Below are 72,089 nucleotides of genomic sequence, written 5' to 3'. Positions count from 1 at the left end.
AGAGAGTGGAAGGAGGAATGCATTATCAGTTTGGCCAGATCATCATCTCTGTCAGAGATGAGGCAAGATGGCCAAGGATTGTTATGAACTATTTGAAGAGGTGACTGGCCTGCATTTACAGTATAGCCAATAGACAATATACAGGTATAGTGTCAATTGTGATGAGTATAAGTCATGTTAATTTTGGTCATCCAGTCCCAAAGCTAATGCAGATGATGTCAGCTGTGTGTGAAACACTTGTTTGCTACAGTATCTCATGCTGGCCATGCAGAAGTGGCAACATCTAAGATTGCTAGTTCTATACAAAAGTTGCGACCAAAAGTGAAAATACTCAAAGAAAAACAGCAATCTGTCAGGCTTAATCTAGAGGTCAGATTGAGTAATTTAGTAGTGTTATATGGGCTGGATAGATTCAATGAAGTGTGAGTGCAATTGATATCTGAGCTCATCAGGCAATCAAATGATACCACCCCACCCCCTTCCATGCTCCTGAAGCAATGTGTTGATCATCTGGAAATGTTTGTGGTTTGCTCCGAGCCACTAATGATAGTTGCAAACCATAATATGGTTATAATATGGTCATAATATGGTTATAATATGGTCATAATATGTGACCAGATCTGACGAAATGAGTCACAAGTCACAGATACTAATTTTGAGATATAGGCCGATTACTTCAGAAACCATTAAACATGTAGATTTTTCTTTTTTGGTGTTATATAAAAGAAGAGGCACTTAAAATTGATTTCCCAAAGTTTCATAGTCAAGACAAGAATGTAAAGTTATATAAATAAAAAAATATTATTCAAGTGGGCAAATCCAAGTGGCCGATTTTCTCAGTTTTTCAGTTGGAAAGAGATGGCGGGAGGCCATAATTCAAATGCTGTATCTTGACAACAAGATATGACTTTGACCTGGATATCATTTTAAATTGTGTCCTCTGTCCATTGATACCAAAATCCCAATTTTTTATTTGGGTCACTGTGACTCATTTTGCCAGATCAGGTCACATATGATAACTAGCTAACTAAATGTGAACAAATCCTCACAGCATAATTATTTGGCAAGAAGGCTACACTATGAATAGGCCCTGCAGTGACAAAGCCTATATTTATTAGCAAAGAGAGACATGTTGTTTTCAAGGCTTCAGTAAAGCTTTCAATTGACCAACACTTAGTCTTAGAGTATATCGTCACAAGATCTAGGTCAGTTCATCACAAATGAAAACATTTAAGACAATGTAGTCAATGCTTTATCATCTGCAGTGATTGGCTGGTGCTTTGCCAGGAAATGCACTCTGTCACTGGCATCAGCTATGATATCGGTCCACCTAATTCTGTCATTCACGTTTGGGCCTTCAGTGAGGTCTGACATTTCTGTCCAGTGACTGGTCCCCCTACTTGGTAAAGGCTACATAATCAGTTAGACCTGTAGAGCTAGTCATCTTGTTTGTTAGCCTGGTAAACCAGACCCTGGAATCTTTCAGATTAAGGGTCTGGCCACGAGTAATGAAAATGGCCCAATTCGAGGGGCGGCACCAAGCATGCATTTGAAACTCTCACTGCACGCAGTTGGATAACGCTACGACCAATCACAACAATTTATGAGTGTCAGTCATCAGTGTAGCTCGCCTTTGTCCCGCCTACACCGATTTGATTGGTCCCTCTCGCTCGAGAGATAGAAGAAATTTGGATCATTGCTCGTGGCCAGAGTATCTTGCGGGCACAATTCAAATTGTGCTCTCGTGAGAACTCTGGATTTCCAGGGTACTTGTTTGTAACAATGTCCCCAGTCCCCAGTGGGGATCCCTATTCTCATTTGCATTGAATATACTTTATATTTTAATTATTTCAAAAGATGCCAGTTTTGTATATGGAGATATACTGTAAGCTCATGCCTTTAGTTGTTGTCATATTTTGGTCAATGCTACCAGCCATCCACCTCTGCAGTGGCATTTTACTTTGTATTTGGCCATTCATAGGATAATTAGCTGATGATCATATAGGATTATTCTCTAATTAGTTAGTTGATTCAATCATGAAGCTACGGTATGCAGTGAACCATCCCTGTTTGTCACTATTAACTTCTGTAATGAACACGCTACACAGAAAGTATTGTGGAGTTGTAGAACCTTTTGGATTGTTGTAATCCCTGCATTTGCTATCTAACAGGTATGCACTGAAAAGTTATCTTTTTACAATTCCATTTTGTCCTGAGCATCATTGTGTGGTTGGAAACTGAGTGGAGATTACCATGGGGAAGCCACAGAGCCATTTCTGCAGGTGTGCTCTCCGACTGGCAAAGAGTTAACAGGGAACTATTACTCTGCCAAGCTGTCAAGCTCAAGGGCTGGATAAGCAGGCACACGTTGAGCTTGATATCACCCTTCTGACAATTGTAAGCAGCAGTGTCCCTGTTCTGTGTCATGCCCACATTAAATGTTCATCTGACCACAGTCCTGTGGTCTGAGGCTTGTAGGCAGTGAGATTTTGACAACCCTAATCTACCCACCGGGCTGCCTTCAGCATACCATTTACACCAGACACCAATCCTTTGGGTGAGTGTGTAGTGTATCATGTTTTTTTACTAATTATTTCAGTATGCATGCGATAATGACTCTGGGAATGTTACTGGAGACTACTTTTTGCAAATGTTTTGGTGAATGCCCAGCTTAGAGGAAAACTTCATTTTCAAACTCACTGACAAGCTCTAGGTCAACTCACTGCAGACTATGAGGGGAGAGGGGATGAATGATGTGAGGCAGTGCTGTTGCTAGATGACACTTGGCTTCAAGCTGTGTTCAAGGACTCAAGTGTCCGTAGACTAGGATGGGAATGGGCATGTACAGTAGTACAAATCCTCTGCTTTACATTTTTTCCATTACCCTTTTGTGTGTTTTTTTCTCTTTCATCTTTGCTGGGAACAACCTGTTTCATCCTTTCTCAGGTCTCAGATCAGCGACTTCTAATATAGAAGTGGCATTTCACTAAAACATAAACAATCTTACTCACCGTGGACTGTTTTAACAGCTCAGGAATGAGTTTCACACCATAGATCTCAGACTACTTTGCCTCTCGCAATCTCACCAGTCTGCCTAGATCCTCTAAATTCTGTCACAGTGGGTTCATTTTCTCTATGGAACATAGCATTAAATCAAACAGTGGGAGTGTTAAGATAAAATTGTTTTCTCAGGCTGTGGCTTTTTAATACCTCTCAGAAATGTGTAGGGGCTGAGAAGAGCTATTTCCAAAACGAGGCTTTTCACTCTTCATAACAAACATCACAACAACTGAATCTAGTGAGGCATTAGCTACTTATATATATTCTCATAGCAAGTAATAAGCATACCAATACTGTTTGTGGAGTCATGTTGCTCTCAGGATTCGAGTGTGCACACTATGATTGTTTCAAGAGTGTAGAGAAACTGTGTAAGCACACTATTTTCACATCTGCAGAATGGGCTCTGTTGAATGAGCACAGTTTCCCCCATTATGTTCATGCAAGCATTACACGCTGCTCTAAAACCATTTGTAATTTTCATTTAATGTCTGGTTATTTTTTCTAGCAGACAAAAAGTGCAATTAGCTACTAAAGGTTTGCTTTATCAGGGTCTTTGCAGAGACAGTAAGAGGGGAATTTTCTCATTGTGAATTAATCAGTAAAGAGATGCGTGGCCCGGGGGAAGCAGTCTCTCATATTAAACTGTAAACATCATCCACTGGTGTCCTTGAATATTCAACACTTGGGTGAAATTGTGCCATTCCAGACAGCAAGGTTGAAGTACATTTCCTTTTCATTTTGTTGTGCACTGAGTGTATTTGACGTCAGAATGCACTGCCCACACTTGAAGCTGATTTCAACCCCAACTTCACCCCTCTTTTTGTCTCCGCTTAGTGCATCTTACGAAGTTCAGGCTTAATCGTATTGAGGAGCCCCTTTTTGGATCTTTTTCTTTTTCGGATAAATTAGCATATAGATGAGCAGTGGTGCCTTGCAACATGTACCAAAGGTTATCTGCAAATGAGTGCAAAAATGGCATCCAGGTCTAAGAGAGCCTGTGTCCCTTTGAAAATGAAATGACTTGTTTTAGTTATTTCATAAATATTAGCAGAACCTATGGATCCTAATGGAAAATGAAATATAGTACTGTAAAATATATGATGCTGTTTTATGTTGTCAAGTCAGACGTGTTTTCTTCATTTACAGATATCCATGATGAGAATGGTCTGAAGCCGGTGATGGTGTATATTCATGGTGGATCATATATAGAAGGTACCGGGAACATGATCGATGGCAGCATCCTGGCAAGCTATGGAAATGTCATTGTAGTCACCATCAACTACAGACTTGGAGTTTTAGGTGAGAATTTCCCCTTGATCTTCATCGTCCCCCTCTGTCTGGGTGACAGTCTGCTCAATGCCAGTGTCAACTTCACTGTTCTTCTACACCAAACATTAGAAAAACAACTCGGGTCCGTTCCAGTGACGTGTACAAAATACTAATGGTTTTGTGAGCATTATTTATAAATGCAGTTCAGACTTCAGAGTCATTTGTGTAGACTCAGATGTTTTTAGCATCTATTGGCACTATTTACCTGGCTACCTGTGTACACCATTTCAGTAGCCTAAGCAGAAGACTGTTCTTTGAACACCAGATGAGAGATTTTGTGCTGTTATTTTTAAAGCATGTAATACATTTGGGAAAACAGACCACATTACATTACCTGTATAATACAAAGCAAGTGTAAAACAGTGGAAATTTAGAAAATCCATAGTGATGTGAAATGTTCAAGGTAAAGTAATCTAGATGCCCAAATCCTCATTTTCTGTGCTTCAGGTAGATCAGAAACAACTGATGCAGTTAGTAAAGCCTTTGTGCAAAGCTTAGGCATTACTGTGGTTTTGCCTTCTGTTTCCTTCCTATGAATATGAATCCTGGGTTAAATTTATATTACTAATAGAGTGGTGGTGTTAAAATCTAACAAAAAAAACAATACTGTGTTACTTTTCTTGTGTATAGTTTTTTTTTCATGGTTGACATGCTGATTACTTCTGTCTCCTTGGTGATCTCTCTCCTTGGGCTCTCAGTAAATATCATCTAATAGTTGTGGATGAAAGAAGGTGATTGACAATGGGAGATATAAATGAATGGAGTTGATGAACAAGTGCGGCTCCGGTGCATGGAGCCCATAAATGAATAGCAGCCCTGCTCTGACCTTTCCCTGCTCCGCATAGAACTGTGTGGAGAAGTGGGAATGAGGGTTCAAGTATTTTAATCAGATGAAATCAAATCAAGTTTTTGAGGAAGCAGAACATATTGAAACAATAAAGCAAATACAAATTATGTAGATTAAAAGGCAATGGCTCATATTAAAAGGGTATTGATAAACTGCTGATGTTTAATATAACCCTCAGGTTTTGCATTGGGAGTTTAGGTTTGGATAAAGCTGATTCTGATTCTGAATTGAAAAAAAAGAAGAAATTGCCTAGATACATATTATTTTTTCAACTTGTAGACAGTTGGCATGGGTGAGTTTTTACGCTGTGATGTTGATACCCAAGATACTTCCTCTCCAGCATCACTTATTGATAGGGACAAGGCTGCTATTGAATTCTGCAAGGGTACTCATCCATTTTCACATTGATTAGAAAAAGCTGGCATTGGTTGAGTTATCTGCACACCCTCTGCTCTGAGGCAAGGCTCACTCTTGACAGCTGTAGCCATCTTGAGACAGGAAAGATGCCTCTGAGTATCATTTTGCCTCCATGAAGTAAAACAGAAGACAGCGGCCTTAAATCAGCTGTGCTACTCTTTCCAAGGCCTTGGTTTGTATGGGTCAATGCCTCATTAGGGCATGGCAAAAACTAGCTGTGTGTTTATGACTCTGGAATAAATTGCATAGTGAAAGTCCTACATCACAGGAGAAGATTTCAATTAACCTTTATCAAAGGCTGGGTTGGAGTCAGGTGATTTATGCACCATAGGTGAAGGTCACTGAGACCTCATTTTATTTGGGTGCTTGGCGCTGCTGGGCTGGAATTATCAATGTGCTCAGGCATGGCAGACCACTCACTTGATTGGCAAAATTGGTTAGATCAAACAGTCCAATGCAGCAGGGGACTCCTGATAGGCACGGTTATGGGTCCGTGTCAATTAGACCTTTGCTGACATTTTTCCTCACCCTTCGGTAATGTTAAGCAGTCCTGGGCAGGACAGATTTCCCTCTGACTGAGTCCAACGGTGTTCTCTCAGAGGGATTGCTCTTATTTCCTGGATGTCCTTCTCTGCATTTGGTGTGAAATGAAGAGGGATTTCAATTTAATTACACAGCAAGATTATCGTAGGAAAGCAGAACACTGACTTGCATTGTCATTGAGATCCCAATCGAGGTGATAATCCTTGGACAGTGACACAATGGCAGCCAACAAATTTCACAGGTTGATTAAAGTGTCATTACAATGACAAGGAAAACACAGAGCTTAATTTGGCAGGTTATACTTGTAGTATTTAGTAGTCAAATAGGATACTTCTTATGAGCTCTCTGCATAATACAGCTATTATACCAATCCTGTACACCGTTGATTAGGTTTATAATTATTCAAGTACAATTGACATGACTGATAACTACCGGTAATAACATTAGATTTTTAGGCATTTCTAGACTTTTTCTCATGATTTTAGAGTTATGCATCGTACCATGACAGGCTCTCTTAAATCTCTACTGACTCTTCTATAGAGCTGTAGTTTTTCTCAGCTGAAGAGCTTGTCACTCTGAAGACATCTCCAACATGTAACTAGCCTAGAAATCTAGACGCACCCTAGCGGCGGCAAATTAATTTGCTCAGCCTGTACGTCTAGTATCAAACCATAGGGATTTCTATTGGCTGACACCGTGTACTTCATCCAATCACAGCGCTCTATTTTGTTTGAGAGTCTTAAGGCGGGCTTAACAGGATAACGACAGTCCTGTGACGGTGAACAACAAGGAAGGTGGCTATGGCTAACGAAGAGCGGTTGTTTGAATCGGCGTTGGCGTCAACTTTGGAGGAGTTGGTGCTTTTCTTTGAAAGTTGAGCAATACAATGCACTTAAGTAATTCCTTTCGAAGAAGGATGTATTTGCCGTTTTGCCGACCGGATACGGATATGGTCGTAGCGCTGGCCTATTGCATGCCTCTGCCCGCCCCTTGGATTAAGCGAGGTAAATGGTTCGATTCCAGACTATACATTTCAATGATATAGGATGGCCCGCCAGGCTAACATGTAACTGCTCATTCTGATGATATCTCCAACATGTAACTGCTCACTTTGGAGACATCTCCAACATGTAATTGCTCACTCTGATGACATCTCCAACATGTAACTGCTCACTCTGTGAAATGATACTTCTCTGTTACAGATCTTACATTTAGGAAAAAAGCAAAGTGTGTTTTCAAGCCTTAAGTCACTGACTTTCCTATTTTCCCTGTGTAGTTACAATGGTTTTTGTTCATTCTTAACTCATTTTAGCCCCTCAAATAAATAGACTAGATTAAAACAGAACATATTGAAAATAATGAATTTATTTATAAGGAATTAAACATACTAAGTATTATGGATAACCACGTGAACTCGTTACCCTTTTACCCATCAATTTGCATTCAATTCATACATGAGTCAGAATGACCATAGCCCATACAGTCTATGCCATAGCCGCCTGCCCCAGATGGACATGTGATGCTGCATGGAGCTGGGCAGTTACTCCTGTCTGTGGCTGAGAGGCTGGTCATCATGGGCTGAGACAATTCAATTCACATGCATCTCATTCTGTCCTGACATTTTAATGCTATAACTGCACTATACTACTGTACTAACTATAACTGGGATTTACCAATGAATTTATAATAATCTAATTAGATATGTACAAAATATGTTAATTGTAAACAAAATATCCCTGTTTTTCAGAAATTGAATTATTGGAGATGTATTATTAATGTACATTTTACAAGATGACAGGATATAAAGTAAAACTTTGATGACCTTGTTATATGGTTTCACTGTGAGATACAAGACGTATATGTTATGTTTGTGTCTTACAGTGGCTGTTTTATATCAGCTGGTGAATAACAGGAAGGTCTTTCTGGTGCATTTACCAAGCCTGTAGAAGGAGAAATGTCACTTGCGATGGATCACTTCCTCTGGTGTAATGGCAAATTCTATTGGATCGCTATCAATGCAAGGACACCCCCATCAGTTAGAATCAGGAGAAAGGCAAACTTTTATGTGTTCGGCTCAGTAAAGGCAAGATGGCAGTTATAAGATGAGATGAATGTACTACCTTCAGGGCTTCGTTGCCATGAGATACTGTCACATTAAATATAAACATTTTTAAATGCTTTTGTCCTGACTCAAGCTGAATCATTATTGATGACTGAATCATCACTGAATCATTATCATCATTTTAAGATTTCTGTATAATTCTGCTCATAATTCAGTTCTTATATTTCTTTTAGGCTTTCTTAGTACAGGGGATCAAGCTGCAAAAGGAAACTATGGATTACTTGATCAAATCCAGGCACTCAGATGGATAAAGGAAAACATTCAAGCTTTTAACGGTGATCCAAAGAGGGTGACAATATTTGGATCTGGAGCAGGAGCCTCTTGTGTCAGCTTGCTGACACTTTCACACTACTCAGAAGGTAGAATACAATGCTATATTACAATCAATTTAGACTCATATACACGTACCCACATATTTTCAGGACAATTTTCTGTGTTTGGGTCTTTCATCCACACATAAACAGCCTTTATATGGCTCTCATTAGAATTCCATATACTCATAGTGTAGCAAATTAGCATTAGCTATATAAACCTTGATATCAGTTTGTCTATTTAAGCTGTATCTGTCTCTATCAAATAAACTGTAAATAATCAATCTTGTGTAACACATGTGGACAGAATTTAAATAATAAAAGCTGATAGAAAAAATATCAGTTTTTAAAAAATATCTGGATACGTGTAAACGCGTGTAAAATCATTAAAGTCTGGTTATTTTCAAATGCCCACTTCTTAATTTCCCTTTCTTTTCCACAGATCTTTTCCAAAAGGCTATTATTCAGAGTGGCACAGCTCTGTCAAGCTGGGCTGTGAACTACCAGCCGGCCAAATATACACGGATGCTGGCGGAGAAGGTTGGATGCAACATGGCGGACACAGTTGAGCTGGTTGAGTGCCTCCAAAACAAAAACTACAAGGAGCTCATCGAGCAGAGTGTCACTCCTGCTAAGTATCACATTGCCTTTGGGCCTGTTATTGACGGGGATGTGATCCCAGATGATCCACAGATCTTAATGGAGCAAGGGGAGTTCTTGAATTATGACATCATGCTGGGAGTGAATCAAGGAGAGGGCTTCAAGTTTGTGGATGGCGTTGTTGACAGTGAGGACGGCGTGCCTGGGAATGAGTTTGATTTCGCTGTGGTGGATTTTGTTGATCATTTGTATGGGTACCCAGAGGCCAAATATACTCTACGGGAAACCATCAAGTTCATGTACACAGATTGGGCTGACAAAGAGAACCCAGAGACGCGCAGGAAAACCCTGGTGGCGCTCTTCACTGACCACCAGTGGGTGGCGCCAGCGGTGGCTACAGCCGACCTGCACGCCCAGTATGGCTCACCCACCTACTTCTACGCCTTCTACCACCACTGCCAGAGCGACATGAAGCCTAGCTGGGCCGACTCAGCGCATGGAGATGAAGTTCCCTACGTGTTTGGGATCCCCATGATCGGCCCCACCGACCTCTTCAACTGCAACTTCTCCAAAAATGATGTCATGCTGAGTGCTGTGGTAATGACGTATTGGACTAATTTTGCCAAGACTGGGTAAGTGTGTTTTGATGTTTGATTTTTTGTGATTTTACATCAGCGAAGTTAATGCTTAGTCAGCTGTTCTATGCATTTCTAAAACGATTTTAAATTCTTAATGCAATCTTACATTATTCAGATGGTTTTAACAAGAGAAAATGTACTATATACCAGTGTTGCAATTATACAAATATGTTTCTTTCGATTGTAGAGATCCTAATCAGCCTGTGCCCCAGGACACAAAGTTCATCCACACCAAACCGAACCGTTTTGAAGAAGTGGCCTGGTCGAAGTACAACCCCAAGGACCAGCTGTATCTGCACATCGGACTGAAGCCACGCGTTCGAGATCACTACCGAGCCACTAAAGTTGCATTCTGGTTGGAACTTGTGCCACATCTACACAACATCAATGAACTCTTTCAGTACGTGTCCACCACAACCAAGATCCCTCCCCAGGACACCACTCCCTTCTCCTACACCAAGCGCCTGTCTGGGAAGCTGTGGCCCTCCACCACACGGCACCCCGTCACCCCCAACACAAACAACAAGCAAGTCACTGACCAGCAGACGCCAGACAAGGAGGAGACCAGCGTAATCATCGAGACCAGGCGGGACTACTCCACGGAGCTGAGCGTGACTATCGCCGTGGGCGCCTCGCTGCTCTTCCTCAACATCCTGGCCTTCGCCGCGCTCTACTACAAGAAGGACAAGCACCGGCACGAGTCGAGCAGGCGGCTCAGCCCCCAGAGGAACCTCAGCAACGACATCGCGCACATCCAGAACGAGGAGCTCATGTCCCTGCAGATGAAGCAGCTGGAGCATGAGCACGAGTGCGAGTCGCTGCAGGCGCACGACACGCTCCGGCTCACCTGCCCGCCCGACTACACGCTCACCTGCGCCGCTCCCCCGACGATGTCCCGCTAATGACGCCCAAAACCATCACCATGATCCCCAACTCGCTGGCAGCCATGCAGCCTCTGCACCCCTACAGCCCCTTCAACTCACAGAACAACACCAGCATCCCCCACGGACACTCCACCACCAGAGTATAACTCAGCCGCAGACTGTGCCATGCGCCATCTCAGACTATTTCGATCTAAAATATGTACAGTATATATCTGTGTCTGACCAAAGACACATAAATGTTATTTTGTTACGGATTATACTTATGAATAACAAAAAAGTAAACTTGACTAACATTAAAATATAAAAGGTGAATGTAGACAATTTTTAGCATTCGTATCTTATTTTGTGGAGAGACAGAGAGTGAGGCTCACTGGACTAAAACCCAATAGAACAGGTTGAGTTTTCTCCAGTGTACTAAAGTGTTGAGACCACTATTAACTGAGTGAGAACAGCGCTCTGTTTTCTCTCTCTCAGTGCCATGAGGATGTCAGTGTTTCAATACTTTTGGAACATCAAGCCCAAGTTGTTTACCTCTGATGTGGGAGGAGTTAATCAAGCGCCTGGTATGCACACTGCATGACTTTTAGAATGGTAGAACCCATGGTTTGGGTTTCATACTGGACACTTCTACTTTTGATAGCAATCCTTAGGAAATTACAAAGTTAAGATGATTTCTTTATAAGAATACCTGGGCAATTGGCAATCTATGTGATCCTTTGGGCAGATCACAAGAAAACGATCATGTGTTGTTTGAGGTTTCTGTAGGAGAGAGGATTGTAGACTTGCATCATCTTAAGAAAGTGAACATTATTTTTGCATATAGTCATGTTATGTTTAATATCAGAACAATATATGTGCATAACCCAGTAGATGTGATCATTTGTAGAGCAATGATGCGGACAGAATGTAGATAACACATGCTTTACACATTTCAACAACAAAATCAGGTTGTAGTGCAGTGATATCTAATTCATTTCTTTTTTCATGAAGCGATAGTAATGTGATTTCCCAGCCTGGACTGTATAATTTAAATCTTTGTATAAAATGTGTATATAATGGTGAGCACAATGGCAAAACAAAAATTAAATGCTTTTAATGTTGCTTTGCATCAAAATGTGATTTAAAAGGGCCTGTGATTTTTGATCTAATTGTCTGTAAATGGCAGTGTCCCCACCCCCACGGAAATCCTTATTATGTTTTATTTGTTCTCTATACCCATATTGCATGATTTTGTGATTTTTTTTATGCCATCTGTTTTTCATCCTTTCTCAAAAACACAGTGCTGGTTGATTCCCATTTAAACCATGCTTTGTGTGTATCAATAGTTTTGAAGCTATCCAGATGGATTACCTTTTGTTTTATCTAAGGCATCAAAAGGCTAATCACTAGATCATATGCATCTTGAGAAGCATCACATTTTTGTATTGGGAATAAAAGAATGTTACTTAATTTAGTTATTTTTGCCAAACAGTGTTGCTTCAGCATAAAATAATTGCTTTGTATATTATACAAAGTTGTAGTGAATTGTAACATCAGTAATAGACATGTGTATATATAAAACAAATGAAGTATTACTTTTTAAAAAACATCAAATTTCAGGATAATTACTGTATTCTTCTGATAGTTTTTAATTGACAAAGATTAGAGTGATAACCTGTGACTGATATCACATCTAAATGGTAGGCTTTCAGTGTCACACTGGACAATTGGCGAACCTCCATACTGTAACATACGGTATAAGTCAAGTGAGCTATGTAGCTAACAAAATTTCATTATTACTCAATGTTAAGTGGCATTTTAAATGTTTGATTGATTTCCCACATTAATGTCAACACTGAGGGAATCAGGGTGAAATATAAGATATTGTATTTAATTTTTGGTTTAATTTCTCTTTTGGTTTCTAGGTGATATTGATTGGGTTAACTTTGAGCTGGTCAAATGTATAAGACTGCTGATTTTTCTAAAATAAAATATCATAGATTTTATATGGTGCACTCTCTGTGTGTGTTTTGTAAACCTCTCAATGGAAATATTGAAATCCAATACTGGAAAGGAGCTGCTTTTACCTTCACAATAATTTATTTTATGAAAACAAGTTTTATACTATTCAATATGATTATGATCTATTTTTTCCCATGTGATATTTGGGGACACAAAAGTAGCTCATCCCATAGCTTTAGTTGGCATTGCCTTGTTTGATTGTGCTGGGCACATCACAAATGTGTCACTCGATTGATAATGGTGTAACAAATTATACATTATTATGAGAGGCAAATGGCTTTTCTCCATGCTAAAATGTCATGTATAATTATCACTGCAGAGAAAGTGATGAGTTGACCGATGAAGGAGAGTGTGTGAAAACAGAATAAACAGCTATTCAGTGAGCAGGCTGAGAATAGACTCCGAACACTACCTTCCTGCCTAGATACAGTATCTGAAGAGTCTACACTGACCCTTTGTGCGCATGAAGATTATCTGGACAGAGCAGAGCACTTTTTACCTGTAGAAGACGTGTTCCATACTTGTTCATAGTGCCATTGGATTTTGTCCATCCTACTACTTTGTTGTTCAGTGTCAATTATTGGCTCTCCTCAGGGGAATTTCAATTGGCTGGAAAAGGACCAAAACACAAAGGGACTTGTAGTAGTGCAATTACACACGTCTACACATTCATTGAGGAAATTTACAGTAGCCAAACAGCCGCTTCAATTTAACAGAAGGTGAGAGCAGGTGCTGTTTATGCAGTGTTTATATTTTGGAGCTTGCCAGAGACTGATAGATGGTTGTATTTTTATAACTATTGAGAACGGTTGGAGTTTTCAAAGAGTGTCAGACAGACAGATGCATTTAGTGTGTATGTCTCTGGCATATAATAGACAGGCGGTAAACAACAGTGATGTTTTCCATTTTTTTCCTGTGCTTGTTATTTTGTGTAGGTGTAAGTACAGTTTGAAAGTTATTGTCATATATTATTAAAATGCTTTAGTGTTGTGGTGTTGTACACTTTAAAAAAAAGCCACTTTAAAAGTCTCCATGAAGTGGCCAGTGGATGAATATATACCTTAAAGCCACACATTATGCACACAGCGTTGTCCATGTTGTAGAGGCTGATGCATTGTGAGGTTTGACTGTGGCTTGCCAGTCTCTGAGGGGCCTCTCGGTGGGTTTTTAATCCAGCTGATGAAGTCTCTGGAGAGAGACCAGTTGGGAGAGGCCTGCCTCTTATTACTTCTGTCAGCCCTAGGGGGAGTGGGGTGAGAAGATAGAAGACTGGATTGCATATTATTGCTCATCCAAGCCCTTAAAACTGAAGATTCGCCCTGCTGGATAAATGTAATTCATAATAGTCACTCTCATAATAGCCGGATAAAAATGAGAGGAGGCCTCTTAGTGTGCGCGTGCCCTAATTCTGGCATATTTCACAGTGGAAAACAAACGAGAGGGATATCTCCTGCTTAGAGACTCCTGCGCTGTGGCATTTCTGTGGCCAGTGGATCACTGTTACACACATCATTGTTATTGACATCTTCCTGATGACTTTTTCCATCAGCGTAATAGAGGCTCATTTTCATTAGCCCGTGTGGACACTGGAGATCTCCTCAGCGTGCCCGATGACACCGGGGGAAGATGACTTTTACAGGGCACAATCATTCATTCTTTTGATAGCTGACAAACTCTTTGTTGCAGAATAAATGGCTATAACATTATCTGATGCCCTTGAGCTGCTCTTCAAAGAATCCGAGGCTCAAAGACCCAGTGGTTCAGATGGAGACAACAGGCTTAGCTTTGAAAACAATCAAATGGAGTCACACTGCATAATGGTGGGACAAAAACTCTGTACTGTCACATAGACATGCTGATTATAGCGATGAAGGCTGTCTGTTGTCAATCAGCATGCTTTATTTTGGTTTTCATCTTCATACCACAGCTTAAATGTTAAATAGTCTTAATTGTTGCTAAGCATCTCAAGTATGTTCAGTGTTTAATGGTAATAAAACGGTAGAACATATGGTCCTCAGGAGAAGAAATAGCTAGGAATATTAACCACATTTTTTCATTGAGCAGAGACCAGGGGCTATGCATGTATGCTGCCCTGAATTACAATGAGTCATCTTTTAATGCTGTCTTTTGTGTTAGGCATTTCAGCATCCTCAAAAGGCCAGTTGTTAGTGTTAATTTGGTTGTTAGTGTTTTAAATTACACTATTCTAAAAGCATTGATTGAAAAATTGAGAGCTAGTTATATCAATCAATCAATCAAATTTAATTTACATAGCACCTTTCATGCATAATCTTGATACATGCTGAACAATAAGCACCGCTCTCACTGATATTTAAAAAGGCTACAAGCTATTTTAAAAGACTTTAAAAAATGTTCAATGTTATTTTCTGCTGGCTTATATTTGCCTTTTTGTCTCTCGCTCAGTAGAAAGAATGAATTACTTAACTGATTAATTAAAAAACTAGAACTCACCCAATTTGTACAGCTGAATTAAAAGGATGGCTGTGGACACATCAAGTGTAAATGCTATTGATGTATAGACATGATGGGCGTTTTGGTAGACTCTTGCCTTTCTAGCGTTTTCCTCTGACAGTGCCTGAGTGACTGTCTGATATGGAGCCATAGGACATAAAAGATGTGTTTGTGTCTGCTAGGTAAGATGTGAAAGATCAATGTCTATCATATTACCTCTTGATCTCTGAAAACTATTTACCACCTGCCTGTGCCCTGAGCAATTCACTGGTGAAATGGTAAATCATATGTGGTCTATAAAATATGGTGTTGCAATAGGAACTTGGAAGTTCATGTTTAGTATGTTTTATCCTCATATTAAGCAAGGAGCATGTGTAATGGCTCTCTGGATTTTGTGAGCACATGTCTACTTCAAGCCATTCAAGATTGGGCCGTTGCACTAATCAGCACTTTCCAATTGATTTGCTGTCCAGGAGCAGTGGATAGAACTCCTGCTGCCCTGCCCTGTCAGAACAGTGATTTCCCTAGTCACCAGCTTGCTGTTACATGGTGTATGTTTTCAGCAGAGGGGTTTATTCTACTGTCACTTTAGGTGAGCTGTACGCAGGCATGCGCTGTGCTTTCTGCATGCAGCGCCAGGAATAAAAACCTTATATGGTTGAGCGCTCAGTTGCTTGACGAAACAGAGTAGCAAGTTGGAATTACTATGCACCCTTCCTAACTAGAGAAGGACGAAGACAACAAATAGAAATCAAATTGAGAGTGAGAGCCTGAACCCCTCTGACATGCCAAATTACATCAAACAGAACCTGCTAGTAAACACAAGAGTGTGGAGGGCGTATAACAACTCAGCCTCAGCCGGCCATTTTCTCAGCAGCAGTGCACTCAAGTTCCCCTTACAACATTACTGCTTCAGTTCTGCTTCGGAGTTGTAAAGTAGGCTCCGGCTTTTAGTTGTGATGGTAAAATTGAAAAAGAGCATATGCCAAGGACAATGTAACCACAGACATGGTTATGCATGTGACCGGACTTTCAATCTAATTTTCCATGCCTTTTAGTCACTTAAAAAGCGTGATGTACCTCAGGGAAGAGATGGAAATGCGTTGTGATTGCTCCCAATAGCACACTATTGGTGAAGATGACTATTACAGAGGCTGTTCTGGATTCAAGCCCCATGTAAATGAAAAGCTGTGATGTGTTTGTCAAGCGCATGGGGAAGGATAAGGGGCCTTCATCACCGAGTCCGCAACAGCTTCACTCATTCTTTCTCGTTATATCATGTCACATTGGCGAGCTTGCCTGAGTATGCGACAGCATCACTCTTGTTAAGTGGAAGCATGCATCACCAAGGAGCTGCTGGAGCAGCTTCAACAGATGAAGAATGTTGAGTCTAATCTGTATTTTCTCCATCTGGCTTGTTTCCCACCTCAAAAGAAAGGAGGAGAAAAGAATCTATTTTCCCTCAATAAACCCACAGGAAAGGTACCATCACAACAAAGAATTTTAAAGTGATTTTCTTTCACCAGGCCTTTATAGTGAGTCTTTCCTGCGAGTATCCTGGAACAGCTTAGGATAAGACAAGTAACAGATCAATACTTATGCATTACAGCCTGTGCCATGGATCTAAAGTCATTGCACTTCAACCTGTGATCATTACCAAGCTTGTTGCCTCCTGATTCACCCTACTGAATACCGGCCACCCTTGGATGGTCAAATCACTCACCTTTAATGATGGCCTGCCAATCAGCAAGCCCCATCACTTTTACACATCACGGCAAATCTCGTACTTGCTTGCTTGCACGTTGGCGCATTGCATCATTCTGTTTACTGTACATGAACACATCCCTCACAGTCGCTGCCCAGTCTTGGCAGAAAGCATTGACTGGACCACAAACACACACCTCCATCATAAGCAACCAGAAAACATATGTTCCAATATATAGAATTTTATAAAATGCTTCACAATGTGCAGATGTGCATACTGCCAATATGACTTTTCAGATATTATTGAAAATGGCGCAAATGCTCCAAATGGTTTGAAAGAGTAATATTCAAACTACATCTGCACTGGGCATCAAATGTGATATATCATATACTGGGGTGTCAAAAAAAGTGACAGATTTGTTTATCTGGCTTCCAGAATCAAAGAGCACACAGATAGAGTGAAGAAGTGCTTTTGGCACAATGAGCACCATATTTGCTGTCCACACACCACAATGAGCACCACATGTGCTGTCCACACACCTCTGCCATCTAGCTCTCCGCTCAGGAGCATTGCAAATAGAGCACCTCAGAGCCCCACCAAAGCAACACATATTACAGTGGTGAATGTTGACCAGCATAATAACATGGACAGCGCACCTGTCAGGTCTAATTTTGCCTTGTCGGTGCTTTGCTGTTCCAACTTTATAATGAACCCTGCTATACTGTCATGATAATAAAGCTGACAGCCTTGCCAGGAGACAAGTAGAATAAAAGGCCAGTTACCATTGCCTTGTTCTTGATAGACTTATAATTCATATTTATTCACATCATATTCAGTTTGATTTGAATGATGCTCATGCACAGAAAGATTATGATCATGTAACCTTGATGCCTGTCAAAAACCTTTGTTTTCTCTTCAAGTGGCACATTCCTTGCAGTGTGACAGCCTTATGTAAATCTCTTGAGTGCATTCAAAAGCCAGCTACCGGAAAAGCATGCACTGCAATGTACCCTACCACATTTGTGATCACTAATCTAAATTCCTGTATCTATGGAGGACCAAACCTGACGCAGGAAGAGCATTTGGTTAAAGCAGCGCTTTGACAAATCCTCTGAGCTCTGCGATGGCTCTGCGATGCCGTGACTCAGCTGAACCCATCCTAAAAATAATGCTAAAATAAAAATAAAAACAAAAATAATCTTCAGACAGTGTTAGTCTTCGGTAAGAAATGACCTCTGGAGTTAAAGGTTAGGAGCCTGTTGCAATTACCATTCAGGGGATATACAGTGCAAGCTTTAATATCTGCCAAAGTAATTTAGTCTGAGAAATTGCGCTGTGTCTTTCCCAGGAATGTGCTTGACCTTTCTGCATATGGAGTAGGATGCTTCAAGAAGCATTCTGTCTAATTTTCTCTCCAAACAAACTATCTGGCAGTGCAGAGCACCACTGGCATCATTTCAAATGGACATGTGACATTAGTTCAAATTCAAAGAAAATCATGGAATATATTTTTTTTCAGTCAGTTTGCTGTTCTGTTTTTTATTTTTTGTATGTTTATATGTTATATTCTATTCTGTTGTATACTGCAATTTTTTTTATATATAAATGGTTAAAACTGTTACTGAGTTATTATTTCGCTTGAATTGATTTAATAAAAACATGCAATCCCAGAAAAAAGCTCAATATTCATGTCATGAAGGCTCGCAAACAAGCAAGACACCCTTGAGGACACACATATTTGTCAGTAGTAGCGATTTGAAGAGGATTACTCCAGAGAGAGAATTCATGGAAACATGCTAGTGTGTTAATCCTGGAGTCACAGTTTGACTACTGGCACTGCTGTTGCGGGGATTACTAGGGACAAAGAATCATGGCCCACGAGACACACAAACTGCCTAACAGCATCCCCAGGCTGTACTGTATTTAGTCAAAAACGAAAGCTGCACACAATTGTGAAGTGAGATTCAAAGGACATTAGGTGACATTTAATTGAAATACACTTGAAAAGTGACGGCTGAGGTGGACACATGCTGAGGTAATGGAGCACTTAACGACCTCAGCTGATGGACTACAATCATGGAGTCTGAACAAACAGGAAGCTATTCCTAAAGACTAATATGAAGCCATGGAAAAAACAACAACAACAACAACAGAATGAATGATCCCTAATTGATGAGGAAAGACACATGCATATGCCTCAGGGTGGAAGTCTGATGTAGCCTACTCTAATATTCACTGTTTTCATTTTTCACTTTGTACTTCAGTCATAAAAAGGTCAGGGAGAAAATAAGTGAACACATTTTCCTGTCACTTAGAGAGTGTTGCTTACCTGTAAAATGTGAGATTGTTGATAATTCTAACTGACTGCAATTTACTAAATCCTTTGCTTTTGTTGGACTGGGTTCATTTTGATTTGTTTAAATTGATTAAATTTATTCTGCACAAAAAAGCAATACCAAATAAAGTCCATGTGATTAACCTTTAAACACTGTTCGTTGCTACCCCCCTTAATTTACTGTTCGCGGTCAAATTTGACCGGATAGTTTTAACTGCTCTTAAATACCAATAGCATGACAAAAAGTATTATTATGATGACGGCCTTGCTGGCGGCGGTCATATAGGTTTAGTCAGATTTTTTTTTTTTTTTTTTTTTCTATTTTTTTTTTTGTAGCCCCCTGCTGAATTGGACCCCGAAGGAGGGTAGGGCGAACACAGTTTTCTGTGAATATCTCGAAAACCGTAGGGTTTAGGAGGACCATTTTTTTTGTATGTTGATCTCAAGGGGCCATGTCAACCCATTCCATAACCACTCATTTCATGTATAAAGCCACCTAGTTAAACACAAAAAAAAAAAAATAAGGTGGTGTAATTGAAGGTATCTGTGACCTAACATAGTCAAAACTGCACAAAATTGGAAGTGTAGGATCATTATGACACCTATGTATGCACGCCAAGTTTTGTGGAATTCCGTTCATGGGGGGCCACACAATAAATTAATTTATGTTACTATACACCAACTGGCCTGTAGGTGGCCGGAGACAGTTTTCTGTGAATATCTCGAGATTTTGTATGTATGTTGGTCTTAAGGGGGCATGTCAACCCATCCCATTACCACTTATTTCATGTATAGCGCCACCTAGTTAAAAATTAAAATCGAAAAATGAGGTGTTTTCATCTCAATATCTCTGGCTGACAAGGTCAAAACTGCACGAAATTAAAAGAGTAGGATCATTATGACACCCTGTGAATGCATGCCAAGTTTGTGTACTTTCGTTCATGGGGGGCCTTACAATAAAATAATTTATGTGTGCATTTAGTGACATTACACCAACAAGGATTCGGGACACTGAAAGACCGGGGTACACAAACTTGGTGAGCATGTACCCCCCCATGGATAGCATGGAACCGTAATTTTTAGTTTTCATCTGCAGCCCCCGCTGGACTGGACCCCCGAAGGAGGGTAGGGCGAACACAGTTCTCTGTGAATCTTTTATGGTATGTTGGTCTCAAGGGCCCACATCAACCTGGCTCATAATCACTCATTTGTGATTTACCCCGGTAAAAAAAATGAAAATCAGTAGGATTAAAAGAAAGCCAAAATAAATATTCATCATCATCATCATGGCTGCATTTTCAGTATTGGCGAAGTAGTCGTTTGTCACTAGATGGGCGATCGTTGCAATGAGGCGTAATTTTGTTGGAAGTTAAAAGTGGGTTGGAAAACAATGGACGCTTCATACAAGGACTGTAATTTACGCAGCTTAACATCTAATAAGGATAGGACGATGTTCACATGAAGTGTAATTCCCATTTCTTCTTGAAGCCGAAATAAATCTAAGGATGTTTATCGGACATGCTTGGTTTTACTGCAGGATGCGTTAATCTTGTAATATCAATAAGGACCTAGGTAATGTTACTGTTAGCTTTGGTTGGTGATGGAGGCATTTGATTTATTGCATTTGTAGAAAACTATAATCTTGGTTATACCAAGCAAATGTATAGCAGCACTGTTTGTATCTTTCAACTGTCATTTTATTGCACGTGCTACAAAATCATTCTGTGCAATGGAAGATTTACCAACGTTACACGGTCTGATACAGTTTTGCCTATACATCGTGAGACTGAGGCGCCTGTTTATTTAGTTTTAAGTGCGTGCAGGGTGTGAGAGGGGAATCGATGTGCTTTGATTACAGCTTGGTAGTTGTAGTCTGTGAAATTAAAAAGCTTGCGTGTGTGTGAAGTATCCAAACAATGACACCTTCATTTCATTATGGCTGCTTTAGCAAAACACCTTAAGCTACTGTGTAGTGGGTCCCATTTAGAAGTGGCTACTTCATTCGCGCTTTCCTTGACTCATGGAGCTGCGTGAATGTTATTACAACTTTTAGCCACGCGATATGACAGTTTAAGTCCGCTTGATACTGTAAAGTAAGCCATTGGTTTCCAAAGGAGATTTTATTTTGTGTGTAGCATAGCCTATTGACAATTTATGTTGTCAATAGGCCTACCTTATAATCCTACCTGTAGCTTAGGGAAGCTAACAACTTTCTATTAGGATCTAGTTTGTTAGTTACCGTTTGTCATAACTCCCTGATGCATTTTGCATTTAGAATAGCCAGGCGTGTATATCTCAATCAGGAAAATTAAACAATATCGGGTGCCTATGGACTAGGCTGGGTGAACCCAGCCTGATTCGCCCGCTATTTATTTTTTGATTTCTTAAAGATTGAGCTTGGTCTGATGAAAGCCAGACTAGCCATGGACCTCAGTTAAACAATGCAAGGGAACATGAATCAGCCTATATTTGCACTAACAATAACGGACAAAGCTCTTCAACTTTGGCCCGTAAAATGTGTATGAACAGTCTAGCTAACGCATTTCATCAAGGCCCATTTGGACATGTCAGTTATTTGCACCACTGGTTAGATGTAAAACAGCATTTCGTTTCAGACTAGGCAACTGTTACTTAATTTGTGCATTAACAATAACGTTTCAGACTACTGTTACTTAATTTGTGCATTGACAATAAAGTATTACATGAACTAAAGATGACTAAAATCTTATGTAGAAGAAGAAACATTCACAAAAAATCCATCCATCCAAAAATGACCTTTGTTTTGATAGCTGTTGAAAACGGCATGGAACTGACAGAGATGTTTTGTTTATAAATACATAAAAATAAATAAATAAATAACATTATGCTGATACCTTTTGCTTTTCCCAAATACAATGTAGCCTACAGGTGTAAGTGACCTTTCATCAATCCAGTTGCAATGGATGAACTGTGATGAACTGCCCTACTTGTGATTGTTTAGAGATTTTAAAGGTTTTATAACAATTCTACATCTTCTTTGGCTATTATACAATCTATTCACCTTTTCAGCACCAGTAGGGTACTTTCTGTGCAGCCAGACACACACTCAGGCATGCCAAACAAGCATACACAAAAGTTTCAAGAGTGGGGGATGGAGTAAAATATGGAGACAAATTGAAGTGTGATTTATTTTCGCGGAACGGATGTACAGGACTGAGCGGCGGTCATATTTTGTACCGCAATGCGGTACATCTAGTTTAATAGAACATTGTAAAGAGAGCCTTATTAGAACATTAACATCTACAAAATGTGTGTGTGTGTGGGTTTGTGGGTGTGGGTGTGTGTCTTTCTGTATGTGCGTGAATGCATATGTGTGCGAACACTGGTGGTTCACATGCACGAGTGGCAAGATGACAACATGAACTGTGTGTGTGTGTCTGTGTGTGTGTGAGAGAGAGAGTGGGTGTAAATGTGTGTATCTGTGTGTGTGTGTGTGTGTGTCTGTGTCTGTTTGTGTGTGTCGGTGTGAGTGTTTATGTGTGTGCATACATGCATGTGTGTGCAAACATTGGTGGTTCACATGCACATGTGGCAACATGACAACATGAACTGACAATATGAACTGTGTGTGTGTGTGTGTGTGTGTAGAACTAGTGCTTGCTGGTTAGTGCAGGTTAGTGCATGCTGCATGTCGCTCCTGCTTGTTGCTCTCTGCTTTCAGCTACCGCCACCGGCTAGCCACCTCCCTAGGGGGGAGGCGAAAAGAGGAGCCGAGCGCGTAAGTCTCCTCTGCCGGTACACAGCCTCTCCATTGCCAAGACCCTTACACGCCTCCTCGTGGCCACGCACGGTAACTGGTACCTTGCGGTTCCAGGCAAAGCTGTATGGGATCTCGGAGTAGCAGGGGGCCCCAGAGACACGGCATGCAGGCCCACTATAGTGTGGACACGCCCTGCTGCCCATTAACCCCTGCCCCAGCTATGGGCAAATAGCAAAGACCTCAACGGTGGGCCAGGCGGAGGATGGCAACAGGAAGACGTTCCACAACGGCTGGGAAGGCGGATGAAGGCTAGGGGAGTAAACCCTGAACACAAATCTGCAGGTGGGGACAGGCAATAGACGGAACCCAGCAAACCGGATTACCGGCAGTCCCCTGCAGCTCAAACCAGAGTGAAGGTCGGCGTGAGTTCCTCATGCCACTGGAAGCTACTCTGTTTGAGCGAAGAATGGTGGGAGTAAGGACTGCGCACCCCTACCCTCACCCTAATCTCTTCCCTTGCGCAAGCTCCTTGTTCCATTCACTCCCTTTCCTTTCCACCCCAGCCCCCAAGCCCCCACCAAAGCCCTGTGGCGATGTGGAATGGCGGCAGGCACAGGCCAAGGATGTGGCTGGAAGTGCCTAGTCAAACCATGCACACAGGCGGCAGTGGAGTGACGGTCGTTGTGTTGCGGGATGGGGCAGCGCACCACCTCGGCAGCTTTCACTGCGACTGAGCAGCTCCACACTGCTCACCCCTGACGGGGAAGGACCTGGAAAAGGTGGTCTAAAAATTGTCTGTTCCCTCAACACTCTGGATGGCTAGCCGCAGCCATCGGAGCATCCCCTACTGCGGCCGAAAAACCAAAAAGAATATTCATCTGAACATTGCCACCTGGAATGTCCGCACCCTACTGGACATGCCTATAGCATCCAACAGACCTTGCCGAAGGACAGCTCTTGTAGCCCTTGAGCTTGCAAGATACAACATAGACATTGCAGCCCTCAGTGAGACCAGGTTACATGGCGAGGATTCCCTGACAGAAGTAGGTGCAGGCTACACCTTCTTCTGGAAAGGGGTTCCCGAAGGCATGCGTCGTATCCACGGTGTGGGTTTTGCTGTGAAAACAAAGCTGCTGCAGCAAATTCCGGAATCCCCTGTGGGCATCAGTGAGCGCCTGATGACATGGCGCATTCCTCTTACCAAGAAGCGCTTTGCCACACTCATCAGTGCTTATGCACCAACCCTGGATGCAGATAACAACACAAAAGAAGATTTCTACCATCGTCTTGATGAAGTCATCCAGAAAGTCCCAGCAGCCGACAAACTCCTTCTTATGGGTGACTTTAATGCACGAGTGGGAAATGAGCATCTCATCTGGAAGAAGGTCATTGGTCAGCATGGAGTAGGAAAAATGAACAACAATGGGCACTGCCTACTATCCCTCTGTGCAGAGCATGAGTTGCTTATCACTAATAGCACCTTCCAAATGAAAAAACATCGCAAAACTACCTGGCAACATCCCAGATCTAAACACTGGCACCTTTTGGACTACATTATTGTTCGCCAAAAGGACAGACAGGATGTGATGATCACTAGAGCCATGCGGTTAGCAGAGTGCTGGACTGACCACCGCATGGTCAGATCCAAACTACGCCTGGTCATCCCACCTTGCTGTCCCAAGACGGCCCCAAAGACTAGAAGACTAAACATCGCCGCTCTCTCCAACCCAGACACCATTGATGACCCTCCCGCCACCTTGCATGCAACCTCTCTCATGTCCCAGAGGAAGCTGATGCCAAAGACTGGCCAGTTCTATCTGCCGCCATCCACTCTGCCGCCTCAACAGCCCTTGGCACCAAGGTCAGAAAACATCAGGACTGGTTTGACAACAACTCTTCTTATATCCATTTGACTCTGCAAGAAAAACAGCAGGCCCACAAAGCCCTGCTCTCCAACCCACAATCCTCCATGCTAAAAGCCAACTACACCAAGGCTAGAGCCAAAGCACAGCTGTCACTAAGGGCCATGGAAGACACCTGGTGGCTGGAGAAAGCAAAATAAATTCAACATCTTGCTGACTGTAGTGACACGCATGGCTTCTATGATGCCATCAAAGCTCTCCATGGACCAAGGAAGCAAACCTTCACTCCTGTTAGATCTGCTGCTGGAGACAGCCTCCTGAAGGACCGCCAAGAGATCCTTGAGCGCTGGGCCGAACATTTTAATGGTCTCCTCAATCACAGCAACCCTGCAGACCCCAACATCCTTGACAAGGACAGCCCTCCTGACTTCGATGGTATCCCAGCGGAGGTGTTCAAACATGGGGGCTACCTCCTCACACGCCGCTTACACCTCTTGATCACCAAAATCTGGCAGTCTGAGAATGTACCCCAGGACTGGAAGGATGCCAACATCATCATTCTCTATAAGCAGAAAGGGGACAGAGCAGACTGTGGCAACAGTCGAGGAATTTCGCTCCTCTCCACAGCAGGCAAAGTCCTTGCAAAGATCATGCTCTCCCAACTTGTCGAGTACATCTCAGAACTTACTCTCCCTGAAACACAGTGTGGCTTCCGTAAGTGCAGGTCCACAACTGACATGATCTTTGCTCTACGGCAGCTACTTGAGAAAAGCAGAGAGCAGCGCAGAGACCTCTACATCACCTTCATCGACATCAGCAAAGCCTTTGACACCATTAACCATGACATGCTCTGGGAACAACTTGGCAAACTTGGTGTACCACCCAAGTTCCTCTCCATTCTGCAACAATTGCACGATGGCATGCAAGCCAGAGTTGTTATGGGAGGGCTTCAGTCTGATCCCTTCAAGGTCAATGTTGGGGTGAAGCAAGGCTGTGTCCTGGCACCAGTACTGTTCAATCCCCTCCTCACAGCAATCACCTGTCTGTTCCACCGCGCCCTGCAGCACAAAGATGGTATAGACCTGGAATACCGCCTTGATGGCAACCTCTTTAACATCCGGCGGCTCCAAGCTCAGACAAAAACATCAACCTGCCACATCCACGAGCTCCAGTATGCAGATGACTGTTCTGTCTTGGCACACAGCCCAGAATCCATGCAGCATGCCCTGGACACCATCTCAGCATTGTATCAGTCCTTTGGTCTTCAAGTAAACACCAAGAAGACAGAGGTCATGGCGCAACTCTGTACCAAATCTCCTTCACATGTTGGCTTCCACATCAATGGCAGTCCACTCAGTCTTGTTGACCATTTTACATACCTGGGCTCAACACTCTCTGCAGATTCCACCCTTGACAGTGAAATCCACCATCGGATCAACAAAGCCTCATCAGCCTTTGGGCGCCTTAGGAAGAGAGTATTCGGCAACAACAACCTAAAAATCAGTACCAAAGTAGCTGTCTATAATGCATATTAAAATGATAAAACAACGTTGACCAATCACCCCACCCCCTGGAACAAGCGTCATCATCGGACACGATGGACAGCTAACCGTGTGTGTGTGTGTGTGTGTGTGTACTGTATGTGTGTGTGTGTGTGTGTGTGTGTGTGTGTGCTTTTTGTGTCGGTTTGTGTGTGTGGGGTGTGTAGGGTGTGTTGTGTGTGTGTGCTTCTGTGTGTGCATGCATGCATGTGTGTGCGACATACACAAGTGGCAACATGACAACATGAACTGACAACATGAACTGTGTGTGTGGTGTGTGTGTGTGTGTGTGTGTGTGTGTGTGTGTGAGTGGGTGTACATGTGTGTGTGTGTGTCTGTTTGTGTGTGTGTAGGTGGGTGTGTTTCTGTATGTGCATGAATGCAAATGTGTGCGAACATTGGTGGGTCACACGCACAAGTGGCAACATGACCACATGAACTGACAACTGAGTGTGTGTGTGTGTGAGTGGGTAAACATGTGTGTGTGTGTGTGTATGTGTGTCTGTTTGTGTGTATATGTGTGTGTGCGTATATGTGTGTGGGGGTGTGTGTGGTTCTGTGTGTGCATGCATACTGTACATGTGTGGGAACATTGGTAGTAATTTGTAGGAGTATGTGTAAGGAGATGTCCTGGATGAAAATTATACTCTTTCCCATTCATTTCCTATGGCGGTCATTTTTGACCGTAAACAAAAAAAGTGTTTCTAAGTTGAATAAATCACTCAAAATTCAAAGAAAGTAGTCACAATACATTATATGTGTTCAAAAGCCTTTTGTGAAGGATATCATAAGATCTTGAGGCAATCTGATGAAAAATGCCATATTTATGGTACAGGGAATGTGTAAATCGGTAATTTTTGACCAGAACAGTGTTAGAAGGTTAAATTAATTCACAGCTAGGTACTTGTATAGAAATTGAGATATCTTATACCATGTAGGAGCAGAAAGATCTGCATTTGGAGCAAATCTGTAATGCTTAAAAGTGAGCAGTCCCATAGTGGAGTGAGTTAAGAAAGGGTTCTAAAGTATTCATAAAACCTCTATAATGATTGCCATAAAAACTTGACAGTGCAAATAGTATGTATAAATTTAAATAAATTATATATATAAATAATCCATTGTCTTGTCCTAATAAAAACAAAGCCTGCATTCAAATAATAACCACAAACTAGCATCCACTAGCCTGGCGGGCCATCCTATATCGTTGAAATGTATAGTCTGGAATCGAACCATTTACCTTGCTTTATCCAAGGGGCAGGCAGAGAATTGTCTTTCAAACTGCCTAGGCATGCAATAGGCCAGCTCACGACCATATCCATTATCCGATTCGGCAAAACGGCAAATACATCCTTCTTCGAAAAGGAATTACTTAAGTGCATTGTGTTGCTCAACTTTCAAAGAAAAGCACAAGTCCAACTCCTCCAAAGTTGGCGCTTAGCGCCCGATTCAAACAACTGCTCTTAGTTAGCCATAGCCACCTTCCTTGTTGTTCACCGTCACAGGACTGTCGTTATCCTGTTAAGCCCATTTAAGACTCTCTAACAAAATAGAGCTGTGATTGGATGAAGTCCACGGCGTCAGCCAATAGAAATCCCTATGCTTTGATACTAGACGTACAGGCTGAGCAAATTAATTTGCCGCCGCTAGGGTGCGTCTAGATTTCTAGGCTAAGCATCCACATTATAAACCAAATATCCATGATCAATATATCAAATATAAGCTAAATTTGAAAACAAAAGTATTTCATAACAGCAAGACTGTTTAATCTTTGTGAAAACTGCTTGCATTTGCATGATGCGGATAATGTTGTGTATTCATTGTGCATCTATAGTCCTCCAGGAAATGACACCACTTTGTCATGATAAGAAAGGTTTATGAACATACATTTGTTACAGTGTAAATCAGCGCCTCCAGTTATAGGCAATGAGGCAGCATTTAATGATGGTCTAGAGCACCTTGCCCAAATGTATGAATTTACTCCATCATATAAAATTTTGATGCTCTGGGTCTCATTATCTAAAACAGCCAACTGGAGAAGTGGAGCAAAAGTCAAGGACACGCCATTACAGGGACACTACAGGGAGGAAATGGAGCCCCTTTACCCCACCAGTCACTTTTTTCATGGGTTCATGTGTCTTTGTTCTGCGGCAGGACCTATAAAAAGCTCCTGTGGGTTTTGAGAATTTAATACAGATCTTTCAGGTAGCCATCACTTGTGTGCCATACTAGGGCTGTGCATAGGAAATACACCTTCTTTAATCTACAGTCTCTTTTATATGGACAGAATACCCCTGTGGTTTGTGTGGCTTTTCTTTGGCGTGGTTCTGCTCTTTATAAATGCAGGTGTCTATGACTTCGCTCTTGGCCAGTATCTTTTACTGCAGTTGTCCACTGGGAAATGAAAGCTTGTCTTGCATATTGTATTAGTGAGAAGGGATGTTGGGGAAAGAAACCTCAACAATAGGCGTCCTATCACTGAAATGAAGCATAAAATTCACCTGTGGAAACCTGATGATATGAGGGATTTGAAGGTCTTTTGCTTTGAGTCTGGGCTTGTCATGCATAGAGTATAAAGGCTGGAATGTGGGCACAGAGATAATGCTTCCGTGTTCGATGGAGGGGTCATAGGCTGAACACTGTCATCCCTCCCGGTCAATCAGCTCACACAACAGACTGACTGGTCTGTAACACATCTTTTGGAGATGCATTGTTAAGTTCAAGACCAAGACCAATAACATGTTTTGATTCATAATTCCTGTGTCACCTGATATTTTCTAAAGCCCTTAAGGAGAGCATATAACCAAAGATTCAACTCACTTGACATAGCATTAGTTCCACATCTGTACCCTCCATGCCTTTCCTCCATACACTGTTCTGTCTGCACGTTTCATATACCTTTGCCTTGAGTTTTTAAAAAGTCCAAGTATCTCTGTTCCTGTGGATGTCTTTGTTTTGCTTTGTGAACAGGTGTCCTTGCCAATCGTCTTTTTAAGCAAGATGGTTCAGTTTCAGTTCAGTCATAAACCATGGTAGTGATAAGCCACTCAGTTCTACTGTATCTAAAAGCTAGCATAGTGACAAAGAAATCATGTATTCCACTGAATAGAACTGAAGGTATTCAGAAGCAAAGACCTCAGTTTCTTTCAAGCTGCAAATGGCCTCACATTTCTCTCATGCTATCCCTTCAAGATCACACAGAAAATGAATATGTCCATGCAATTTATGCAAATGTACGTCTTTTCGGTGCATGCAAGAAGCATGCTCATTGTAACTGACATGACACCCATGAGTTCTTTGATTTAGGCATTATTGTTAATAGTTGTTTTGAATTCTTAACTGGCAAGAATGATGAGACATGTTTTATCAGTGGCAATATCCTCTAATAAAAAAGGCTGACTGTCCAATGGTCCATGAAATAAGTTTTTCCATTACCTTAAGGACCAACTGACCATGGCACAGATATTGAAGTCACTTATTTGAAAATTGTCATGCATTTACTTCATGTAATTTAGATACTGGGGTCCAAGCAGGAAAAACAAAGTAAATTGAACCCCATTCATACCAGTCAATTGAGACATTCATTTATTTTGTTTGTTACCATCCCATCATTATGTTATCATGAATTATGTCCTAAAGCTTTATTATTCTTGTTGATGCATTATGACACATTGTTTGTGGATTATTAGGATCTTTACACTGTAGCAAAACAACAGTGGTGTAGGAAGGTGTCTGATTGTTAGGAATTAAGATTTTAAATTAAACTGTTTCACAAAAGAGTCCAGAGGATCTTTATCCAAAGTCTGTACCAAACTGTGTTTTTGTAACAAGCTTGACAGCAAGAACCCAGGGGTGCGTTTCCCAAAAGCATAGTTAGCACCTATGTTAGCAAAGTACATCGTTGGATGTAAGAACGACACAATTGTTTCCCAAAATGATAGTTTGAACTATGGTGGTGCAACTTAGGCTACATAGTCCGATGCATTGTTAAGCTACACAAGTGTTTCCCAAAACCATAGTTCCAACGAACGATTTGATCAGACATGTATAAAAATTCATTCAAAGCAGGCGTTAATTTAAGGTCATCCTATATGAACCAATGAATTAACTTGACTCTGATTAAAAAAAGAAAAACACGATGATTCACGGATTACACTAAGGTAGTCCATCATTAAGTCATTTGTTATTTGCTGGTGTGCCAGTCCACGTGCTACTATACGTCATTATTCCACTGCTTGGTTGAATTTCCCATTGTCCTATTTAGAACAACCATTAACCGTATGTTATTTGCACACCTATGAAGTAGATCCATTTTTTTGGCCGTATCACACTTGTATATTAATTCGCCAAACTCGTTGTTAAGTTAAATGGTCACGTTGCATCCAAGCTGTAAAATGCAGACGTTCAGAACATTGCAACATTGTAGCATATGATGGAGGTGGCTTTTAGCTAGATGGATGACAGCAAGCTAAGTAAGGGGCCGTTTATACGAGAACGATTGCTGAAGGAAGACGACAAAATATTTTATCATAAGTGCCTTTCGTTCACATGGCGACAGTTTAGCCAGATAGGTAATCAAGGATGTTTGGTTTAGCCGTTTAGACGGAGACACAACCCGAGTCGTCTTCAAAACTCTAGACTCTGGAAGGAGTCTTCAGATTTTTGCGTCTTCAAGCCCCGATGGCGGGGTTGCCGTGTAAACGAAAGGCACTTATGATAAAATATTTTGTCGTCTTCCTTCGCAATCGTTCTCGTATAAACGGCACCTAAAGTTCATCAGAATATTGGGATACGCCCGCTTGACAACGGGAGAGATAGAACTAATGACTGGCCTTTGGCCGTAGCAACCATCCATTTAGAACTAGTAACGGCAGTTTGTCCTGCAAGTTGAGAAATTAGTTGATATGTGTTGGAAGAAATTAGTTCTACAAACAAGACAGTTTTAGCAATTAAAACGTTACAAATGTAACAGGAAATGAACACAAAAGTGGCAACAGTGGAATAAGCGGGATAATGGACTCCACGGTGGTCTGTTCACAGAAGTTAATGCACTACTAACTCCGCTTCGCGTCGGGGCCGTTTTACAACCTCGACCGTGCATTAACTTCTGTGAACAGACCACCGTGGAGTCCATTATCCCTTACTTAACCACCTGGTCCAGACTACTGAAGTTGGAAACTATCATGGTTCAAACTTACAAAGTACTAGCCTACTGTATGTTAGTAGGCTACGACGGTTTTGGGGAACAGTGGTAATTTTGATGTTGGTTAGTTAAACGATGCATTGTAGGCCTACCATGTAGGCCTAATAAAAAGCTAACCTCCGTAGTTGTAGGCTATGTGAAATTCACCCCAGGATAGCACTCTACGGCTAACATACTAGTTCAAAACTTTTTCCATTGAAAGTTTGTAAATAATAAACTAGCCCATTAAAATATGACAGAAGCATCTGCCAACTTCACTGAACAAAAAAAAAATCAGTATGTAGGCTAATCATGTAAGGGATAATGGACGACACGCAGGGATGGGCAGTATTTCTAATACATGTATTTCAAATACGTATTTCAAATACAAAATACTATTTTGTAATTTGTATTTTATTGAGATGATGGGAATGCCTTCGTATTTTGTATCAAAATACTTCAGTGTTGGGTATTTTTGTTAGCCTGGCGGGCCATCCTATCATTGAAATGTATAGTCTGGAATCAAACCATTCACCTCGCTTAATCCAAGGGGCGGGCAGAGAATTGTCTTTCAAACTGCCTGAGCATGCAATAGGCCAGCACTAGGACCATATCCGTATCCGGTCGGCAAAACGGCAAATACAATCTTTTTCGAAAGGAATGACTTAAGTGCATTGGGTTGCTCAACTTTCAAAAAAAAAAAAAGTCCAACTCCTCCAAAGTTGACGCCAACACCGACTCAAACAACCGCTCTTCGTTCACCATAGCCACCTTCCTTGTTGTTCACTGTCGCAGGACTGTCGTTATCCTGTTAAGCCTGCCTTAAGACTCTAACAAAATAGAGCGGTGTGATTGGATGACGTCCACGGCGTCAGCCAATAGAAATCCCTATGGTTTGATACTAGATGTACAGGCTGAGCAAATTAATTTGCCGCCGCTAGGGTGCGTCTAGATTTCTAGGCTATATTTTTGTATTTTCAGCTGGCAAAAGGACGTTATGAGTACCGTTTAGACTCTCTTAAAGTGACATTTAACAATACTTCAAGTTCAAATCGGCAGAATTTCTTAAAAAATAATAATATGTAATACATTAGGCCTTTTTTTTTTGGGGGGGGGGTGGGGGGGGTGCCAATTTGTTGTTGCATACCCTCAAAAAATGGGTAGCTGCGCCCCTGACGTAGGACAGTGAGAAATTCAACCAAGCAGTGGAATAAATGACTGTAATGAATGCATTGGTCTAATCAAGTAACAACAGTAGAGACATTACATCATCCTATTTATTAATAGATGAAAGATCAATATGTAAGGGATAATGGACGAAACAGTGTAACGGTAGAAGAAGTTAATACACTCTAGGTTGTAATGCAACCATGAACCATAAAACAAGGTATACATAACAAAAATATTCATTAGCTGCCTCAACATTTTGTGGAATGGAACTTATGTTAGGTGTTATAACGCATGCTTAACAATCATTGTCTCACAACCTTTTTCCAGTCAGGGCGTGTCATTTTCGAATAATGAAGGCTGCCATCAATTATCCATATGCTGTTCATTGCCCTGACTTAAAAAAAAAAAACAGCCTGGACCAGCAAAGACTTGACATTATTCTGATTTGAGTGGGAAAAGAATACTGGATTTTAAAGAAAAAAATACTGTACTTTTGAAGCCTGTTTAATTGAAAGGGTTCTTATTGATTCATAAAACCATTAAAGTTGTCTAGGAGAAAACAAGTCAAGCCATATTACATTTGCAGCAGCAGCAAAAAGAAAAAAAAAATGCTGAACATGATTTGCATCTTATAAGTTCTCATTTTCACATAGATATCAAGGTCATTTTTCACTGTCATTTCTCCTTTCACTGGTGCAACTTCCAGAGAGCCTCTCTCAGACAAGCTACTTGCTCGGAATTCTCAGTGTAATTATCTGTGCTGATGACACCTCAATGATTTATGTCATTATTCTTCCTGGGGAAAAATGTAAATCTGTATAATAGGTGTCAGATTCAGGTTCAGTATGAGAACCTTAACACAGTGATTGATTTTCTGCTGTCTATAACTTAGGCTCGAGCCATAGATCAACCAGTCCCTCTTTTCCACCACATCAAAGAGAAGAGTGAGACTGACCAAATTAATCAAAGGTATTCTGAAATAATTCTTGGACAGAGTATATTTTTGCACTGAGATAATGTGACAGATTATGTGGTTGAAAAGTTAGTAACAATGCCAAACATGTTATTATTATAATTGTTCCTGCATTTAAAATATTTTTAAGCAGTTGTTGTCTGCTTCTCAGTGGATTGGTGAGAATTGGGATCATTTGAAATATTTGCCCCATCCAGCCTCATACATTTAGTGAGTGCATTTCATAAGAAAGGATAGTTATAACGAAAAGGAGTTTTACTCGGAAAACAACAAGGTCAAAAACGATACACAATGTGGCTAATACACAGGAAATTACTGTAGTTAAAAAAGTACTACCTGAAAAAGCTCATAGATCATTGTAGTTGGAGACAGCTTGGTGCTTCTCACTGGGAATTTAACATGAAACTGCAATGTTACAGTCATGTTCTTTATGATACTCTGTTGTAGAAAGGTATTTAATATTCCTAACAAGTCGCTACAGTTTCCATTGTCTAAGGATACAAACATAACCAAGACTGCTATTTGAAAAATCTCATCCTCAAAATCTTTCTTTGTGTGACACCATGACACACACTGTAGGCACTTGCATGTGGCAAAGGGCAGGAATTTGTTGGACATCTTGAGTAGCCTAAGGGGGTCCACAGACCAAGCCGACGGTTGGAGGTCTGATAATGACTGGTGGGTCGATGAGTGAATGTAGCTCTAATGTGTTGTGTGCAGCTCCGAAACAAAGCAAAACAAAGTTAGCCTTTTGTAAATGAGAACCACTTCAGAACCAATCAGTTCAGTGTGTGTGTGTGTGTGTGTGTGTGTGTGTGTGTGTGTGTGTGTGTGTGTGTGTGTGTGTGTGTTTGGTAGCTTACCTTACATCTGACCATGATGGCGGAGGCCTATAGGCGAAAATGTTTCTGGCTAAAACATTAGTTTGCATTAAGCACAGATCATTGTTTACATTACACAAACTTAGTCAGGGCAAATAGACTACTGTAGACATTAGTTTAAACACTCAAACCTTTCAGCTAGCCAATAGGCCAACTGTCACAACAACAGTTTACAGTAGACTGGGACTGACCCCAACTACATAAGTTCTGTCCGTGAGTCAGAAACAAAATATGAAATGCTTTAAGGAAAGTACACACCATAGAACACTGCCTCTGTGATGGCTTCTACTACTTTGACCTTCTGACCATGGAGTCAGAGAGTAGTGAACTGCAGCACTTGAATAACAATATGGGGTTAGAATAAATTAAACTAAATTGGCCTTGAATGCAAATAAGATAATGTTAGAGGAACAAACTTGGTGGAACAAACTATGGAGAAAAATAGGAAGAGAGAATGTATCCTCTAAGAGGATGATCACCATTCTCTGTCTGCCTGGTGGCACGTGGAGTCATTTTCACAGACAATTCAATATCTCAGACTTTCTGTCTGAGAGGAACTACTGGAACCTCAGTGACATTTAATTTGATTATAACACTAAGATAGTTAAAACAGTTTACAGACCACATAAGTGCTGTCCATGAGTCAGAAACAACATATTTATTGATTTCAGGAAGGTAGACACTAGATAGAACACTGCTTCTGTGGTTGCTTGTACTTGTTGCTTGACGTTCTGACCCTTGAGTCAGAAAGTAGTGAATTATAACCAATTCAGCACTTGACGTCAGAAAATAGTGAATTATAACCAATTCATTTCCAAAGTATTTCTACCTGTCCATTAACTGGCAAACAGGCCTTTATTACCAATAACTAAAGGTTAGAGGAATACACTTGACATTGACTTGGGTCAGAGAAACACCTCCTATGGACTAAGCAATATTAGCCACAGACTGGACATCCTCTTATGCATTCATTCATCCAGTGTCATGCAGGCTACTTCATACTTTTACATGAAATAACTACTGATAATTCACACTTTCATGTAATTCGAGTTTAAGGTAAATACGTCTTGGGAATGTAGGACAGTGCACCGATGGTAAGGGAGTTTTGACTCAATTTTTATGATTGATATGATTGATTCTACCTTGCGATTATAAAAACTGGGGAGTGGGCTATCACTGGAAGTTCTGTTCATGTATATTTAGAAGTATTAGAAACACAACTGTTGAAGAATAAGCAATACACAAAAAATGCAGTACTTTATCTCTTTCCAATATTTAATATGGTCTGCTCCTTAGTTTGACACCTTCACTAAATGTACCTTCTTGCCAACTCCAACTGGTTTGCATAATTTGAAGACAAAAACAAAAAAAATATTTCTTCATTTCAAATGAGTCCTACATAGTTGGGTTGGAGCACAGCATTTATAAAGGCCTTTAAAGGCCACAGACACAGAAATTGGTGACACTATTTCATTTGAAATGGTTTAAGCTGCCAACACGAAACTGACTTATTCTAAACACTGCACCAGCAATCAGGCAGGAAAGATCAAAGAGGCTACATCCAGTTCCTTTTGAAGAAAACAGAATTACCGATGCAATTAAAACAGACTCATGACAACCCATTTCTATTTGTTTACAGATTTGTCTGAATAGGTCAGCCCTATGCTGTCTGCACTGTATGTGGGTGTCTGTTTTGTTGTGGCCAGAAAGTCATGAATAAAATGAAAACAAAAAGACTGTAAGGTTTATAACACAGCAATTGCATTACATTAACAGTTTCCATTAAAGTTTGATATACATACATACATATACAAAGACATTTAGTTGTTTTGTGTCCATTTCCCCCACAGTTTCCCACAGACACTCATATAAGAAGCTTTATGTAAGACAGCTGCCATTAGGAGGGTTGATGAGGAAAACAGAGTGGGAGGTAATTCTTGGTTGGTAAATGGAACATGGGTCACTGGAGAAGCAGTGTTAACATCACAGCTCTAGATTAGCAAATGCGAACAATATTAACAAAATTGCTTCAGGTGTCACATTGGAGTATGTTGTTTCAAAAATTACAGTGGGCTTGAATGATTCAAGCAAACATGAAGAACCTTGAAGTACTTTCCAACTGACTAAATACAAAAGGCTTTCATGCTTTTGCTAAAGAAGAAATTAAGCGTGAAGATTAATGTCATGGTGTAAAACATTACAGAGCCTTGTTTTTACTAGATGGATTGATTTTTATGTAATCATTACTTTATTCAGATATACAGAATCAATTCATTGCAATTTTACTCACATATGATAATCATCTCAAAAGACCTTCTGTAGAAAAATTTGGATTTGAATTTATACTGAAGCTGTTACTGTTTAGTATGAGACATCTCTTCGTCATAGAGAAAAATACACATACATTGCTCTAATAAAAGTTGTTTGACACATGTTTTTTGGTACAAATGGTATTTCTGAATTTAGCCTAGTATCATGCTTGTAACATGCAAGTTTTGCTGTTTCGAGTATATCAGCATATCAGTAAATTCATCAATGTTTATCTTGCATTACAACGGAAACACTGTTATAACATCATTAATATTGCACCCTTTTGACTGTCAAGGAAGACCGTACATGATTCCCAGTTACTCTCAGTGATGCAGTACAGTAAGTAAATGTACAGTGCTGTATTGCAAAGTCCCAGGGGGAGTGTACTGTGTTGCCACTTGTGTTGAAATGCCATTTGAGAAAGTGTTAAATAAAACATAGCATTCTCTAAGCAGGTTATAACACACCTTATAAAAAATAACTGCTGAAATCTGAATAGTTAACAATGTTGATTGAGGTGCTGGGAGATGCTGTGAGATCAAAGCACTTTGAATATTTAAATATTAATGGATTGCAATTACAGACTTTCCCCACAAGAATATTTAACACTTACAGTCACTTTACTTCTAACTTCATGTGGCCAACTTAAAGACCAACCCTAAGCTTGTCTTTTTTAATTAGAGTGTGTTAACTCTAGTCTGCTTATAATTATATCCTTATGCCATGGAATGGGGTGCAAAAGGATCATCTTAGGACAATAAAAATATGTAATATGGTATTATTTTGATTATTGATTGATTGATATTACAACAAATCACAGCTTACCAAGCTTACTTCAAAAGCTGTGTTATTTGTCCAGATTGAATCCTTTTGGCCAAATGAACCATAGCAACAGCATCAACAACATGAGTGTAGTTATTATTGTTTTGTCTTTGTATTGCCAAATAACATGTAACAAGGGTAAAAGTCATCAGAATATATTGTTTGCATTTGTTTTGTATCTGGGGGGCAATTGGTGACTTACACAAAATGATGTTTAGCAGTCTTTTGAACTGCCTCACTCTCATTTCATTGTTCAGGTTATGATAAAGCACACAGGCGCATTTCTTCAAATACATTTAAAAAACAAATAACAAGACATTGCAGATGACTTTGAATACTAAACACATACTGTACATCACCATTGTGCTGCCAGGGTGTCTCATACACTTCATGTGCTGTCTTGTGTTCACATGTTTTTTTTAGCAGCACAGTGCTTTAATATTAGCATATTTATTTATGGATGACTGTGGGGTTTTATATTTCCAACAGTCACTTATTTTTTTAGAACAATCAAGGATTCTCTAAGATTAACATATATTACACATGGCTGCATGTAGATCTTTCAAATGGGAACAACACATTGCTCTTATGCTACAGTGATTGAGGTGGTAGTGACACGTGTTCAGGCATCACGCAGAGACAGAAGACCTCCATTTAATGCCCATGAATCAGTCATTCCTCCACTCAGAAAGCAGGCCAACGTAAGGAGCCCAGGAGCACATCTGCTGAGACAGGGCAAAAACGGTGGTGGTTGGTAATGTGGAGAGTGCGGCACCTCCCCCACCTCCCCCTTACCTGTGCTCATTACTCCCCTGCTCCCTGCGTCCGTACAGTATGCTCCAGTTCCCCTCTCTCTGCCTTAAAGGTGCTGCTGAGCGCCACGACTCCGCTCTCTGCTTTCCGCACGCCTCTTCTCCGCTAATGTCAGCTTTTACAAGAAGAGCGCTGGAGTGAGTTCAAGTCTTCGGGGATGAGATCATGAGACAGAAAACGGCACAATCCTCCAACATCACTGACTAATAGAGCGGTGGCAGTGTTCAAGGTCATGTTACGATGGCACAGTGTGTACAAGAGAGCTGCGTGCTTGTAATGTGTTGCTTTATTTGGTGCTAAAGCCCTCCTCCCCGGAGATGGAGAGGAGCAGCACCTCCAGCAGTCCCTCAGAGAGCCAGACGGATGGCAGAGTGGACAGCACAAGGAGTCCCAGTCAATCATGTCCTGGGGATCACCCATGACGAGCTGGGTGCACATTTGGCAAATCCACTCTCCCACAATGAAGAGTCCCTGAACAGTTGGCCCTGAACAGCACAATCAAGCACACCAAGTTCTCCATCGTAAAACAGTCATCGTGCACAATGGCACCTTTGTGTGTTGAAGAAACAAACACTGCTGCATAATGATTTAATGACTAGCACAGGTACATAGGAACAGCCGATAATGTATTCCACATTAGATTGTAGATACATGCAAAATAGGACAAAATGTCTTTTGAGGTCATTAGTCATATTGGCAGTGCTTTGGAAAAAAAATAGGTAAGTAGGGCATTTTGTGGAATTCCATTGTGTCTGGGTTAATTATGGAATTGTGTGTGCTCCTGGGCAGGTTTGCCTGCTCCTACCAAAATATACATTTTCATCACTGACTTAGATGTTTGTTGATTCTACAGTTTGTGTTCCAAATGGTTGCTATTCATATCCATGCTACATTGAAACACAAGTCATGCAGCTACTACAAACTGAATGATTCATCAGCAAGGAACAAGCAATATGGCTGTGTAGCTGCAAAATGTATTCCAGAACACTACTACATTTCCTCATTGATAAGGAGTAAATTAGCTTATTTCATTTCAGGAATGTTCCCATCGTCAAATATGCAACCTTGTACGTTCACCTGTTCTACTTCTGCTCATCTGAAAGTGAATGCAAATCTGTATACCGGCACCAGAGACTTTCTTCTCTGGCAGCCTCCACTGTTAAGCCAAGGCAGAGCTAATCTGATTCAGCCTCGCAACACCTTATGTATGTTTAATATCAGGCCATCAATAAATATGACCTACTGAAAGTTCAAAAGAAGAGTACAAATGTAGCACACAAGGAAGTGTGTTTCACTATGTCTTTTAACTGTGATACTGTAAGGTCTCTCTTTTTCATATGATATATTTTTTCATTTGAGTCATATTTTTGTTTATTCACTCTTAATGTTTATATATTTTTCAACAATATTTACTTTGGTCGATTTATAAACTAGGCATTCTGTGTGACAAAAGTGCCTCTGTGGGCAGGGTTAATGTGAGGTAAAATATTATCCTGCTGGTATTGGTGTGTTTCTGTAGTTTGTGTCTGTGTCCATATGAAAGTCCCACAGCTCCCCCTGCTGAATTACACTGCTTACAGCTTATCTACACAGAGGGGCACTACCAATGAAACCTAATCAGACCTTGAGAAACTGCTCTATTTCTGATCCAGTGCCCCTAAATCACCATTTACCTCCACACACACAGCATACCCTCCTCCATCTCCACATGACTGGCTCCCTACAACATATTCAGCCTTGTCCTTTCAGCTCCCGCAAAGTCATTTCCTAAATATCTCTGTCACAGAAATCAAAATGAACCGCACACATAAACACACAATGGCTTACCTCCATTTCCAGTATATGGCAATGTATTACTAATGTCTCTACTTCCCATTAAAATGTAAACATTTAGATGTATGTGCTACATAGCTGAGCATCAGGCTTCTGAGGAATGTTCAACATTTATCAAGTTGTTTTGTCTGGTGGTGGCAGAGCATGAAGCCCAAGGGTAGGTAATAATATCTCAGATCTCTCTCATATTTCTCTTATCTTTCATGCACTGACAGCTTCTTGTATCCGTCTGTACACCACTGGATAAGTATATTTCCTCTGCTCACACTGACATCTTTATCAGTAGCCTTTTATCCTCGGGTTTTGTTTACAGCTCTTCTGTGCTCTGAACTGACATGCTGGAATAGAGATGCTGTAGGGTAAACATGGCCCTCTCTGTTTACTGACAAAGAGCACAAACAGATGCACATGTGTACACACAAGGACATGCATAAACAAATATGTGCATGCACCCGGCCACACACAGAAAAAACATACACACGCATACACACTCTCTCTCTCTCTCTCTCTCTCTCTCTCTCACACACACACACACACACACACACACACACACACATTTCATACTGAAATGTAGCTACTGTATATATTTTTGTTCAAGATCCAGCTGAATGTTTCTCAATTTGCTGTCTTCTTCTGTGCAACAACAACACTATACCAATATCAGCAGGTGAAAGCTATCAAATTGCAGTGTGTGCAGACTCTTGTTTTGTTTATCATCAGTGGCCTGAATAATAGGCTGGAGGGATGGATGAAAGGTTTTGCATCACAGAGAGGAGCACACTCCTCGCCAAAGTTCCCCGGCACTCCCTCAGGGCCTGGCGAACTCTGTATCCTCACATCAGTCACAGACTGTTCCTTCAAGGTAGGCCAGTCACTCATAGCCCTGTTCTTAATTACCGTCTGGGGAGGTGAGCAAACCCACTGGATCCTCAGTAGCCAGGTGAGATATTCGCAGCATTACCTGGATTTATAAATATTCATGAATATGCACAGAGGAGTGTGTGTGGTGAATGGAGAAGTTGGTCTTTCCTAATAATGAAGGAGGTGTGTGTGTGTGTGAGTGTGTGTGAGCGTGCGTGCTTGCGTTTGGGTAGGTTTAGGGGCGGGTGTACTAATTTTAAGGATGGATGACTCTATCACTTCCAGCATGGCAGATTTTAATTGTTGGCTATACAAACGTTGCTAATCAGAGATTCTCCCATTTCACAGTCTGATGGATGGGGATGGCAGACTCAGGGAGGTGACTGCAATCAAGGTTAATCTGAAACTTTTTTATCCAGACACTGTATTTTCACCACAATAAACCTACTACACACAAGGTCTAGCTGTCATGGCACTGATGGATACTCAGATTCAGACTTCAGACAAAGTAAACTGAGCTTTACTGAGACACGCATTACATTTTAATGAGCATTAAGTGCACTCACTCAAAAAACTCTTCTTATTTTATATGTGGCATATTGAGTAAAGAAAGTGTTCCAGCTGTTATTTCCATACTCTACTGTAACAAAATAGCATGGGGTAATAATACAGAATATATCAGTCATGTTTTGACATTTTGGTGATTGTTAATCGCAAACTAAATAGGAACCAATGGAACGTGTTGCAAATAAAAAAAACATTTGGAGTGGTATATTTTTCTGTCAGTATAGCTCTTATAGCTAAGTAAAACCATTTTAGAATGGATTGTTTAGTTTAATGTTGGTTTAATCATTGTCATTACAACAATTGAAGTATGACAGCATTCAGATTTCACTTACACTGCAAGGTCGAGACAGAGCTAAGATACTATGCAGTATGCTGTCTTTAGAGAGTGATTCCTAATCCAATAATGCAGTAACATTATTAAATTCAAGTGGAAGCCGTTATCTGACATCTTTATAACTTCACTATGTTTCAGAGCTGTGACAGTGTACCAGTGTAACATGCAATGTATTTGTTTTATCCATTATGTGTAATAGGATCTGTGCAAGGATGCAACTTCTAAATAGTCTATTTCATGATTACTGTCACAGCAAGGTGCAATTTAAATAGGTCAATCTCAGGATAAAAACGAACAAACAATAAACTAAGATGTTATACAATGTTTGCAGAGTAAAGCTATAACTGTGACGGAATGGCATGTAGGAATGATTTGAAATATACAGCAACTCTAGACCCTGCAAACAGGCTTGTGAATAAATGAACATCTCACCTCCCATCCTAGTGTCATCTGCAGCAAAGTGTTGTATCAGTATAAGTATATATACTCTTTTGATCCTGTGAGGGAAATTTGGTCTCTGCATTTATCCCAATCCGTGAATTAGTGAAACACACAGTGCACACACAGCACACACTAATCCCGGCGCAGTGAGCTGCCTGCAACAACAGCGGCGCTCGGGGAGCAGTGAGGGGTTAGGTGCCTTGCTCAAGGGCACTTCAGCCGTGCCTACTGGTCGGGGTTTGAACCGGCAACCGTCCGGTTACAAGTCCGAAGTGCTAACCAGTAGGCCACGGCTGCCCCCACGGCTGCCCCCATTATAAAGACTGTCTGAAACAGCCATGAAACAATTAATGAGGAATAATTAATTTGACTGGAGGTAAGATGGCATCAGCTGTGTTCCCTGATTTCAATTAAGAGCATACGTGCTGGGATATCTCTTTGTTCGATTCCACATCTTTGCAAAATTTAATAAAATACTTGACATCTCTCTGTTTCTAGCCTTGTGTAGATATGATTAAAGATCTTTGTGTAGAGCACAGTGTCTCTAATGACATTACCAACAAAGAAAACCAAAAATACGGTAAAAATAGACTGCTGTTATTCTAGTGGTGAAAAGTTTTAGGTATGAAAAGAAGGGGCTGTGAAGCACAGTCAGGCGAGGCACACGTTTTGAAAAGACGAAAGAATGAATAAGAAATGAAAGTGTTGTTGGTACAGTACATCCAGGAACGGTGCATGGAGTTGCCTGAGGGTGCATCAACATACTCTCCCTGACTGAACACACAGACCCCTCAGAAACGAAATCACTCCAAATGGACTGCACTGGAAGGAGACGCATGTCAGGAGAAGAGGACTTGCATTATGCAACTCAGCTGTATTATTCTCCTCCCTCAAGTTTTATTGCATTCTGCCCCCAGCTATATGCACACAAGGTTGTAAATAGCTTTTCAATGGGAGGCAAATATTATAAATTCAGATCCAAGGACATCATAACCCAATGTTAGGAGAGGAATTCCTGACCTTGTATTGTATATGACTGTATGCCTGCATGGTGTAAATGTTAACTGTATCACTTTTTCAAGAAAATAAAACCAAAAGTGTGATTATGGGTTTTATTTGAATTCAAATAGATTTTCAGAATAAACAGAATATTGTCTTACTTTTGTTCAATGTTGCACACATATTTGTTAGTTTGTTTGTTCGATGGATGTTCCTCTGCCAAAGGACTGAGTAGTGGAAGTCACAAAACTATTTCAGACATACCTTGCATCAGGCATCAGGCAACCTTCCTTAAATTCAGCTGGTGTAATCCATTCTGATAAATAATGGAAATTATTATGGTCTCTCAGTCTCTTCGCAGAGGTGACAGACGGTCATCTGACAAGGAAGTTGAATGTGTCAGAGAGGCTCATTGTAAAAATATCTGTTTTCAATTCATTATAAGAAATGTAAGCCATAAAAACACCATGCAATACTGTAATTACAGCATATGTAATAGCTTACAGTAGCCTACCAAGGTCACACCGCAGTTAATGCGTCCTCTAAAGAAACTATTGTCAGTCCAGTTTGCTACCAGTCTATGCTTAGACTCCACCTCCTCTCCAGTCACTGTTTACATGTGCATGAGACGTTATGCATTTGATCTCTAACGCCTTAATTGGACTGTGAGAAAACGCGTTGTTGTGGTGTTCGTTTACGAACGCGTTTTAATGTAGGCTACGTGTTTCGATGAAACCGGATAATTTAAAGGCGCTATCCTGACGCCAGCAACTTTGTTCATCTGACAGTGGCAATACCGCATAGGCTAGAGAGGAAAATTGGCAAAGTACAACTAATCCGATGCTGCAGAATAGAGCACTTGCTTTAGCCTGGACGGATATTTAACATAGGATTGAAGAGAAGGAAGGAGAGAAGATGAAACTATTGGCCTGGGATAGACCTGACTATACCAGATGCAAAGGCTATTGCTCCTGAAACTCCGAAATCGTGAGACCAAACGATAGCACGGATGGTTTTGCGAGTATGACTGCCGCAAAAGCCACCACAGGAGTAGGCGACTCAGGTCTCCCCCGGGACAGTGACAAGAGAAGTGCCAGCAGTGCCTCACCTGCTGGTGCAACATCACTGGTAGTGAAAAGCACAAGGGGATATTCGTTAGACGACTTTGATACGGTTGCTACTGTTGGTGAGTAGCCTACAACTCATGTATGTTATGTGGATATTGTTGTTATCGTTTAGTTTTCATTTCTCTTTTTTATTTTTCTCTAACTTCGTAATGCATTTGAAAGAAATTTCAAGCTCACCCTGATCATTAATTTGATGCTGTCCTCACGTGGCTTCAGCGGTTTAAGTGCTGCATACAGTAGGCTATGAGATCTCGGTGCTTCGTCGTTTTTGTCTGTGCCTTCCTTAAGTCCAGAAACAGTGGGGTGAAATCATTTTTATCATATGGTCCGGCTGTGTTTTGTGTCCTTAGCTACCTGCAGATGGCGTAGATTCATTAAGTGAAAGGATTCCAGGTCCTTTTAGAGAAACTCTGTTCACATTACGAAACAAGACTTAATTAGTTAACGCCTAAAACAGAACTCTACGCCTGCATTCAAGTCAATGGAAAGTAAACAAGTCAATATAAATGTGCTTCATTTAGGCCCAATTGACAGTTTCCTTAGACATATGGAGTATCTTCACCTGGGAGTTTGGTCAAGGAACTCATGTAGGCTATATTCAGTGGTGTGATAAATGTCACTGTGATTTCAGAAAATAGGCCTATTCAGACCCTATCACCTTAACATTATATGCTGCACCCTAGGCTAAAATCATCTAAATGAATTGTTTCCCTCATCAATATAGACAATACATGATAGGCTTTATGGCAAAGCAAAAACAGGATTTTAGAAATGTTACTGTAGTTGTTAGATATGTTAAAAATATTTCTTAATTTGAAAAATAAGTTGAAAATTAAAACATGAAATTGACAAAAGTATTGATGTGAGATGATGTGACAAGCAGTGTACCCCAGGAATTGGGAATTTTCCATCCTTTCCTGAAAATCCTCCACTCTGTCAGGTTGGTTGCAGACAGCCGGTGGACAAATCAGGTCTCTCTGATTAGGCTCAAGTCAAATGTGTTGTGTTCTTGGGGTTTCTCTGGCTGGAGCCCCCAGGTGAAACCCTGAGCGACCAGTTCCTCCTATGCCATAGTCCTATAGTGGATACCCGTGCTGGGTGTAGAGGACTGCAGGACTGCAGCGTAGGAACCCAGACTCTCATTCTCTTTCCTGCAATCAGCTTGTCCCTATTAGCGTCACCAGCATAGCATAGCATTGATCAGCATAGTGATCTTGGTTGGCCAGCTGCTCCTCTAGGACTTGCATTGTGTTAGCTGAATGCTTTATGTGCAGGGTCATTGTCCTGTTGGAAGTTAGGCCCTGCATTAGGTTTTCATTGCGGATATCTCTAATGATGTACTTTGTGCCGATTAACTTTCTTCATTTGGGGTTACCGCCAGAGTCGGGGGTGCACTCAGCTGGATTTATGAAGGGTGATAGTGCACTGATCTCTCCCCCCAATCTTCTGTTTTCACTATTATCGAACCAACTTGTCCACGGTTTCTTGCTGAACTTGAAAACCTGCTGTTGCTTGTTGTCTAACTTCCTCTTCCTGCTTGGAAATAAACTCAGGAGCAGCCTCCTCTCTGGCAGGAGAGCTTTGTGCCACACATTCCAAACATCACCTGAACCAAATCCTGCTGCTCTTCTCTCTAGCTGCCAAATGATGCTGCTGTTCGCCAAGGCTGCCTGCAGGCTGAACAGCGCTGGATCTTCAGACTTCAGCAAAGTCGCCTCCAGGCTCACCTTAGCATATTTCAATTTCCCCAAAAAGCTAGTCACCGATAACTCTAAAATCAATTTCCCTTACAATGTCACACTACTTAAAACAGCACCCCTAAACTGCCACCATACACGTAGCCACAACAACCTAAATTGTAAGCTGTGCTTTTGATTTACCTCAGTGGTGTTGGTAGCCTTGAAAATTGATCTCCTGACCAGTTTGCCCTGCCACTCAACATTGAGTTATACCATCAGCTTCTCTGATGTGAAACAAAATCTCTTCATCATGAAAGTGTTCTAGCTTTCCTGTACTAATAGACAGACGTCTGCATTTGTTGGATTTAACCTTCAACCTTTTCCGTTTCAGGTTATCATTTAATTTATCTAACAGCCACAGAGTACTGTATACAGGTCTTACTCATATACATATTCATCTATATGTGTGACATATTCTGTACACAATGCATTATTTGGTAATGAAATAATTTGTCATGCCTTTAAAATACATTTTTATTTACTATATTGAAAGCACTTCACTTCTGAAAGATCATACGGATCGATGAGCACAAAATGCACTTTTTACCCATATGACATGCATGTTAGACGGAAAATTGCATTATTCTGAGATGGTAGGTTGAACACATGTTTTAGTGGTAATGCCACTGAGGTTAATCCTGTTACTGAGGTAATACATTCACATACATTTATTAATTTGCCAGGTGTTTTTATCCAAAGTGAATTACAACAAAGTTGTACATTATTTCTTACTATCAACATCAGTAACTAGGCTATATCATTTACTACAGCAGCTGCTGCTATAATGATGAATGTTGTGCTATGGCCAACATTGAATCCAGATTGATAAGGACTTGAAATAGAATTTGAAGACAGAAATGTATAAAGCTGTTTATTTTACAAAGGATAGAATCAGGAGCTTGGAGACAGGTCTGTAGTGGTTCAAATCACTTGAGTACCCTCAGCTTTATATGGAGGGTGGGCAGTAGGGCTTGGTAATATCAATACACCAAATAACCACCTGACCTGCCTAGTTTATTGTGATTTCCCTCTACATTCTCTTTATACTGTCTTTTGGGGGCCTAGAGTGCCAATGGTCAGGGACACACTGTATTCAATGCCAGAGAGCTTTCCCACTGACCCACAAAATATTCAGCAAAAGGGCTCCCCTGTCCATGACACCATTTCTAGTGGAGTAGAGTGAGCAATCTTAATGATGTTGGTATCTTGCTGTATCTCATTGGTAACTTGTTACGTCTGGGGCTATTTTAAGAAACATCACTAAAAATAGCTCTTAAGCTGCTGTGTGTAATTGTAAGTAGTAGCTATACAATGTAAATAAACAACCGTTGTAGGCCCCCAAAATACCACTAGGTTCTGGCCAAGGCCCTGCTTTTGCAAGATGTGTTATTAAAGCCATCGATAATACTACAGCGAATATTAAGCTCATCCTCTATCCGTTTAGCCACAAGCACTTCATGATGGAGCATACAGTGTGTGAAAATTGCATTCAGGGCTTTCTGCTTGATGAGAGCTGTCACTCCACTGTTATTCCCAGTCATAGCCACGGCCGCGTTTGAACACACTCCCACACAACAAGACCAGTCAAGTCTATTTGCCTCAGTATACGTGTATATACTCTTTTGATCCCGTGAGGGAAATTTGGTCTCTGCATTTATTCCAATCCATGAATTATTGAAACACACTCAGCACACAGTGAGCACACAGTGAGGTGAAGCACACACTAATCCCGGCGCAGTGAGCTGCCTGCAACAACAGCGGCGCTCGGGGAGCAGTGAGGGGTTAGGTGCCTTGCTCAAGGGCACTTCAGCCATGCCTACTGGTCGGGGTTCGAACCGAAGCGCTAAGCAGTAGGCCACGGCTGCCCGCAGTGTACTCGTCCAAAACTTGAAACCGCTTTAGCACCAAGCCTTGGAACAGACCATACTCCAGCAACATGCAAGGTCCATCTAGAGGTGCCATGCCAGGGACCTCCTTGTTACGGAGCCCACCCTGCAGAGAGACAGGAACATCTCGACAGGGGTGATGAAGCTATCATGCTACAATGAGGAAGAAATTTCCGAGATCCAAGTGCAAATGGCAGGCCGATTCAGAGCATACAGTAGTCTACAGAAGAGACGGCAGTCCCAAATTGCCCTGGCCCTGGAAAGCAAACGCCCTGCGGAGCAGAGGAGCAGCTAAACTGGCCAACCATCCCCACAAAAGATCCCTACAGCTATGCTGATGATGCTATTCTGGACATCCTCAGTCAGATGCATAATATCATAAATGGCCACAACAACAAAGAGGATTGTCTGAAGAATTTGTTGGCATTTGTGGGTGCCCGCATCAAGGGTTTGTCTGGTTATGATGCTGATCGGATCATAAATCACAGCAAAGAAGAATTTGTTGAAGAACCCATCATGAATGTGGAGTGGGGTGGGTCTGGGATGCCGGACACTACTGTTGAACCTTCTGGATGTGTCTTGGGCTAGTTCAATGAAACACCAAGAAAGGAATGTGCCTGCTTAGTAAGTCTGAAATGTTCATGAAGGCTGTTCTGTTGGTGATGCTGTTTTGCGTACAAAGGTTGCTTTGTTGGTGAATTTGTTGCATTGGTTCAAGGCATTCAGGCTACTGGCAGCACATATGTATAAGTATATATACTCTTTTGATTTGGTCTCTGCATTTATCCCAATCCGTGAATTAGTGAAACACACTCAGCACACAGTGAACACACAGTGAGATGAAGCACACACTAATCCGGCGCAGTGGAGCTGCCTGCAACAACAGTGAAATTTCGAGGGGAGCAGTGAGGGGTTAGGTGCCTTGCTCAAGGGCACTTCAGCCATGCCTACTGGTCGGGGTTCAAACCTGAGGCGCTAACCAGTAGGCCCGCGGCTAAAGAGTGTACTAGGTCCAAAACTTGAAACCGCTTTAGCACCAAGCCTGGAACAGACCATACTCCAGCAACATGCAAGGTCCATCTAGAGGTGCCATGCCAGGGACCTCCTTGTTCACGGAGCCCACCCTGCAGAGAGACAGGAACATCTCGACAGGGGTGATGAAGCTATCATGCTACAATGAGGAAGAAATTTCGAGATCAAGTGCAAATGGCAGGCCGATTCAGAGCATACAGTAGTCTACAGAAGAGACGGCAGTCCCAAATTGCCCTGGCCCTGGAAAGCAAAACGCCCTGGAGAAGAGAGGAGCAGCTAAACTGGCCAACCATCCCCACAAAGATCCCTACAGCTATGCTGATGATGCTATTCTGGACATCCTCAGTCAGATGCATAATATCATAAATGGCCACAACAACAAAGAGGATTGTCTGAAGAATTTGTTGGCATTTGTGGGTGCCCGCATCAAGGGTTTGTCTGGTTATGATGCTGATCGGATCATAAATCACAGCAAGAAGAATTTGTTGAAGAACCCATCATGAATGTGGAGTGGGGTGGGTCTGGGATGCGGACACTACTGTTGAACCTTCTGGATGTGTCTTGGGCTAGTTCAATGAAACACCAAGAAAGGAATGTGCCTGCTTAGTAAGTCTGAAATGTTCATGAAGGCTGTTCTGTTGGTGATGCTGTTTTGCGTACAAAGGTTGCTTTGTTGGTGAATTTGTTGCATTGGTTCAAGGCATTCAGGCTACTGGCAGCACATATGTATAAGTATATATACTCTTTTGATTTGGTCTCTGCATTTATCCCAATCCGTGAATTAGTGAAACACACTCAGCACACAGTGAACACACAGTGAGATGAAGCACACACTAATAACGGCGCAGTGGGCTGCCTGCAACAACAGTGGCGCTCGAGGAGCAGCGAGGGGTTAGGTGCCTTGCTCAAGGGCACTTCAGCCGTGCCTACTGGTCGGGGTTCGAAGTCTGAAGCGCTAACCAGTAGGCCACAGATGCTACGCCATGGTACTATGAAGTAGGGCTATTACGACTCCTGGGTACAACTTACGGCGCGTTTGTGACTGCCACCAAATGTGCATTGTTGAAACCTGTGTCATGTTGTTTCATGTTAAATATGATTGGCTTTGATTGGACACTGTTGGATATACCCCACCTCCAACACAAGGAATTTAACACCTCTCCTGTATCTGAAATTCAATTAGCAATGAATTCTAAATGTGTCTCTGTGCTACAAATAACTGTTTATTCATTGAATCTACATATTGCATTTAATTTCATATACAGTCATTCATCTTGCACAGTTTTGCTATGTTTCTGCATTTTCTGTGTCCGTAGGGACAGGTACATTTGGTCGTGTGGTTCTTGTCAGAGACAGGAGAACGAAGCGTTATTATGCACTGAAGTCCATGAAGATTGCAGATGTGATTAGGTTAAAACAAGAACAACATGCCCACAATGAAAAAGAAGTTCTTATGGAGGTGAATCATCCCTTCCTCGTCCAACTGTGAGTTGCTTGGTTGTCAATAATTCAATAAGTCCAAAGGGAATGCTTTCTACAGTAAATGGTTGGAAATCAAGTGGGAAACAAGGCTTCTTTTTAGCAGTTTGTTATGTAAAAAGGTGTTTAGTTTACTGTTCTTGACAAATGAATCAAAATTATTGCTAGTCACAGTATCTGATAGATGGAAAATCTTGTAAACATTCTGAAGATGTATTTGTCAGCAAGCAGACCAGAATACTTTAACATCTGGTGTGATTGTCCCACTTGAGAGATGGCAAGCAAGGGAAAAAACATAAGCTGAAACAGCATATTGTGCTGTAAAAAATGCTGTCCTAATGGTGGTGTAATTTATCAAATATGATAGTGAATCCTCCTAGCCTACCATAGTCTAGACTATTGTAGTAGCCTATGTTTTAAGATTTTCACAGAAGTGACTTCCATGATGCTTTTAATTTTAGGATGATAGCACTGTGAAACTACATTGAATGAATGGAGGCATTTCTGCCCTTAGCTTTTGGACCCATCATGATGACCGGAGTCTTTACATGCTGATGGAGTATATGCCTGGGGGGGAGCTTTTCAGCTATCTACGCAGCAAGGGCAAGTTCAACAATGCCACTGGACTCTTCTTCTCAGCGGAAATTGTGTGTGCCATAGAGTATATGCATGCAAAGGAGATTGTATACAGAGACTTGAAGCCTGAGAATATACTACTGGACTGTGAGGGGCACATCAGGCTCACAGACTTTGGCTTTGCCAAAAAACTTGCGGACAGGTATGGATTACTTAATCTCCACCACCGATGACATACCTTTAGTCCAATCCATATTCACTTTACAATAGATAACTAAATGACAATTAGTCCTCATGAACATTTATTCAATTTCCATGTCAGGTGGAGCTCACTGTGCAGAGAGAAAGTCCCAGTAAAGTTAAAGGTAGTACTAGCACGAGTGAGTGCAACCATTAGGTTTTATATAGGAGTTGGACAGCTCCTCAAAGGGTATATTGCAATTTTGCAGTCACCATAATTTGTTACCAACTTAAAACTGTCTTTCATGGTTTGAAAAAAAGGAGAGAAAAAAACATCACTTTCCTCACAGAGGAAATATGCCAAATTTACTATGTTGATGAAGTAGCTGAATCATCAATCTGTTGGTCATCAATTATTAATGTAGATTTTATATTTGTTTTACTGAAGAAACTGAGGAATTACCACCTTTATTTATTCTAGCATGTGATGCAGCTCACTGTGTCTGTTAATGGATGGGAGCAGTGTTCTCAGTAAGCAGACAGGATATTCTGTTCAGTGCAATATGCATCACTAGTGCCATCCAGTGGATACAAGCTTGAGCAAAATAATGATTCTGCCAACTACTTAAGAAATTGACTGCAAAGTCACATAATAGTATAATCAATTCATTGATGTAATTGACACAGTTCTACTTGTAACATTCTCTCTAACATTGCACTTTGTAAATTGATCCATTTGTAGACTTCACCGTCTTTAGATACTTGAAAAGCAGCATTGCCAATGATGTATTAATGACTCCTTTATTACAAAAATAGAAGAAGTTTGCGTGGGTAAATGATAGAACAGTGTTAAAAGAAGGAGATGGAAAGCAAGAGTTTCTATCTTACATTCGAATAAAAGGGTTCTGTATATTTTTAAAAGACGACTCTGTTTTGTGGAGACATGCAACGTTACTGCATATGTGTGCTGTTAGGAAAGTTTAGGTCGCCTGATAGGGAAAGCACAGACTGACAGGTAGATATCGCTGATCAGTTATATTGCTACCTGTGGCTAAAAAGCACACCTGTCCTGGCGTTTTGGGCTCACAGTTAGGGCAGACTTGGCAGAAGTTGAGGGCTGCACACACACAACACACACTCATCTACACATGTCAGGACTACTTCCCTTATTTCCATCAGGAAGGAGAGTGTAGGATTAGAGGCTATGTTTTGATTTATTATACATTATGTTTTACATTTTATGTGTTGGTTAAATCCAACCAAGACTAATATTCTCTTCTTTTGGAACTCTATGCCTGACACTTATGCTTTGACAAATTCTTCCTCTCCGTATTTAAGAACCTGGACTCTGTGTGGTACTCCAGAGTACTTGGCTCCAGAAGTCATCCAAGGCAAAGGTCATGGAATAGCAGTGGACTGGTGGGCTCTGGGGGTGCTCATCTTCGAGATGCTTTCTGGGTAAGTTTACGTGAACGTCAATGGTATTGGCCAAAAGCCTCCCTGATTATTATTGGATTTCCTTTCAACTACGGCAGCCATAGTACACACACTCATTTCCCATGGTAGAGCAGACATCTACAATATGGTACAGTCATTTAAGTGTCACGATGTGAAATAGCAGGAAACCTCTCAGACAGCACTACTAAAGCTGCACTGCCTGGCGGACAGTTTGCCTCCGTGTCCACTGTTCACTTGCCAAGTTAGTCATTGTGGTGGGTTGGACAGAGAAGAGGTTCATTCAGAGTTGTGAGGCTCATATGTCAGCGTCTGTGTAAAGTGTGCTGTCCTCACCAGCATGGGGTTATTAGTCTTTAAATAATAATACTGCTATTTGTCCAATTCCAGACTATGAAATCGGTAATTCAATATGCAACTGGGAGGTAAGTCAATATGATAGAATTTATTAGACCCTGCTGGTGTCATTAGGGATAGCGACTATCTTACTGAGTTGGCTGAGGTGAAACAGTTTTCTTCAGAACTTCAACTCAAACGTTTATTGTGATATCATTTTTTCTTCTGCTTTGATTGTGTTGAAATTCAACACATATTGACATGGTATAGGATTATTATACATCTTCCAACATTTTGTGAAATACGTTCCCAGTCTAATGTTCTTGGTGATGGACGTAGGTTAAAAACTATACCCTCCTGCCACCAGAGGTCATCAGAGGGTTGTAATTGAGACCTACAGTGCTGTGTGCTCTGAAATCAGCTGTCCTAAAGAGGTTGATTGATTGATGGAATTTGTATAAGCCCTGTGGAAGTCCACATAATTACAGCATCTTAGAATTGCAACTAAACAGTTCATGTAGTAATTAGACTATTTATAAACAAAATCTCAAATCATAGAGGAAAATACCCTCTACCCCCAAAAATTTGATAGCCATGTTAGCTTAAAGGATTTGGGTACACTCGGTTTGACTGGCCTACATTCGGCTTGGTTGTGTGAGTAAATTACCTTAATTTCCTACAAATAAGCAGCGGATGTTTGGATCAACGTGCTTATTGTGATGCCAATGGTAATTGGCTTGGGACTGGGACTCTTACTCAGGAAGAGGTTATAGTGCATTGAGTGTAAAATGTTTATCACATTTAGAATAAGAGGGATTTTTTAACAGCTGATTTTATGGCCGTGCTCAGAGAACCCCCACGTACTGACCCAGAAAGACACTGCACTGAGACTTTGACAGTGTGCTCTCTCTCTCTCTCTCTCTCTCTCTCTCTCTTTCTTTTTCTTTCTCTCTCTCTCTCTCTCTCTCTCTCTATCTATCATTCTCTCTCTCCATGAATGCGTAGCTCAGTGCTGGCTTTGTATTAACGCCTCTGCACAGTTGACCCACTAAAGTGAATTGGATTGGATTCCAGTCACAACAAAAGTGTTAATGAGTTTAATAACAGCCTCTCTCAACATATATCCTTTAACGGTGCTCTTTGTCAATTTGCAAATGCATATTGCTCTGGCAAAAATGCCTTTATTTACAATGAGAGACTTCTTGTCTTTTTCCCTTACTGTGGCCTGCTCTAGTAAGGGTTAGGTTTACCTGCAGGCTAAGAGAAATGAACACATGCTGTGTCTATTGGCACACGCTCTGTGCTTCCACTGACGATGCTAAGAGCACTATACATACTGTATATCCCCTTCTGTCTGGCTAAATATCTACTTCCTCAGAGTAGAGCAGTTGACCTCCTCTTCACACTGGTGCCCCCGGGAGCCTCTCTGATGGCTTCGGCTGATGTCCCCAGCAGCCTGACTCACCCTGCCTAATCTGTGTGTACCTTTCACAGGCCCCGAGTGCTCCTCTGACCCCATTCCCCCGCAGCGTGGCCTATGTGCAGCGGCGGCAGGGCAGGAGACCGTGTTATCATTGGCTTCCAGTCGGCTCCTTCTTGGCAATGGCTCAAAAAGGAAGGAAGTTTGGCTTTCCATGGTTTTGCTTTGCCATGCGAGCAAATAAGATGTCCCCGTCTGAGGGGAGGCCGCGCCACACCAAATTAGTATGGGAACTGGCAGAGGAGTTCTGTGCTGTTATTCTATTTATCTGTGTTGGATATCCGTTCAGAGATGAGTAAAGCACTTAATCCAGGATGACATGACTGGAAGAGTTTTGAGCATGACACTAGTGATTCTTAACTGCCTTGAACTTTGCAAACACAGGCACCATTCTGACCTCTTTAGCTTTAGATAACGGGAGGTAAAGGCTGCCAGCCGCCTTACATGTATATGACCAAAAAACAGCCCACCACATCTAGTCACAGTAAATCAGGCTTTCTTTGAAGTGTCTGCCCCTAAAGTGAATGTCCTTTGCCCATGTGGTTGGGGGTTGCAAGGGGGTTCAGCCGTTTGCTCAGAAGCCAAGACTAATGTTCTCTAAATTCTAAGGTTTGAAAAGTGTAATGATGGCATTTTGTTTTGTCAAAGGTCTCATTCTTCCACCTTGAAATATTTAGCAAGGCTTGCTGAAAACCACCACTTATTCCTTGAGGTGATGTGATGCTGCAGCTTTAGTCTTGACCCTTGACACATTACGTAATGCTCTAAACATCTGGGTCACTACTGACAAAGCCCACCAAATGCCTCATGATTTGTCTACATAGTTTGGAATATCTATGTAGTCACCCTGCACTAGCTTCACTCAGTAATTTGAGATCCAGATTTGGAGGTAATAGTGGCTTGAAATCTGGAATTGAATATAATTTATGACTGCAATACTGCAATACTGGAAATCTTTAGGTAGCTTTACGTAGCTGTCACAGCATCTTTTACCTCCCATTTAATTGCCATTTTACAGCTGCTTTCATTTAAAGTGACATACATGTGCTGTTTGGAAGTACACTTATTAACTAATACACTTAGTCAGACAGTGGAATAAGAATATTCTCTCAATAATAATTCTGATTATGAGTATTTTATTATGACCGCCGCGCAGCGAAGCTTTAGTCAGAATTTTTTTTTTTTTTTTTTTTTTTTCTTTTCTTTTTCGATGCCCAAATTTCCGCCAATGATTCCCGGGACACTGAAGGACCGGGGTACACGAAACTTGGTGGACATGTGACCCCACATGGATAGCATGGAACCATCGTTTTTCGTTTTGATCTGTAGCCCCCCCGCTGAATTGGACCCCCGAAAGGAGGGTAGGGCAGACACAGTTTTCTGTGAATATCAAAAAAACCGTGAGGGTTTAGGAGGACCATTTTTTTTTTTTTTTTGTATGTTGATCTCAAGGGGCCATGTCAACCCATTCCATAACCACTCATTTCATGTATAGCCACCTAGTTAAACACAAAAAGTAAAATGAGGTGGTGTAATTGAAGGTATCTGTGACCTAACATAGTCAAAACTGCACGAAATTGGAAGTGTAGGATCATTATGACACCCTCTGTATGCACGCCAAGTTTTGTGGAATTCCGTTCATGGGGGCCCACACAATAAATTAATTTATGTTATTATACACCAACTGGCCTGTAGGTGGCCGGAGACAGTTTTTGTGTGAATATCTCGAGAACCGTAGGGCCTAGGAGGTCCACCTTTTTTTGTATGTTGGTCTTAAGGGGGGCATGTCAACCCATCCCATTACCACTTATTTCATGTATAGCGCCACCTAGTTAAAAATGAAAAGCAAAAAAATTAGGTGTTTTCATCACAATATCTCTGGCTGACAAGGTCAAAACTGCACGAAATTAAAAGTGTAGGATCATTATGACACCCTCCGAATGCATGCCAAGTTTTGTGTACTTTCGGTCAATGGGGCCCTACAATAAAATAACTTATGTGTACATTTAGTGACGCATACCAACAAGGATTCCCGGGACACTGAAAGACCGGGTACACAAACTTGGTGGGCATGTACCCCCACATGGATAGCATGGAACCGTCATTTTTCGTTTTGATCTGCAGCCCCTGCTGGACTGGACCCCCGAAGGAGGGGGTAGGGCAGACACAGTTCTCTGTGGGCAGACACAGTTCTCTTTTATGGTATGTTCGTCTCAAGGGCCCACATCAACCTGGCTCATAATCACTCATTTGTGATTTGCACACCCCGTAAAAAAAATGAAAATGCACTATTATTCTGCTTTAATCGCCCCTATCTTCAGTTAAGATGTTCAGAACTGCACCAAATTTTATGTGTATGATTGACCTGACATTCTCTGGGGGTCTGGGGGTATTTTCAGTAGAATTTCATCCATGGGGGTCTAAAAATGAGGTTATGTGTACCCCATGGGGGGTGCACACATATAAACATGCACACACACAAAATTAGGTATTATGATACATAATTACAAATTTAGGATGAAACAAAATAAATATTCATCATCATCATCATGGCTACATTTTCAGTATTGGCTATAAGTATCGTTAATATTTTTAAATATTTTTAAAAAGATCTGAAAACATACCTGTACAGGAAAGCTTTTAGTTAACTCATCTTATCCTGTAGACTACATTTTGATTATTCTACATCTGCTACATGGAGGCAGCCAGCCCAGATATTAAGTCAGGTTCTGCTCAAGGTTTCTTCCTGGAATATGGGAGTTTTTCCTTGCCACAGTTGCCATATGGCGGCAGGGTTAAGGCTGCCAATGACTTAATTTTCTATATTTTGATATATTCATAACATAAAATCAAAAGAAAAAAGCCAAAATAAATATATTATTGTGTTACATGCATCAAATCACTTTGGCTGCATTTTTATGAAAGTATACAAATAAAGCTTTATTATTATTATTATTATTATTATTATTATAAGTAGTCGTTTTGTCCACTAGATGGCGATCGTTGCAGTGAGGCGTAATTTTGTTGGAAGTTAAAAGTGGGTTGGGGAAAAACAATGGACACTTCCTACAAGGACTGTAATTTACCGCAGCTTAACATCTAATAAGGACAGGACGATGTTCACATGAAGTGTAATTCCCATTTCTTCTTGAAGCGGAAATAAATCTGAGGATGTTTATCGGACATGCTTGGTTTTTACTGCAGGTACGCGTTAATCTTGTAATATCAATAAGGACATAGGTAATGTTACCGTTAGCGTTGGCTGAGTGATGGAGGCCCATTTGATTGATTGCATTTGTAGAAAACTATAAATGCGGTTATACCAAGCAAATTGATAGCAGCACTGTTTGTATCTTTCGACTGTCATTTATTGCACGTGCTACAAAATCATTCTGTGCAATGGAAGATTTACCAACGCGTTAACCGGTCTGATACAGTTTTGCCTATACATGCGTGAGACTGAGGCGCCTGTTTATTTTGTTTTAAGTGCGTGCAGGGTGTGAGAGGGGAATAGATGTGCTTTGATTCCAGCTTTGGTAGTTGTAGTCTGTGAAATTAAAAAGCACGGTGTGTGAAGTATCCAAACAATGACACCTTCATTTCATTATGGCTGCTTTTAGCAACACACCTTAAGCTACTGTGTAGTGGGTCCCATTTAGAAGTGGCTACTTCATTCAGCTTTTCTTGACTCATGGAGCTGCGTGAATTTTATTACAACTTTTCGCCCGCGATATGGCAGTTTAAGTCCGCTTTGATACTGTAAGGTGTAAGCCATTGGTTTCCAAAGGAGATTTTATTTGTGTCGCCAGCATAGCCTATTGACAATTTATGTTGTAAATAGGCCTACCTTATAATCCTACCTGTAGCTTAGGGAAGCTAACAGCTTTCTATTAGGATCTAGTTTGTTAGTTACAGTTTTGTCATAACTCCCTAATGCATTTTTGCATTTAGAATAGCCAGAGCGTGTATATCTCAATCTGAAAATTAAACAATATCGGTGCCTATGGACTAGGCTGGGTGAACCCAGCCTGGTCTGCCTGCTATTTATTTTTGATTTCTTAAAAGATTGAGCTTGGTCTGATGAAAGCCAGACTAGCCATGGACCTCAGTTACACAATGCAAGGGAACATGAATCAGCCTATATTTGCACGAACAATAACGGACAAAAGCTCTTCAACTTTGGCCCGTTAAAATGTGTATGAACAGTCTAGCGACGCATTTCATCAAGGCCCATTTGGACATGTCAGTTATTTGCACCACTGGTTAGATGTAAAACAGCATTTCGTTTCAGACTACTGTTACTTAATTTGTGCATTAACAATAACGTTTCAGACTACTGTTACTTAATTTGTGCATTGACAATAAAGCATTACATGAACTAAAGATGACTAAAATCTTATGTAGAAGAAGAAACATTCACAAAAATCCATCCATCCAAAAATGACCTTTGTTTTGATAGCTGTTGAAAACGGCATGGAACTGACAGAGATGTTTTTGTTTATAAATACATAAAAATAAATAAATAAATAAATAAATAAATAAAATTATGCTGATACCTTTTGCTTTCCCCAAATACAATGTAGCCTACAGGTGTAAGTGACCTTTCATCAATCCAGTTGCAATGGATGAACTGGGATGAACTGCCCTACTTGTGATTGTTTAGAGATTTTAAAGGTTTTATAACAATGCTACATCTTCTTTGGCTATTCTACAATCTATTCACCTTTTCAGCACCAGTAGGCTACTTTCTGTGCAGCAAGACACACACACTCAGGCATGCCAAACAAGCATACACAAAAGTTTCAAGAGTGGGGATGGAGTAAAATATGGAGACAAATTGAAGTGTGATTTATTTTCGCGGAATGGATGTACAGGACTGAGCGGCGGTCATATTTTGTACCGCTATGCGGTACATCTAGTATTTTTAGTAGTTATGTATAGTTATATGTGACATTTTCATAGTTATGTGCAGTTATGTGTCGAAATGAAAACAGCTATGCTAACCTTGGGTAGAATATATCCCTGAAATGGGACTTTGCACGACACGCTATGAAAGAGTAATGTTGGCAAGTCACAGGTGTTACATAAATACAGAGGACTTGCATAACATTGTGAAAGTCTGCGTGGCCATCCATTAGGCATTGCGTGAATAATGACCGTCTGGACAGATTCGGAGCTGGCACACGACCCCATCATGTCTAGACTGGGTTGACAGGGTCGTCCTGTCACACTCCAGGAAGCCTCCTCTGCCTTTTCTGTCGTACCTACAGTAGGACTTTTTTATCCCGTAGAAGCCATTTGTACCGTTAGTCTGTCGCCCACTGACCTGCAGACTAGATTTAGAGAGACCTCTGGAACTCTGGGAGCTCTGGTGTTCACAGTGTGTTTAGAGGCCCTATACCCTGCTAAAGCCATCAGGCCTATTGCATGAACAACCCTTAGCCAAAATTCATTAAAAAGTCATAACAGCTCTTCTCCCCCTTGAACCTCTAAATCAAATCGCTCCTCGTTATTTCCGTCATAGATTGGGAAAAAACATTTGTTTTATGCTAATTTTGGGACAGTAACATAGTATACATCTTCATAGGGTGTCCTATCAGCTATAAAATAATTCACCATAAAACCATAAAATCCTGTTAATGATCATAAATAGGCCTGCACTGAATACTGTCTTGTACAATGTTCTCAGTTGGCATCTATGCTTATTTGAAAAATTTTTTTTTCCAGACACCGACTATTTTCTTAAATAATTCTATATCAGTTGAGTTCATGCTAAAGACAACAACACAGCGCTGTTCAATTCATTATAGCCAGTTGAACTTACTTAATGGTTACACATGATCTACCTGAATAGCAGCATATACATAAACCTAATTGTTTATGTATATGATGGCTATTCAGCCCATACAGCTATCAAATTTCAGGATATGATTAATGTGGTTATTACCTAAGCACATTCTTACAATTTTCATTTTACGAATCATTTAATCCCACCAGTAACTTTTTGGCCATTCACTAAGTGATGTATGTTTAATTTATGCTCCCCCTTTCTGTTTCAGGCATCCTCCCTTTTTTGATGACAACCCTTTTGGCATTTATCAAAAGGTTCTCTCTGGCAAGCTGGAATGTCCTCGCCATCTGGATTTCTATGTGAAGTAAGAGCAGAGTGTGTGATGGTAAAAGTGCCTTGATTTCTAAGAAATGTCTCCAAAGGTTATGTTTCACCTGTTTGATCCGGTTAGTGTGGTCCTCATCCTTAATTAATCTCTGAAGATATGGCTGTTATTTTTATCTAATCCTGCTAATGCATTCATGTTGTGTTTATTGTGGTCCTGATGATCTTAATGAGAGTGACCTTCAAAGAGCCCAACATAGACCTCCTTTTGAGTCTGGTGTGTGTTTTAGTTCCAAGCCACACAAACAGATGCTGAAATCAATCTGCTGCTAGAATTAGAGAAACTGTAGTGATCAAAGAAATAGAGTTAATTTCTCAGGAAAAAGAACATATAGCAGCCTGTGCAATGTGTATTGAATGTCATATGTGTGTGGAGGGGTGATTTATTACATGCGTTTACTGTAAATCACCAGAGATATTCAATTTGAATGAAGCATGATTGCATGAAGTATTGTGAAAGGTTTGCACTAAACTGATATTAAAGCAATTGCCATCAAACTTCTACGGCTTATGCCTTTGCCTTGACAGAAAGGTTGTTACATTAGATCACAATAGAGATTTAGACAGCTGCTGGAAGAGCTTTAGGAAGAGCAATAATCAACAATAAGAATATTAGTATATCCACGTTCCTTTCAGCTGTCTAAATAAAATCCATACCGTAGATGTTTGATTTCCTTGAATCTTTTATGTCAGTTGTGAATCAATTTTAATGATGTTGAACGAAGACATGTCAGTTGTAAATCAATTTTAATGATGTGAAACGAAGACTTACACATGCAAAAAACTGTTAAGGAGCAAAAACAGGGAAGCTTTGATGAAATGTCCATCATGAGTAGTTGAAATTAGGGCGTTTGGCATTATCAAAGGAATATATCAACAAAACGTCAGTACATCCTGTTCCTCAGGATAAGTGTTCCTCACTTCACTGTTGAATAGCAAATGTAGGGATAATATTTTCAAATGTTAGCTGACAGCTGTTGCAGTGCTCTGGAAAATGGAAACGAAAAAGAAACAAACCTAGTATCAATTCATACTGCATGCACAGTATGAGTGCTTGTCATGTGGTTATGAGATTTACAGAATTCTACACAGATTTGGTATATTTCCTCTCAATCTACATAATGTATTTTATGTCATTTCCTGTCTTTCGCCACGTGTATGATGTTCATGTTTAGGGAGACTGATATATTTTAGTCACATAGTGTTGTTGAGGACTCTTTTCTTATTGGTTAAAGGAAAATTCTGTTATTTAGCACTTTAAGTCCCTTTTCTACTGAGTGGTTAGTGGTGTTCGTTGATGTTCCAAAACAAGTAGCGTAGCGAAATACAGTTTCTGTCGTTAATATTACTGCACCACCGTCTTTGCTTTAGGCTCAGATATTGAGTGGAAGTTTATACACGGTTGTGAGGTGTCTGAAAAAATAGTTCCACAATAGCAAATAAGACGGTTGGAAATCATACATTGCACCGATATATTTGAAAACAAACGTTAAGGGTTGTTTTAGGACATGTTTGAGCATGCCTGTAGGCAGCCACTCTGACTAGTCAAAGGCGATTCAAAACGAGTCAGAAAAGTCGAGACAGGACCAATCGTCAAAATTTCGGTGTCCACCACTCTAGTTCATCCAAAATAAACCAGAAAAGGGACTCAAAGGGCTAAATACCGGAATTTTCCTTTAACGTTAGTGGTCATTGTTTTTAGCTATGCTCCTTCTCTTCACTCAGATATTTTTTCTGTTGTCTTTTTTAGAGACCTCATCAAGAAGTTACTTATTGTTGACAAAGCAAAGCGACTGGGGAACCTAAGAGTAAGTGGGCACTGTGGCTGTAAAGTGAACAAACTTCTGTCTTAACCTGGAATGCCAACCCATTTTTTTGTATGTTTCAAAGTGGTTTCCACCCCCTACTTCCCTCTCAGCATGAGAGCTACCGGCCAGTGGAGACATGTTGTTTTTCGGCTGTTTGTGCGTTCTGGAGCTGACCACCCCAGAGTCTGTGGGATTTATGGGGTGAGGTGTGTCACTGCTTGACCAGAAGCTGCCTCTGATGTATTTTATGATGGCCATTAATGAGCCTTTGCACCACTGGGGTCAAGTACATTTAACTCTTTGTGGTGCACAATTGAGCCATCATGGGTCAGTGCGATTGATGTATGGGGATTGTGGTATGTATGGCACTTGTGAAGAGCCACAAGGTCCACACCATACCTGAAAAACACCCATCAGTGGGAAATAGAGAGATCAGTTCTCCATTGATGGAGATGATTTAGCGCAAGAGTTTGGGAGTTTAGTGGCCTCACATCAGGGTCAGTGGTCCAGCTGAGAGTGTCCATGTTAACACTCGTCATGGTCAAAGGTCAAGGAGTTCTCACCTAGGTCTGAGTCTGTCTCATCTTTGTCCTCTCAGTGAGGTTTCCTAGGGCTCAAATGCTCAACTTGGTGTCTTCAGGGCTCTGAATGGCTGGAAGGAAGCACAGCTTTAGTTCAGTACAATGTGTATTCAGTAAATCATTATTGCTCTCATGGAAGAATGAAAATAATTATATTGTATGCATTTATATGTTTGCTCAGTGTGCTGGACTGTCGAGTTTATGACGGAGATAATTCTGTAGTTCTGTAATGGGGTGTTTTTAGTTCTCCTTGAGGTTTTGACTTATAAAAACTAAATATAAAGTGGCTGTATATATGCTAGGAACAGTAAAGTTATTTGTGCACTCTAAGGTATACTCTGAGTTTCAAACTCTTTAATTTCTTAGTTCAGCTATAGTAAGACACAAGAAAAGGAAAAAATCCAGTCTGTTATAACCACCGTAAACAATGGCTTTGCCATGGTTGGACTTGTTTTTCCTGTGCCGCCTTTTCTATGACTGAATTTAAATCTGGGAAAGCTAGTATTGTGCTACTAAAACAGCAAGTCACAGTTTTATCCTCTGGACAAATAATTTCAGGCAGACAAGAAAAAGATTGTAAAGATTGCTTTCAGATCCATTTGTCGCACAATATCAGTGTCCTCTGAAAATTAATAATTACTGAAGTTTTACTCAAGAAATCTATTGATGAAATCTGTTGATGTCTTCTTGATAACCCAAGTGAAATGCTCATGACGGTTACTCTGTTGGTGATGTTGTGCTTTTTTCTGTTTTGGTTCTTTGGTTAGGCATTCAGGCTACAAGTAGCACATGTTGTGTCGCGACTGACTGCCACTAACCAGTTGAGTACTGTTGTTGTCTTTCGCGTCCTGTTGTGTAATTTTAGGTAGGCTTGGTTGGCCTCTGTGGCAGTGCATGTTGTACCATGAGGAGTGCCTATACATGTACAGATCCAACATGTGGCAACATGTGGCATGTTTGCATCTGCCACTAGCCAATTGTGCATTGGCGTGGAATCTCATTTCATGCTGTGTAATGTGAAATAGGTGTGGTTGCTGATTGGCCATTGTGGGAAATACCCTACCTGTAGCACAAGGAACACCTTAACACCTGTGTATGTCTGAAACTGTAAAAGGTATTGACATTTCCATATCTTCAGTTGTCAAAGCCTGCCTGAGGCCAATTACACCAGGGTATTCTAGGTTCCCATTTTATAAGATTAGTATCAAAGGAAATAATGCAGCTTACTTTATTTTAGATGTCTGACGAAGCCTGGTGTCTAAATATCTATGAAACAGTAGCAGAATCACTAGGCATTTAGATCAGTAGTCTGTCATATTTCAGTTCTTAAGTTCTCTCACTCCCAGGAAATATTTGTCAAGAAAAAGTTCCTGAACATTGTTGCTTTCAGTTCCAGACCTCTATGCCTCTTGACATTACAGCTGGTTGTTATACTGTGTTAGTCATGTTAGAGTGAAATACACAGCTTTTACATGTAAAACAACTCACTCAAGATTTCACATGCTAGTACTTAGAGGTTGACTGCTGCACCAACCGGTCATTATGTTTTATGTTGTAGTAAGGATGATTTGAATTCCATACAAGTAACACAACACAAGTATTTTTGATTTAGCCATTCTGGACTACAGTATGTATTTGACTGTTACATAATACAATCACATCTAGTTTTTAATATGAATTTACAGTTACTTATATTGAATTAAAACCTGCCCTTTATGTAGGCCAGCCTTGTCCAGGGAAGCCAGTGGGAAAGAGCAGATTTTCTGGGCAGATCCACTGGAACATCTGGTGTTCGTACTGTGTTTGTGTCTGTCTCTGTGTTGGTTTATCATGCCTGTAGGAAGTTCTCCCCAAGCTAGCACAGGGCAATTCAGTGCTTTCTCAGAGAGGTGATCCAAGTGTGCATACAGTGCAGTCAGTGAGATAGCAGCTGTGTTGACACAGATTACTGTGGAGAAGCACTCCTAACACCCCCGCTCTCCATAAGCAATGTACAGAGTTGGCAGATTGCCCACTAGATCCATATAAATTGTTATGTCTTTAAAAGAACTGTAGGTTTATGTCATCATACCTTACACCCTTTACACATCAGAGTGAACTGGTTCACAGGTGGTGGGCAATTGTCACTACTGTACATGGGTCATGGAAGACATTGTGTCCTTTAGTGAGAAGGTAAGACGCCTTGCTCTGCAAATAGATTTTCCCAAATACGGCCCTCTTTGTATTTGATCTCATTTACTCCACAGGGCACAGGCATCCACATTTGTTAATAGCTGATGTTTATTAAATAGCATGTACAGTATATAGTTCTCTGTTGTTGAGCAAACAAAACATAAAACCAAGCAACATTTTACAAGAGATGTCTCACTTGCACTTTTGTGAAGTGTGTGCTATCAGTGAGGAGGTGTGTATAAGGTGTAAGGGAATAAGGTGTGTGATTCCCTTAAGGTGTAAGGGAGTAAGGGAATAAGGTGTGTGATCTTCCCAGATGGGTGTGCTTGGTAACTGTGCTTGAGATACGGAGTAGTGCTTGTGTGAGAGGCGCTGCGTCTGTCAGCTGAAGATTCCCAGAATCCTTACTGCCAGACACAGGCACTGGGAACCAAGGCAAGCTGTGGGGGATCATTTTATCATCATTTGTGTTATGCCTCCTCCTCTGAACTTTCCCATGGAAACACAACAGTAAGTGGGGTCTTAGCCACAAAACCAGGCTTAATGGAAACAAAGAGGAGGACGAGGGTGCCATGCTCCTACATGCATGACCCACAGGAGCTCTAATAATATACTAGTCATGGACATGATTTAGGACTTCCAGCTACAAGTGGAACATACATTGAAGTGCTAAATAGTTATATTTAAAAATAGTTTTAAAAAAATGTATGTGTGCTTAGTCATGAATATATTTACTCATGAATACATTTAAATTAAGTCATGTACGTAAATGATGACTCATTATTTCTTTACAGAATGGAGCTGAGGATGTTAAGAGACATCGATGGTTCAAGGCTGTTGACTGGGATGCTGTACCACAAAGAAGACTTAAGGTGATAAGAAAATACCTTCATTGTGACTGGAGTTTCAGTACAATCAACTTTGTAGTAATCTAGACTAATTAATTTAAAGCTCTTTGATATTTATTTCTAATCCTGCAAACAAATGACGGAGACAATGCAAAGCCTTAACTATTCAGTTAGACTGTGAAGTCGATCTGACTGGCTCGCCTGTTTATCCCGCTTTAATCCTTTTATCCAGCCACCCATAGTCCCCAAAGTCACCCATGAAGGAGACACATCCAACTTTGACTCTTACCCTGAGGAGAAGCGGAGGAAGGAGCCTCCTGTGTCTCCAAAGGACCTGGAGACGTTCAAGAACTTCTGAATGACCATTTCACTCTCTCACACAATATTACTCCTGTATGGTACTCTAGCTGTAGAGGAAATGGATAGGATTGTATTGCTCAATGACCTGCAGAGTAGTCGGTTCAGTTGGGGGCATGTACTGTAACATGGCTTGATGCTGCATGCATGTGCAGATCATTGTCAGTTGTTCTTTTAAGTAGGACTCAAAGCAGATGTGGCAAGGAGTTGCACCATAGTTTCTCTTTCCCAGAGAATCACTAAGAGGAGAGACCCTTCCTCTTGTCTATTGTACTGTATTCACATGGTGTTTGACCAAAGACAAAGAAGTGATATTTGCCTTCCACAAAGGACAATGGAGATCAAACACCTAAACCTACAGAGAATTGACTGTTTATGAGGTGGAATTTATACGCTTTATGGTGGCACTGTTGAGAAACTGTAGGACTGGAGAGACATTTATAGATGCTTCACGAGTGCTCCTGGTTTCTTGCATTGTTTGAATGCATTCCATGCAGTGGCATGACTAAAAAAAGGTCTCTGTGGGTTCAACAAATCCTTTCAGTCAGAGAGCTTTCACAGTCACAGTAAATTTGTATTTGGCTTCTTGAAGATTATTTTTATTTTGGTGCTTTGTGTTCTCTAGCGTACCTACATTATTCAGGTCATCCCTCGCTTGCCTGCAGTCTGTTTAAGGGCCAGGGGTCTGGTCTTTTGGCCTCTGGTTACAAACAGTAGGTTTAAGTGGACTATTCTAGACCTATTAAAAGTAATGAGCTCCACAAAAGCTTGGTGGAGATGAGCCCCTTTATTCTTTACTGGGCTCTCTCAGACATCCCAGGCATGTGGGGACCTCTTCTATTAGGGCACAGACATGTGGAAGTTCACCTGGCCTGAACACTGTCACCTCAGGAGGCTTGTTTACTGGCATAAGGGCAACACAGACTGTGCAGTAATGCTATCAGTATTCAGCGTTGGTGTTGGACTGATTCTACCAACAGCTTCTCCAGAGAAATAGGTTGCACTGTGTGTCTTCTTCCTAATGTTATGGTTATTTGAAGGACACCTGTTTATTGTTTGCTCGCTTTGACAAAAACAAGCACACAGAGTAGCCAAAGGCATTGATAAATATATGAAAACTACCTTACAAAAGCTATAATTATTCTACAGAATTGTTTTTACTGTGATTTGTATGCAGGAATAAATGGTATGGATAGGTCGACTAGCTCTTTTCACTGCAGTAGATCTGCATTTCAACACTCATTCTCGCTGCAGATGGACTTGTATAATGTCTCTGTTTTATGTCTGTCTGTAGATGAATAAACATTTGCAAGGACAGTAAGTGGAAAATATAGAGTTTATGGATTGTTGTCAAAGTCTTGAGAAAGAGCAGCTACTGCTCATCTGAATCCAGATGTGTTTTAATTAAAGTGACCTCCCATCAGAGGTGGAACTCATTCAAGTCTTTTGTCGAATGACAGAAGCACTTCATGGAGCTCTTTCAAAGCCTCGAGCCACATACAGAGAGAAAGCCAAGCGTAAATGCAATCAAGAGACGTTGGAGATCAATTGCTGTTTGATTGCTCTAGCCACATTGAGAGGCTGCTTGAGACTCATTGTAGCCAGATGTTGAAAAGGTACAAACTCATCCTTTCCAAGCGGTGATCGTCATCCTCGCTCCTCTCAGTAGCAATAGAGCCTGCTTACTGCACTGAGGAGACAGATGGACTATGGAAGTTGTACCATTTTCACCCTGTTCTCAGTCAACAGAGTTATTATACATCCTGTAACCCAGAATATTGCATGTCAACACATGTTCTTTTTTACCATGTTGGTGAACAAATGTTCCTATTCTATCTTCTGTTGAATGACAGGTATGTGTTGTTAGATAATGGTGCATATTTTAGTGTAAAAGAAGTGATCTATGTTACCTTCCATGTTGGAGATTTGAATATAGTCAGGATGATGGTATAGCAGTATGGCTGTCTGCCATTATTTCCACCTGTATGTGGATACGTGGATACATTATATATTAATAGTGTGTGAATGTGAGACTCATGAAATTAGAACTCAACACAAGGACCTCTGTGTGTTTTATTCAGAAGTTTGTGAGCACCATAATTCCCCGCCTATAAACTGAACTATATACATTGATTTTGCAAAATTTCTTGGGCTATGAGGTTAATACACAGGGGAGGGCTATACATGGGAATGCATGCCTTTACTTCATTCTTCTCTCTGATTAAAGCACTGATCTGATTCTGATTTATTGGGCTATTGGGCGCTGTGGTTAATACACAAGTGAAGTCAATACACTTTTTAAAAAATTAGTATTTGCATACAGTCATGCGGTTTGTACAGAGCAGCTAATACATGGGACATTACTGTGTGTGTGTGTGTGTGTGTGTGTGTGGGGGTGGGTGGAATTTAATATCTGTTAATGGCCCAGCCATGCATATGTTATTGTAATGAGTAGCAGATTGTGGAAATACATGTAGTGTTTTTGAAGCATGTTAACTGGAATGCTGTGAACCTCTGGTTTCATGTTCCTATTTCTCTCTGAATATATGATGCCTTGGCTAAATGAAATCGTTTGGCCAATAACTATTGTAATAATCCAATTATTCTCTTGAACACGAAAATGAGCTCTGGGTTGAAAATGGCAAAAGGTGTTGAAATTGCTCACATGTTTATTGTTAGTCAGACCTCCTCTGTTTGAAATAGTTTCACTGTGTGAGTAATTTGTGCTTGGTGGTCTGTTCTCTGACCCAAATTTCATTGTGAGTGCACATGTATACCCACACTGCTGTGCACAGTGTGTCTGTTTGGGTGTTTACTGTAGCTTGGGCCTAATTTACCTCCGCGCAGCAAAGTGCATTAACTAACCTGCATCGCAAGTCTGTTTTCATGTGCTTTTATTCCCTCCCTTTCCTCCACAATTATTTATAGCCAGCAGGTTATGTAAGCAGCACACAGCACCGTTCCTGTCCAGATTCTGACAAACAGTTGGTAAAAAGCTTATTTCAGCACTTGGCATATTTTAAACTTGACATTACAAAATGCACTTTTCCCTATAGCTGAGTCAAACACTTCTTTAACAGCTGTTGACCTTGAACATACAAAACATATGTAAATGTATGCATAGCTGTAATAGTCGTATTCTATAAGACCAGCATATGCTGTGAAAGATGGAGTGACATATACATTAAACAATAAGATGAACAGCTACATAAAATAAGTCATCATGGCTGTATGGCCAGTCATGCATATTTAGAAACAGCCATTGCCTTCAACATGAGTTTTCATGTCCTGGGATGACTGTGTTTGCATACCATACCATGCCTGTCAGCATCAAATATCTCACAGCAGTTTGAACCTTCTCAAAAAGTCTATTTTGCTATTCTGTTTAGTCTTTTTCAGTGCCTTAAATATGGCATCATGTGCAACTATACAGCTCATAGTGTACTGGAGAACAGCACAGTAGTACAGTACATTCATGATTCCAGCTATCGTATTCTGGCTGAATATGTTGGTATACTATTTAGATTAAAAATGTTATAGGGTGAGATACCATGCATGTTTTGCACATTCATTAAATTATTATATTCATACCAAATTTTTGAAAAAGTGAAATGTTATTGGTAGATTATGGTACTTTAATGTTGTAAAGAATGTGCTTACCTTTTTGTGTTTATGTGATACAAGGAGGTAGGTGACAGGTAGAAGTCAGTGTCACCTTGGATTGACTGCTTTGTATTTTAACAGAAGGGATGATATTGATGTCATCATTTAGTACGGACAAATGTATGGAAGTATGTTGGATAGGCCAGTGGAAAGTTTCAGAACACAATTGATACTATATGTTTAGTTAGATCTCTCTTTCCCAAACCTTTGAACTGATAGTACTGTAACTTAAACAAAGTTGCATCAATTAATGTCAGAATTTCAACTCTACAATGTTTATTTGAAGTTAAGGGCTGATTTGTAAAGTAAACACTAACAGATAGCTATACCTGTAGAGAGACAAAAATGATTTCAGATGATGAAAGAATTACAGTAGCAATGTGTGTGGTTAGATTATGTCAAGGACTGCTTATTCTGATTTAGAAAACCTTTGGCAGCATGTCTGACATTTGTAAAGTCTTTGACTTTTAAAAAATGTAATGTAAATATTAAAAAATATAAGTTGCATTATACCTTGACAGATGTGTGGAAGCACTGCCATGCCCGTACTGGTAAACACGGATGACTGCATGCTCATGGATGAAGGATAGAACTAGTTGGCCATAATATTGCTCTAATGTGACATGTTGATCTGTAACACTGGACACATGGGCCCTGTTAAATATGGTGATCCTGTCACATAATGATTTAATATTATTTTGATAGATATTTTGTGATGGGTGTTTATTTTCTTTGATCGTCTGTGTTGTGTTTCCTTTGCTTTGTCTTTTTCATTTAACATGTTTGTCTGTTTTCCACATTTAAAAGTTGCCACAATTAAATGGATACATATGTCAACAAAGCAGGCATGCTTCCATCAACTCAAATGAGCACATTAAAACCCTCAGAGGACACCTGTTTGTGATTACAGTAAATTGCTCAAGACTTTGCTTCAGTGCCCCATCTCTGCTTCTTGGCCCCATAGTCTTCCTTGTTGGATTTAAAAAAAAATGGCTTTGGTGATAGCAATAACAATGGACCAATGGACACTAACCAAACAGCCTGTTTGCTCCAAACTAATAATGATGTACGGATTGACATAGACAAACCAAATTCATTATGCTAAACCCATACTGTGAGCCTGTGACTGCATGGGATCTAATGCACAAGAGGATTACAGTGTAAAAGGCTTTTACATTGTGGTCTTGCATATGTATAAAAAATCTGTTTTTAGAATCAACCATGCTATTATCAGGTACAGGTCCTTTTATTTATGGCAGATGTCTTCCCTCTTAAACATTGTAAACCACTGCATGGGAACGGTTCCTCAAAGTCAAGAATACAATATCTTCCAAAGTCTTGGACTGGATCCACCTCAGCCTCCGCTTTGTGAGGAGGGCAGGGCCTGGAAATATTCATGTCATTGAAGTGAGAACAATCTGATTGAGCAAGCAGACATTGTCTCATTCTTCAGTGATTCAGGTCTATTTCCTGTCAGAAGTATCCCACACAAACCCCCAAGAAGGCACCTGCCTGACACTCCGCAGTAATAGTCTGGGTCTGATTTTGGAGAATGGATTAGACTGCTGGTGTAATGCCAGGTGACTCAGCCTAGCATGGTCGCTAT

The 72,089-nt window shown here is 40.8% G+C and overlaps 2 protein-coding genes across 2 annotated transcripts in view; both read left to right on the top strand.

Moving 5' to 3' along the window:
• Positions 1–12,736, top strand: part of nlgn4xb (neuroligin 4 X-linked b) — a 19,406-nt gene extending 6,670 nt beyond the window's left edge. The window contains 5 exon segments of the mRNA XM_048239866.1: positions 4,207–4,359; positions 8,492–8,677; positions 9,072–9,861; positions 10,055–10,734; positions 10,737–12,736. Coding sequence (XP_048095823.1) covers positions 4,207–4,359; positions 8,492–8,677; positions 9,072–9,861; positions 10,055–10,734; positions 10,737–10,897 — 1,970 coding nt within the window. The 3' untranslated portion in view covers positions 10,898–12,736.
• A 31,484-nt stretch (positions 12,737–44,220) lies between these two features.
• LOC125292576 (cAMP-dependent protein kinase catalytic subunit PRKX-like) lies at positions 44,221–70,388 on the top strand. The gene is made up of 8 exons (XM_048239953.1): positions 44,221–44,775; positions 50,690–50,858; positions 51,367–51,630; positions 52,947–53,066; positions 60,939–61,034; positions 62,805–62,862; positions 66,410–66,487; positions 66,696–70,388. Exons 1-8 carry the CDS (start codon positions 44,613–44,615, stop codon positions 66,819–66,821), a joined length of 1,074 nt encoding a protein of 357 aa, XP_048095910.1. The 5' UTR covers positions 44,221–44,612; the 3' UTR covers positions 66,822–70,388.
• Positions 70,389–72,089: the final 1,701 nt, after the last annotated feature.

The sequence above is a fragment of the Alosa alosa genome, chromosome 3 (assembly GCF_017589495.1).
Source record: "Alosa alosa isolate M-15738 ecotype Scorff River chromosome 3, AALO_Geno_1.1, whole genome shotgun sequence".
Classification (NCBI taxonomy): domain Eukaryota; kingdom Metazoa; phylum Chordata; class Actinopteri; order Clupeiformes; family Clupeidae; genus Alosa; species Alosa alosa.
The sequence above is the reverse complement of the archived record's forward strand: the minus strand, read 5'-3'. Positions and strand labels throughout refer to the sequence as shown.

Bases quoted from the DNA above. Each gene is read 5' to 3' on its own strand.
- LOC125292576 (XM_048239953.1), top strand. From the start codon at position 44,613: ATGACTGCCGCAAAAGCCACCACAGGAGTAGGCGACTCAGGTCTCCCC. The intron at 44,776-50,689 runs GTGAGTAGCCTA...CTGTGTCCGTAG, and splicing joins TGATACGGTTGCTACTGTTG to GGACAGGTACATTTGGTCGT. The intron at 66,488-66,695 runs GTGATAAGAAAA...CCTTTTATCCAG, and splicing joins TACCACAAAGAAGACTTAAG to CCACCCATAGTCCCCAAAGT.